A 72,089-nucleotide genomic window follows, 5' to 3' on the forward strand; every position below is an offset into this window, starting at 1 on the left:
GCCCGTCCATTATGTCAGATAGTGAGAAGTGACAGGACCACGACATCTTCAAAATCCACTAGATCAACCTCTTTTTGTTTGCAACAAATGTAGCAGAAATAGCCACAGGAGTCCCGGATAGGATATGGCTAAGTTGTTCTGAAATAGCTCTCCGGTATGTGATTGCCATCTCCTCACTTCTAATTGCTTTAAGAGTTGATTCTTTGAATTTCAAAGTGATACCACTGATTTGTCTGAGCAGTATAACTGTATATTTGCTGCTAATGATGACACTAAGGTGCATTTAATTTTTTCACAGATACATTGTTGTAATTAAGTTGATCTCAGTACCCAGAGTGCCGCTTGTTTTTAGTCCTACTAGATACCTAATTTCATTCAGCTGGTGTTCTAGGTCTAAATCAGTCTGATTACATGACAAAAATGAAAACCAGCAGGGCTCTGCATCTGAAAGGACCAGGAATGAGAGCAAACTCCCCTCACAGTAGAAAGCAAAATGCAAATCAGATCATTTAAAAAGTAGCCAAGTTTGTCAATTTAAAAAAAAACTTGTCTGTAGGTAAACTGAGGCGCATAAGAGAGAAGCTGGAAGCTGTTCGGTGTGGCACTAAACACATGTGAGCTTGTTCAGAAATGTAAGCACTTGTGAGTAAGAGATGATAATGATGGGATAATAGGAATCTATTAGTCCTTCAGTTTTTGTATGCCTAATAATTACATTAATTGAATGACACTCATTTAGAGAAAATGAGGGACCCATGGTGTTAATTCAACCTGTGTTTCCAGATGCTCATTGCTAAACAGCTAAGTGAACTACCTAATCATAGCCCACCATCTGGGAATTCCCCTCTAAGGCAGAAATAGGAGATGGAGCCATAATACGTTTTAAAGACATCGAGTGATGGTTGCCTGCAACTAAACATATTGAAGCTGCCATTTAGCCTCTCCAGCTAACAAATCGGGGGGTAAAAGTGCCCTGATGATTAACTCCTAGTTCATTTAGGGCACGTAATGCAAATCTGTGTCTTTTATATGAAGGTAAATAAGGTCATTATGGTGGTGTTAATGATTAGCGTATCCCACAGGTGTAAATCTACGTGCGTATTTCTCTGAAACTCCTTTCCTTCTGTAAAAAAAAATCACTCAGTGCCATGCCAACAAAGATGGGAAGACTGACTAATTTATCCCCAAATTTGCACCATGTACAAAAAATCATGCAAATGAACTGAGTTCTCATTTGGAAGACACAGCATTTGGGTGACATTAATCAAAGAAAAATATGCAGACAAAGGTGACAGTAATCCCAACACTCACGCATAAGTGGCACAGCTGTGATTTCGCTCACTGTATGGAAGTTGTACAGTACCTGCATGGACAGGGGCAAAAATTGGAAATTCTATACGTTGTTAAAACACTTCTCATTATTTTTAGTATAGCTCACAGTGATCATGTGCTTGGACGTCAAAAAAAAAAATGTTTTCACACTTAGGTGCTCATGCCATCCAATTACAATATCGCAATTACAAGTCTCTGTTGGTTTTTCCATTATCACTTAAAGTTGGCAGGAAGCAAAAAAAAAGTTCTAGCTTGTCGAAGGAGAGGAAATCTTGTTATTTAAAAATAATTTATAATTCTGTAGCTAAGAGAAGACTAACATATTTGACCAAAGTTGATGGATTCAAATGAATGTATGTTTAAATACAGGAGACATCTATCAAGATTGATAGTGCGGGTTCATATGTTTTTCAATGTGGCTAATGATGATTGATATAGACATGTGATAATTGTAATTATCTCCAGTGCCTCTTGCTCTATCCACACGTGCGTCTTCATTAGCTTAGTCAGCCTATAGAGGTGGTATGGACATGTACAAGTCTTTGGAGTGTGAAATTTCCCAACAATGCTGTGTGTGTGTGTGTGTGTGTGTGTGTGTGTGAGAGCAGAGCAGTGCCACAGCCCGAGCTCACCTAAGCTCTCCGCTGAGTTGTAGTGCAACGTAGCCTAATCCCCCAACAGAGCCTTCAAGCCAGCCTGCAAACAGCGCTCACTGCTGGCTCTCTCTGCGTGGTGGGAGCAAACCAACATCATAACAAAGGGTGTTTATGGAAAAATAGATGCTGGCGCAGCCGACCAGAAAGGGCTTAGCAGTGAACAGACCCCGCTCCCACCTTTATCCTTCACCGTTCACATTGAAATGCAAATATCAAGGCAGGGTTTCCACCCGCGTGCCACTCACAAATTGAAAAGCAGTTTTTATCTATGCAAATGCAAGCATGGTAATTGAAGTTAATCAATCAATGCTAGCTTTCACTAAAACCTTGAACATGATTGAATAAAGTAATTATCATTCAGGAGAAAATGATGAAGTTGTAGACAGCATGAACCTTATTAAAGGAGGATTTTGAGTCACAATGGCTTAATTTAGCCAGCAGCCCCCTCTGTGTCTTCCTCCTCTCTTCCCCTCCGTCTCGGCATCTTTCCCACTCCTCACTGCATCCCTCCTTTCATCGCTCTGTTACTCAATATTGTGTGAAGCAGAATAGCTCACTGTTAAGGATATTTTAAGACTGTGTGAAATATGCCCAAGTCGAACCACTTGTGACAAGGTAACGTCTGATGAAAGTATTTATTTCAAATTCACATCTGTATTACTCTTTTCCACTATTGTCCCATGGGAGGATATGACAACCCTGGCAGCCCTTGAGCTCCGGTGTTTCCCCTCTTTTGAACCATTACATTATAATCACAGTGCTTAGGAGCCAATATTCCAAAAAATAATTAACAGGCAAGCTTTTTAAAAACCTAGACTGCTGTTCCACAACCCTTCCGGCTGTTTCCAAGGTTTTTCCACAAACTTTAAAGAAAGAAATACTGCACAGGAGAAAAAAAAGTTACTTTATTTTCTAATCCTTGTCACCGAAAATGACATGAATATAAAATCTTACAAACATACTTAGAAGAAGGTAATACATTTCATTTTAGTGTAAAAAATCAAGAACATGTCATTTCTGACTACCATCTTTATTTGGTTTATTAAAAAAATCTGATAATTCCTTGAACAAGACTTATTTTGTTCCCGAAAATTCAAACATTTCCCATTGATGAAGAAAATAACATAACAGAAAGAGGGGAATTGAGACCTATTAATTTAATATTTATGTTTTATTTGTATTATCACTCAGCGGATTTCATTTTCCATTACATGTTATGCATTATACATATTCAATCTCATCTTATTTTTTTCTAACTTTCATAGTTTTATTATTTTAATCAGCTTAATTAATCTTACATCGCATTTTCTATGTTGTTGTTCATAGTACGTATGTTTGTCTTGTATGAGCTGTACAAGTAAGGCTATTTCCATTACAATTAATGTTATTATAAAACATTGTATGCCCCTCAGTAGTTGAGGCCTGTTTAATGGCGTCCCCTCAGAGCTTATCCCCACTGACCGAACCCGAACCTCCTCTGATTCACACTTGATGTATCTGTTCTTTGAGGGTAAAATGACACTTGTACATAATTGTTGAGGTTGGGGATATAAAAAAAAAAAAAAGATGTCAGTGTCAACCATTTTCAAATGAAGGCTCCCCCCCAGCTTCCACCTGTCAGACAAGACGGTGGTAATTGAGACTTCCAGTGTGCTGTGGCTGGCCACCTCACTGTGGCTCTCCTCATGGCAGGGCTAGTTAAAGGCCTCTTCGGTTTGTCACAGAGTTTAATATGCACCCTACATAATTATGCAGGATTCACAGTGCTATCAAACTGCAATTCAAATTAGTTCAGGATTAAAGGCACAGAACAGTACTGGTTCCTTAATTGCATTGTACTGTGCTGATCACATTCAAATACCCATTACTCATTCCCTCTGCGGAGCAATAAGTCAGAGGGATTAATACTGAGGCAGGTGACAGGGCCAAGCCATTAAAAGGCAGTTATGCAGAAAGCATGGCTGGTTTTATTCACGTTAATGAAATCAGCGAAATGAAACTGTAATAGATTTATCAAAGCTCAGATGGATTTGCAGTAAATCAGTTTGATTCAGGCAATCAAACTGGACAATGGAGATAGTTTTCAGCTACAGCAGTGGATATCAGGCAGCAGCATGTGAGAAGTGCTGATATTCTTCTTGTGAGGATTTGGTGAACACCCGGTGCCTAGGCCCTATTCCCAGAGCTGGGCCTGCTCATTTTTGTCAGCTAAATGGTGCCAGTGACTGATAAAACATACTGCCTTCCAGTTAAACACCATATTCTTCTACCCCCTTCTCTCATCCCAAACTCTGTCTCTCCCCCTCGCTCTCTTCTTCAATTTATGGACCGTGTGTTGCTGATTCTGGCTTGTTCTACAGTGCGCAAGCCCATGAATTAGAACCTAAATTCACTTACATCAAACGGATTAGTGTTGAAATCCATCCGTCTGAGCTTGTCTCATGGCACAGGGCTCCAAGTAGTCCAGCATAGGATGCTAGCTGGACAAAACTCTAGAAAGAATACAAAAATACAGCAACTCAAAAGAAAATTCTCAGATTAAACACCCTCTATTTATATAGGATGTATACAAGCATTTTATAATTGCTATATAAAACAACAATGTAGTTGCGTTTGGACGTTTACAATTATTTCTCAGCAATCCTTACTTTTTTTCATTATGACTAGGTTTTATTTATTGGTCCTTAGTTGTTAACAAATACATAAAAGAGAAAACGTAATTATTTTTTAAACCACATATAAAGTGTGATAGGCCATTTATTAAGAGTTTACACATAACACATATAATACTAAATAGGGAGTAGAGTGCTACAATAGTTCATCATATTAACTTAAAAATAGAATAGAATAGTTTATCAATAAGAAATCGAACTATTGACGAATCAGTAAGTGACATTTAGCATGCAGTAGTTTATACAGTCTGTCTGCAGTTGCATGAGAGAATTACACCAGCTGTTTTCCATGTCCTGCCATGCACTTTTTCAATGTAAAAATGGTTAAATGACCTAAGCTCAAAGACATTATTTTGAAATGTGTTCTTAATGAGTCGTCCACTGTACAGTATAAATTCCAATTACATCCAATTAACCCCAATCAGAAGCACCTCATCTCTAGCCTTTTTTTTTATTTAATGGTTCGCTGCGGCTCCAACCATTGATTAGGCTGAATGAGCAGCACTACTAAATGACCACCTTGCTGGAGATGGGAGCTGTTAGCCTTAATAGAGACAGCCTGGCCATTACACCTCTGTGTGCACAGGCCCCCTCTTTTAACAGGCTAGATCAACTTTTATATTGGGGTCTGACGGGCCTCTATCCAGGTTGATTTTGACTTTAGCCCATTTGCTTCCAGGGAAAATGTTAAGTAGAAACCTCCCATCCATGAACACTAGCCTATTATTTTCTAATTACGATGCATTTAGGTAGTAGGCATGCACGATTATACACAACGCCATTTGAACGGGTATACAGGGGAGGCGTGCTTGAAGCAGTTTTGAAGCCAAATGTTATTGTGTGAATATCCTTGTGCCTTACTCACTGTTTAGAAATATACTAATTGGTGATAACTGGAAATCGGATAGAAATTAGATTTGAGATTAGTGCAAAAGTATTCTTATAACATTTTGATGATTTACTATCATTCTTTCCAAAGACAATTTGAGGCTGTATGTGATCACAGCAGCTTACTTTAGTTCTCGTTGCTTTGGTCAGGATAAAGACAAGACTCGGCTCAACTGCAAGAGAGAGACAGTGAAGATTAGAAATAAAAGCAGAAATCCATTCAACATGAAGTATTCTCGAGTGTTAAAACTGGCAGCAGACGTTCGGATAAGCCCTCCCACATACTCAGTCTTGAGAATGTCCATGCTTGTGTTCTTTTGAGGAGTTTGCATTGCATAATACCCACGTGGCCAGACACAACAATCTGTAGATTAAGCCTAACAAAAGTATGCATTAGAACTCCCTGGCTTAAACAGTTTCATAAGTGCATTCAAAATACAATTCCCGCATAATTTGAGCTTTCTAAAAACAAAAAAACGGAGCTCGTTGCTTAATGAAAGCGCCCAGAGTCGAAATTAGAAGTGGATTAACCAGAGGAGAACTAGAGATGCACAATAAGTCTTTGAAACAGCCTTCATATACAATTGTCACAGCACAGCCCAACATATGAAGCCCTCACTTCGACAGAGTGAATAAGAAAATAATTGCTTTATTTATAGATGGTGTGAAATTAAGCACACTTAAAAGCCTGGGACAGTATGGTTTAATCAACCCTCTTGATTCATGCACACAATTCACACAGCAACTGAAAGCGGGGGGGGTAATAAATACATTCCCTTATTACTCTATAAATGCAAGTGGCCAAGCAGACAAAACCCAAGTAATAAATTAATAGTAATAAAAACACCAACTGCACGGACAGATAGAGAAATTAAAAGCCAGCATCAAATACAACACGCCATTCAGCTTAATAAAATGCAAGAATAACATTTGGAGCCAATCACGTGCACCTAGAATATTTAAATACATTTAATGTTGATTTGTATCTCGTGTGGCATTGACTGAATTAATATAATAAATATCAAGCATTTAGAATCCTCTTTTCGGTGGGATGATGTACAGATTTTGATGGCAGTGAGTAAAGAATGCAATCATTTTCCAATCAAGTCTTGAAGTGTAATTGTATTAAAGGGCCAGTTCACCAAAAATAAAAACAAATGTTTTCTTGCTTCTCCTCTAGGGTTTAAATACAGACAGATTTTGTTTTGACATATCTGCTTCTGAAACCTCCATAATTACCCGATCACTATGAAATATATTTAGTTTGTGCTCATATTGAAAACTACTTTTTAATACATAAATAGTTCCAATTAAATCATTTGAATTGTGGTGGCAGCAACTCAGCAGATATCCCAAACCCTGGCAAATAAAACCAATGGCAATTACTACATTACATTACATTTAACTGACACTGTTGTCCAAAGCGTCTTACAATAAGTGCAAAAACCATAAAGATTCAAACACCGAACAACAAGGAAAGTGCAGATATATTCACTTCAAGCAAGATCATACCATAGTAAGTGCTGGTGAATTAGTAACAAGGCCTACGTTAACTAAAAAGGTGCTTACTACCAGGAATAAATCTGACTCAATGAAACCGAAAAACAATATTTTTAAACAGTTAGAAAACCTGACCTATTGTGCATTCTTACATTGAGTTGATCTTGGCAATTTCTGTTTCGGCATGTAATTCATATCAAACCGCTACATTAAAATTACTTTTTTATTGTAATTATTAATATTCTACTGTAATGGACAAATATATTCTAAGTTTGAAACATGTCTGAAACATCCAGTGAGTCATTGTGATATAAGCGTGATTTATTCTAAAAAGAGAAATGGACGTGTTGATGAGGTTTCAATTCATCACTTTCTCAACCAGGTAAAGCTCCTCCACTTCCAATTATACAGCATCGGTATGATACTTTGTAACACTGGTGAACATTCAGTAAGATTCATCATTGAAAATCACAAACCAAAACTCCCCTAATTACTTAGAATTCGCCAGAATGTGTCATCAAAATGTCAGAAGCCTCCACACTTTAAACAAGTCCCGCTAAGGCTTTAGACATCTTACACAAGAGGAATCCACTTACGATGACAGCCTATTGCTCATGAAACACTGTGTAGGGAAAGTAGAGCACACAGTGTCTCTTCATAATTATTCCACTCAGTAAGGGAGATGCCTATAGCATTATATATTCAGCTGGAAGATATTTTTTGAGTTTGAGTCCATCTCAGGTTTGACGGTGGCTTGAGATTCACATGACCTCCCGCTTAAAAAAGCAAGGGCCTTATCTCCGGAGGTTCAATTACCATTCGCTTTTTGCTTGATCTTGTTTGTTTAACTTGACACAGTGAAGAAAGGCCTGACATTGACCAGAATCCGCTGCATTAATGTGTTTCATGTTCTGCATTCATCATTGTCACCGAGCCCGAGACGACTGCCGGTGTCACAGGAGGACAGGAAGAGTGAGCGTTTATGTGTGTGCGGTAAAGAGAGGCGTCGTAAGAAGACATTTAGTGATGCAGATGTGTTAAGAATTCTTCATTTTTTAACTTAATTATTATATCAACAACAATTTATTTAGATTATGTGTTGTCATCATGTTGCCTTTCCATTCACTGTGTTTTCAATCTCAGCTCTTATATTGTAGGAGTTAACACAAAAGATCATATATATGGGTAAGTTCCAAGTTAAAGCCAGCAGACAAAAAAATAAATCAATTTTGTGTCATCTTGAAATAATTGGACTATGTATGTTGCACTTCCTGTCTTGAATTGATAACTTAGGATCTTCCTGACATTATTTTCAATTATAAACTACTTTAAGATCAATTTAAACAATCCAACATGCCCAATAATACAATCCAAATACTGTTTTACAATGGTATCTCCTAACACATATACAAAACTATTCAAAAATTATTATTATATAAGATGATTTAATATTTTTTCTGGAAGCTGTACAACATGTGTGTCTGTGCTTGTAAATAGTGGATTAAAGAAACTCAGGCGCTGCACAACTCCAGCTCCCTGGTTCAGGGCTCCATGTGACAGGTGAAAACTTCTTAATGTGATTCTCAAGGTATCCTTTATATTAGGGTCCGCTACTACAGAGCATGGACAGCTAATTCCGGGTTTAGTTCACGGTATGTCTCATACCTACTACAGAGCATGGACAGCTAATTCCGGGTTTAGTTCACGGTATGTCTCATACCTGCTTCTTACTTGCTCCTATTGAATGTAATTCCACATTCACTTGAGGAAGATAGCCTCATCCTTATCTTGCGTTTTAACTGAAAGCATAAAGCATGCATTGGTGTGCATCACCTTTGAATTCATCTTTTAGAGACAATGCATGTTAATTAATATATTATTAATATTCATGTTCTAGTTGTAATATTATGTATGTGCTTATGTTAACTAGATGTTGGTGTAATAGAGCATGTTTTCACAGCCAACATAGTGTATATGTGTACATTTAAGTAAAACAATAAAATAAAGAAATATAAAGCCTTTTTTTCATTGATTTCAGGAATCATACTTGGAATCATATACATGTTGTTTTCTTTTTACATACACCTGCAAACACTTTTTGGCCACTTTGGGGCATTGGAAACAAGTTTCAAGTTTATATAGTTCAATTATTCTTTGACAGACTTTCATACTATTTAAACATGAAACATTTGATCTGTCACTGTGTATGTTTTCTTGATAATGACATTGAATCCATTAGTCTTTGTATTTACACTTGTTAGTATCTCAATTATGCCGTATTGTGATAAGATCTCAATATGCAAATTATGATGTGATGGTCTCTAAAGACACCTTAAAAAGTCTCTTATACTCACCTCCACAATATGCTTCAATAACATCAGTGCAGTAAAGGTAACACTGATTTACGGTGTGCCTATCGCATTGCACAAGTACAAAATTATACTTGGTCTGTATGTTCTGATTTTCATTCAAGTCTGTTAAAACCTTGAACATTGTTTTGCTCTGATTTAAGCCAATGTCTTTCTTACTGCAGAGCTTTAATGTATTTACAAGTACTGCTGACTGCCTTTTCACATAAACCCTGAAAACACAACTAATCGATTGTTGTCTGACGACCTCGAATGATCTAACTAACTCAATAGTTGAAAACTCCAAAGACTAAAAGTGAAACTGAGGTGAGAGGCTGCCTGGTGGAGCACATCTCTCAGAGCAGGTTAAATGCAGAGTAATATATCAGAAATTATGAAAATATCTTCTAAATGTTTCTCTTCAGTGTTTGCTGTTGCAGAAAGTGTTTAACTTAGAAATTGTGTAGACAGAAACTCCCACACAAACTCCAACAGCAAACCCACAGCTCAATTAGTGGAGCAGCAGGTTCACTTACAGAGACCTGACACTAGCTGAATGCTGTTTACAGGTAATCCATACTCCTCCTTTCAAACTGAGGTGAACTGGCTTTAACTAACGACAGGACCAACATATAGTCCTATTTGTTATACCCCAGCGGCTCGGGAACACCACTGATTGAATGTTACCACTGATAGCTGTTAAGGAACACACTTACTCATACAGTGCAGCACATTTTAATGGCATAGTGTACATTTAATGAAAACTTTTTGTCACTGTCAAAGTAGATTTGTACTATTCTTTCTCTGTATTTGAATGAATTTCTCTGGGTTTATATAAACTTGGAGGTGAAGAACCTTTACATTTCTTGCTGAAATGTGAATAGCTGTTGAATATGTCTCGGAGTAAGCACTGTATTATTTCCATAAGATTTGGCAATAATCAGAGAGTTCACAGGGAAAACCACATGGATGTGCTGTTCCAATCAACATCTGTTTCTGATCCTGCACATCACACTAGAAGAGTCTGAGTGTCATGGTTACCGAGCTAAAAGAGGATCATCGGCACAGAGCTTGTATGAAAGGAAAGAAATCTAAAACCTCTTCACTTCTTACTTGCACACCAGAGAAACAACACCTACAAACACAACACCCAGGGTTTATAAAACAGGTGATTTAAAAAAATAAAATGTGTAGAGCCTTTTATAGCAGTCAGAAGAGCAAAGTACAGTACAAGTAAACGACCCCAAGAGAACATTATAGATCAGGCTGCGTTTGTTAAATATGGGATGGTTAGTGTAGATGGTAAAGATGTCCATGTTTACAACGTATTGAGCATTAGTGGACTTAAGACTGTTTTATGAATACAGGTTTGACCATGCAAGGGTTAAAAATACTGTACATGGTTGTTATAAAACTTTATCACAAGTCATTGCTGTATACTCAATTGGTCAATTGTACCATTCTGCTGTGTTTTATTTCTTTATAGTACTGTAGAGTGCTTATATCAATATTTTGTGATTGTGTTTCTTTAGTAAGTAGCTGTGTAATAAGGGGGATAATGTTCACACATGATGACCAGACTGCTTTTCAATGTCACTTATCGTACTTAATAAAAACAGTTTTAAATCATCTTGAACCATCAGAAAAATCAGATTAAAAAAAATTAGTAAAGAAATGTGTGAAACTATCAGAGAAATATCATTGGCAATGCAAAGTCAAAGTTGTTTATCCCAGAGTAGTTTCCTTGTCGTAAAGGTGCTCTGAGGAATGCAATCAGGTCCACGTCTGGGCTGCACGTCAGATGACTTATCAAGGAGAGAATGACAGGAAGGGCAAGGTTTCAACTAAGCTCAGCAGAATCAAACTGTATCAAAAGTAGTGCTCGGTAGTGTGCTAATAATACACCAATACAAACAAAAGTCCTGACAGGAATAGCAGGATCAAAACAATGCCTATTTAGTGCTCACGCAGGCAGTGTGAATGGCTTTTGTGTGGTGCTTATTATTGCAATCTCAGTGTAGCAACGGTACAGAGCAAATCTCAGTAATTAACCTATGGTAATGACAAAAGCCAATTTATGGCTCTTAAAGATCAAATGTATCTGGGTTAATGTGAGGTCAATCTAATGCATGTGCGGGAATAGCAGCGCTGGAATTGAAGTAGCTGGTTGTACTGAGATTACTGCCGGTGTGAATGGTGCTGTCAAAAAGATCCATTCTAAATAGACAGTAATGCACAAGCTGGTGTCAGGCTTAATTTGACACACTAACACATTGTGAACACATTAGTAAGTTCAATCATTGGTCCTAATGAAATACGGTGAACCAAACAGATTTTTCTAAACAGCATGTTTGTTTTGAATATGAAACTTCACTTGTCTGCTCACTTTCTCTCTCATGCCTCGCCATGAGCTTCACAATTCAAGGAAAAGCCTCCTCAGGAAGCACAGCACTGTCTACCACAAAGGCTGTGAATGCTGTACAAACTCTAATGTCTCATCAGCACAGGTCCTGTCGTAGTCAGACGGTACAAGGATCCCTAATATAATCAAAACATAATCTGATGCCAGTGTCAAAAGGTCACATTGTTCTTGTTTCGTTCACACAAACTACGTCTACAGCAGACGATAGTTTCACCTGCCTTAGCGAGACATCTCCTGAACACTGTTAAGTGATCGTGAATTTATACAAGACTTCAAACCAATGTCTTTTAAAATGTTCTCTCACAGCACTGATTTGGATTTCTATACAGTAGTTTCCCATCAAGATCTGAATCTTATGTAAGATGATTGTGGTCACCCAGAGCTCTGCATGGTGAGCCACTCTCCTAAATGAGAGAAGTACAGTACTGTGTGCAGCTCTACATCACCATCGGTGTTTCAGTTCTCCTGATAAGGACTTTGAGGTGATGGCTTCAGAAGTTCAGAACTCTCTCCCTGGATTCATTTTGTACTAATGCAATGTTCATGTTGCTTTGTTTCCTTTTTAAATTGTGAAACATATTCTGACATCTGCTCCAGAAAGCTGCTTTATAAATGAACTGGCTTTTTTTGTGTTATATGATCCCTCCTGGCCACTTCATATTGCTCTGCCTGTAGGTAGAGGCCAGATGTTGGGCCACCTGGACCCAACGACAGGCAAAACAGGCAATAGTTATTCAGCCAGACTCCAAACACAGTCTACTGACAGATCATGGTTCCTGGGGAGTTATGCTGCATTTAAATAGCACCTTTTGATATTAGATCAATACGACGGATTAACAGTCAAGTCACTCATGGGCAGATGCTGTGGGGAGACAGCATGCTTTGACTGTGATACATTATGTGCCAGAACTAAACAAAGAAGTTATTTCAATTCCAATGGTTTTGTTACTTTTTTCACAAAAGGTCAAGCGCTGTCAAAAATATCAGCATATTGACCTTTTTAAACATTCCAGAAACATTGGAATCATGGATTATGCTTTCTTCCCCTCTTTCTCGCTAAAAAAGGGTTAAAACTCATTCACGCCAAAGTCGCAGGGGGCTGCAACTCTCTGTGCTGTCATTTGCAGGTCATTGTGCAGTTCATTTGAAGTCTAACATGGCATGGACTGTCCTGGCGATATTTGTGTATTATCAGGAGGACAGCGGTATCATGCAGGATGACAGCAGGCTCTGCTACTACTTAAGTAGATCTGTGCACTTCTTACACACCGTCCAACACCAAACATGTGTCATTGTCATGGACTGTATAAAATAAGTTGGCGTAGTCCCTGTGACACCACCTTTTTGTGAGTCGACATAGAATTCGAAACCTGCATGGATTCAGCTTTATTACTTTACGGACCCTAAGGATTTAAATGAGGGCTATTTTAATACAGGAAAGTTGAAGTATCTAAAGAAAATGTAATATGGTTTACAGATATCTGAATCCCAATGTAAGTTTACGAGCAAAAAGTATATTCGGCGTAAAGTTGGATGTTGTAAATCCATGATTTGGGCACTATGTCAAATTGGCTAACCAACAGTTGCCTCCTTAGACAGCTTTTGGTAAATCCGAACGCTGTACAAGGTTGTAGTATTGACTTGTCAATCACAATTTGATTCATTCCCTAAATCATACCCTGCTTTATCTTCTATTTGGAACCACCATTTAAAAAATGTCCATCATGCTCTATTGAAGAAGACTTGAAACTAGAGAATAAGATTATACAATTATATTTTACTGAGGTTTTAAATCAAGTGAGATGTAGGGTCATTTTCTTATAGACTTCTATACAATCGGTCTTGTTTTTTAAAGTGCAGTCGCCCCCTGTAGGTCATTGAAAAGAATGCAGGAACATACAAAACTGCTGCTATGGTCTATTTACTTATTATGAGATAGAAAAACATGCATGCACACCACAAAAATGTAAATGTGTTAATAAGAGTGATAAAATGTTACTATTCTCCTGCACTGTGGTTCCTGGATTCACTTGATTCCAACCCATCAAAATGTGCGGTTGTGTTTCGCACACACTGACACTGTATGGTCACCAGTTCATTGTCACATTGTAGTTCCTGCAGACTGACAGAGTGTCCTTGGTGTTAAGCTTTATGACTAGAGGACAAAAAACACTCCAGGGTCCTGAGACATAACCTCTCCTGTCTAAAGTCAGCAATGACAGACCAGTCGGATAACATGTGGACCACTCGGTATGAAGATACACACATCCTGCAGATTTATGCAACGTGTGTGTGTGTGTATATGTCTGCATGCAAACACTCACACCCCTGAACTAAGTTGTCTATTCCCTCTACTGTATATCACTGCTACTGCGGGAAAATAAATGAGCTCCAGCTGCCGCTTCTTAACAATCCACCTTTTCTATAGCGTAGTGACATATAAGGCATTAAATATTAATACGATATTGTGTATCGATTGAAAAATTACCTGCCAATGTAATGGGCTGGTTGATATTTCTGAATAAAAAAATGACAAACTCATTATCAAAGGGCATTTTTTAAACATTTATGACAGCAGAGTAGCTGTGGAGCAGAGGGCCTCACATGGGCGATAAAAATCATGCAGATGAAGACAATACACATTTATAATCGTTCAAAACGAAAGTCATGCATGATAAACACTGTCCCTTGAGCTGTGTTAACCTTAGAAGACCTGACACAATGGATTCAAAAGTACAATTGATTATTTTGATGGGTTAAAAGTTCAATCAACACTTTTCCTGAATGCTTACATGCAATACAGCTTCTATTAAAGAAAGACAGACAAATGTGTATGTACTGTAAATGATGACAGTTAACAAAGGGAAGATGTTTGATCGGATGTGTTTTGGATGTGAAGGCTAAAAGATTGGCCTGGAAATATTTAGTAGAAAAAAAAGTTATTCATTCTTTAATTCCGAGTCACAGTGAGCGACACTGATGCCTCCTTTGTCTCGGCTGACTCATGGTTTGGGAATGGAAATGTTGTATGGTGTGGAAAGATTTCACCACAAAACAGAAAACCACAAAACGTCAGGCTGCATGAACCGAACAAAGAGACTCTTTAAAAAATGCCAGTCCAGTCAGTGGAGACTCAAGTAAAGCCAAGCTGAGTACAGTGGAGTAGAGATCTGCTGCTAGACATGCAGAGACTCTGGTGTGACTGTGAGAAGCCATGGAGACCCTTCTCCCTCAAGGGGAGGACTGGGGGAGACACTGGCTGTCCACTGTGGAGGCCAGTAGGTCTTCTGAGGTGTCACCTCCACACAATGTGACAAACCCCTCTGGTATGACCCTTCTTCACACTCCCCCATCCCCTTCCTTCCATGTTCTTAGACAAATGAGTGAAGACCCCGGCCCGGGCACTACCACAGTACCACAGGCAAGGACGGACACCGCGTGGACTCCGCCAGTCACGGCTTCTCGCTCCATCACTTCACACTTAAATCCCCCATGCTCTCCTTCGTCCCCTTCCCTTCTCTTTTTTTCTCATGCTTCAGGCTCTCTCTGCTCATTTTGTGACTACAGGACTTTTACCAGGGTCTCGCCCAGACATACGCCACATGTCACCCGCTGTCCGCGGCCACACTGCCTGAAGCCAGATGTAGTCTGAGGCTTGAAGTGGAGAACCACTGTGACACATCCCCAACAGCCATTGCTCGGTTTCATTCTCTATCTCTTACAGTAATGGAAGAAGCTCTCAGATCCTTTCCTTGAATGAAAGTATCAACTAAACAATAAAAAAATACTCTCAGTAAAAGTCATGCATTCAAAGACTAAACACATTATATTGGCTAAATATATTTACAATACCTAAAATAAAAGTAGGTGCATGGTTATGTTACTATTTAAATGTTAACAACACAACAATAAATAAGCATTTTCTGTTCTGGCTGGTTGATTAGTTGCTAGTTGTATTTATTTTATATAAAGTTATACAGTAGCCAGTAATGATGGGAACCACTGCTATATTCTATAACAATGCCCTCTAGTTTGTAAGATTATCATCTATTTCCCTAAATTCTAAACTGTAGTAATTTGTTGTTTAAATGTTGTGGAGAAAAAAGTACATTCCCCTTTTTAAATGTAGTGGAAAATATGTATTAAGTAGCATCAAATGGATTTTTTTAAAATAAAGAACATACCTTTTCATTAAGTGCACTAAAAGCTAGAGTGCTTGGTTGATTCACACCACTAATATCTTAGCCAATTTTTGCACATTAAATGATTTAAGTGGATTGTTTCAGCTGATTTCTTCTCGATTTCCTTCCCATAGCGTATAGAAGGCAGAGCTAATATTGGGGAATGCAAAGAAAAAAAAAATCCTCATGGACTAATCTTGTGCTGAGTACAGCCATGATAATGATGATGGATTAGAAATACAGAAGTGTATTGGGATTACAGTGCTATTAACTGGCCAGGGGAGGAGGATAAGGAGGCAGACCGGTATCAAGCTAATCAATCAAATAATCGGGACAAGCCCTTGTCTACTAGAAACAATTAGACCACTTCTCCACAATCAATAGTCCTGCATTCTGTTTAGATACTGGTCACTCATTCAATAAAGCCTCCATGGCTTTTGATAAGCCTGCCAGTCGGCAAGGGCCATTTGAGTCTCCAAGTGGGAACAAAATACATCAAACTGGCTCCAGGAAGACCTCATAAAAATTGCAAATCGAAAACAATATAATTTCATGTGGCAAAGGTTATTTTTCCACTTGTTCATTATCAAATGTCTCATGTGAAAGCATTGCTATAAAGGAGAAAAATCTATTTTGTCTTGAGTGTTTGGGGAAAACAATGGGGACATGTATTACGTCTAGAGGAAAGCAAAAATAACGATGGAATCAAAGGGGTTCATAAAGTTGCTCTGAGAAATAGTCCTGGTAGTGTAGGTGTCTCCTGTTTCCAGCACAGCTCCCATACATAATTAAAGCAGGAATTTGTATCTGTCTGCACTCTGTGGCCTCCTGATGAATTAATATCTGGTGGAAGTCCTACACAGCCATCAGATTAGCTCATTTATTTCTGTCAGCTGCTTGCTCTATCAGCTATTTGTATATCAGAGAGGGTGGGTGAGTGGATAGGGGGGATGTTGAGATTCTTGGACATATATTTATTATCATAAATGGCTGTTATGAATTAGGTGTTATTCAAACGTCCAGGCTATAGTGCCGCAAGTGTAAGTGCACAGTGATGACTCGTTTTCTTTCCCTGGGAGAAATGTTATGTTGACATTGTTGTGCTAGTTATACCTTATAGCGTCACAGCTGTTCCTTACAAACACTGTACCTTAAGTTTGACTGCAGACACAGTCCTAAGGATTTTTAATTCGGTATAATTTTCAGATTTCATTAAGATCTGCCAAAAAGAAACCCCTGCTTGACAAAATAGAGGTCATGCTCAGGAAAGTTTGTGTGAAAATCTGAGTGATAATCACATTTTACAGCATATATCCTGGCTGAAGTAGTTGTCTGGTTGTTGACTTGAGTCAGGATGAAGTTGATGTCCTCCTCCATGGGGATGGCTTGCTGTGTGTGGGTGTGTTTGGGCATCCTTTCCCGGTAAGAAGACTGAATGACATGACAGGATGTTGTCGGGCTGGAGGTGTGTGTGTGTGTTATGTGCAAGGGAGGAAGCAGGGGTAGGGAGGGAACAAACAAGAAGACTGCATTAACCTTTGGTCTGCTAGGGAGGGGAGGGCACGAGCGGGCCGGGCTGGTTGAAGGGACACCCCATAATCAGGCTCCTGTCAGCGCTGTTTCCAGGAGATTAATTCAGCTGGTTTCAATTCCAGCCGCTGCTCCCCTTGCCTCAACCCAGGGTGCACATATTGTCCTGTTTAAAACACATGCACGTGGCACTGACTCAATTTAACACAGGCATAGCTTAGGGGGGAGGCTGGGTCACAGGAGTAGCCTTCCTTGCTTGCAAACACAAATAACATGCATCAACAAGAAAGCAGAAATCCCAGTACTGGCTCAGGCAGAAGGAAATTCAATCAGAATGGAGTTGCAAGCTCCACGAGAGGAAATAATGTTTGATCAGGCTGGACAACCAAATTACACACAGGGGATGTAAATCTTCTCTTACAGTTACTGTAACAACATGATTACATGACGCCATGACACTCTGCTCGGCTGTGGTGCTCCTTTCTGCTAAGCACCATGCTCTGAGCCACCCGTACCAACAGAGCTGCCAGACATGTTGTGGCCAGAGGCTGAGGAGACTATCCTGGCACAGGCTAATGAACTGATGAGACGACAGTGCTAAGGAGCAGGCGATACAGGAGGACAGTGACAGAGATGTAGGGGCCCACCGTTACTTACCTGTAATAGCCCAGGATGACGATGTGCACCCCAGCACTGGGCTGACAGATGTCGGGGTTCTTCTGATCATCCATTTTCTGCAGCGCGTCTGTAAAAGGTCCCGTGGCATTGATAACACATTTGGCTCTGACATCAAATTCCTGCCCTATGAAAGAAAACAGCATCAATCACCAGGGGCTATTCATCTGTGGCTGGTGACAAGCCGGATTATTAATTTATCAGCGAACGCCCCCCTCTCTCCGTAATAGAGTGGCTCGAGTGTGTCCATGGGAGACTTCCCAGGATTGTAATTAATAGGAAACAGACATACCTAATTTCCCTCTTGCCTCTTTGTGTCACAGAGCTGCTCAGTGGCAGTGACTGAGGGAGCCTTTTGAAATAGTGGAAGGGAAATGTTTGTTAATGTGATGCTTGATGTTGACGAGCTACAGTATATAATGGGACGCATATCAAGAGATACCATGAGGATGGCAAATGATTTGTTTTGACAACAAGATGAATGACGGACTACCCTTTTTAATTTGACATGCGATGCTGCTACTGCTAAGAGAGGGGAAGATGAGAAGAGGAATGACGAGGTTGCTAAGCCAGAAATTCATATTTTTGCAAGGGGAAAAAAAAAGACAAAGAAAAAAAAGAACCGATGACAAAAGTGTTTCTATTATCCTTTCAGTCCAAGCCCTCCCTATGTGAGACCTATGTGTTTCACATTATTAAAGTGAGACATCTCCTCCGAGAGCACACTTCCATCTTTTAAAACATCAGGGGGTGGTCATGTGTTGAGATCCTCAAATCTTGGTTATTCATGAAATGTTTCAGAATACCATCTTTTACCCTTAACTGCTTTATTCTTCCAAAGCCAGCCTTATGCATGACATTTAAAAGATAAGTAAGGCCATTTGGAGTACGCTAATTCCGTCTTATGTTCCTCTCTACAAGATCTGAAGCAGCCCTCTGCGCCATAAAACGCTTATAAAATATTAAAAGCCCCTGCATTAGATGTGCAATGACTATGTGCAAACTAGCACTGAGTAAGAAGTGCTGGGAGGGCCCCTGTTGTGAGGGCTAGAGAGAGGGGGAATAAAGCAAGGCAGGAAGGAAGGAAGCAGCTTTTGTTGGATTTACCTGTGATCCCATCCCTGCAGCGCGCTCCGCAGACCCTCTCCTTCCCCGTCTGAGGGTCTGCCCTCTCCAGTAGGTGCACCACTTCAGTGTAATTGGCTATGGCAGCCCCATACCTGGCAGCAGTGAGGGCGATGGCGAGGTTCATTCGAGCATCGTTGTGTTGTCCTGCAGCGGGGGGACAGGACCAGAGCAGGGGGATGTGAGTCACCTCGAGCCTGTGACTGGTGGTATGGAAGTGTGTCGGAACCGATATGTCACATCTGTCCCTGTCACTTTGCATCAGCGCGATGGCTGCTCTGGCCACACAAGGAGCACACTTAAAGCCACAGTGGCCCTATGGCCTGAGTGTGGGCCCCCCGACCGCCCCTCCCCTCTCCTGCACCGGGAAGGGGAACTGCTCCTTGGGAAAAGACCAGGAATGCAGGGATAAAGAGTAGACGCATCAAAGCCTTAAAATATACCGAGGTAGGCGAACCTGTTGTTTGACAGTGTGTATTTAAGCGTTGTGTGTAACACTTGATAACATGTTATTATGTATTTAAAGGACGCTCAGTCAATATTAATATATTTAAAAGGAGATTGTATGGGCTTACACCTACACAAAAAATGTTTGTACACATTATACAAAGTTAAATTAGAATAAAAACAAACACTAAACATCCTACATTAAAAAAACACATGTAATGATCACTGGAAACATTCCCTTACTCTGCTGATGATCACATTTTTCAATATGTTAATATGACGGTAAATACATCTCGACAGCAGCTGATCTGCTTTTCCAGCTGAAGATAGTTCGAAATAATTGTTTTAATGAAATCTAATATCAAGATTTATGGATTAATCCCTCTTCAGCTCTAAAATACGAGAGATCTATATTCAGAGTCACAAGGTCACAAGTTTTGTAATTTAAATGAAAGGGTCTAAAAGGTGACAAATGAACAAAGCCCGGTTTCATTAGGAAGTGATTCTTATGTACATCTTTGAAGATTTATTGCTGGACAATCCCTTGGTTCAAAAGTAAAGGGAGAATAGAGATGATTAATCACTTTTAATGTTGGTGTCTCGGGTGACTTTCTTTCTATTTGTTATTGCCAGGGAAGTTCAAGTCCTCATTGTTGGCCAGAGAAAATGTTGCTACTTCGCAGGAATGAGCAGGGTCCTTTGTGCCCTGATTTATTTTACGTTTGAGCGACTTGAGGCTAGCTAGCTGGTGGGCTCGGCTTAATGCTACAGCATGCTGGAAGCCATTCCCCCACCACGGGAAATAAATAAATAAATTGAAAGCAAAAAGTAAAAAAAACAAGAAAACAACAGATTTAAAGGCCACATTTTAAAATGAATTACATACAAGAGTATGCACCCTGCCATGATGTATTAGGAATACCATGGAATCCACTTCTTCATCTCTGTAGGGTGAATGTGACCATATTAGGTGCTTAGCAAACTTATGCCACCGGTGGTGTGTGTGCACACACACACACACACACACACACACACACACACACACACACACACACACACACACACACACACACACACACACGCACGGAGGGGCTCGGCACCAGTAGGCAGTGTCTGATCCTCGGTGATTGCTGAGCCTCCTAACGACCTTTGACCCCGTGATTCACAGCTCTCTGTAGCAAGCCTGTCACAGATTGGCACTGGGCAAATAACAGGAGCATTAATACTACATTAAATGTCAGGAATTCAAGGATTAGTCAGATCGCAGTGGCAGGATTTATGAATGAACAGCATACGACAGCTATAATAACCTGACACGCTGATGAAGATAACAATAATGATGATGATAATTATCATCAGCAATTAAAAGCCAAAATGGTCGAATGAGCTAAATGAGCATCAAAGCTCCCTGGAAGCACAGGAGCCCCCCCCCTTCCTCCTCCTCCTCCTCCGCTCCGCTCCCCTCCTCCTTCCCATCCCACCCCTACCCCTACCTCTGCGCGGCTCACACTCGTTCAAAACCCTCCTGGAGGTACAAAACTCAGTGGAGTGAGAGGAACTCTGCGGCTGGACAAAAAGCTGCAAAATGACAGGGACAATAATGACAATGAATGTCATGTCTCCCAGTCATAGAGCCAGAGATGCTTGGCTGGGCTGACTTGTCCAATTAAATTGTTACAGGTACAGTGGGAGATGAAGTTATTATCCCAGATGCTTTGTCAATTACTTCTCTAGCACAAAGAAGAAGGGCACAGCTGAATGGTATAGTATATAAACACAAGACAAATGCAATATTTCCTAAAAGTTTAGAATGATGTCCCAATAATATACACATATATTACTTTTTTATTACGTATTTTTTCTTTGTGTGAATATGTTTTAGTTTCGCAGTCTGTGTGATTTATGTGTATGCAGTCTGACATTCTGGTAGTCATTTTATACCAAACCTAATGTTTGCAAAGACTATGTTTTCTAAGGATAACGGATGTCTACATGTTGAAACTATCTGACCATGATGGCTTGAAAAATCCTGAGGAGATGAACCCAAGCAGTCAAAGCCCGCTCCCCAGTAAAGAAGGTCAGGACAGAAAATGTCACTGCCATAATGTACCCAGTTGTGTATGGGAGAAGGGGTGGAAAAGAAAGCTTGAGGAGAAATTAAATACATATAATCGGTCCCATGTTTTAAAATGTTTTCATCCTTTGTCCCTTCTGCACCTATTATAATTTAAAAAATGTTAATATTATTATTATTATTATTATTATTATTATTATATAACTGCTTATAGATTTTTGCTTTTCTAGATTGAGCTGCTTTCTAGAAGTACAAAAGAAAACTGCCATTATCAAACAAATATAAATAGCTCAAGTAAAATACCCCCCTCTCCTACTTACTTCTGCTAAATGAACAAGGTTGACAGATCACTGCTCAGATAGTGGCCGTATTCCCTCAGAAGTATGTTGCCTTTTTGCAGTACATGGGAATCCACATATCCTCAAATGCTAAATGAAGTCTGACAGATAGCCTAGAGAAACAAAGTTGGGAGTTTGCAGCTACAAGGGAGACCTTGAGTGAACAGGACATGCTATGTACACCCTGGCTAACAATCAACATATGCTTTGTTTTTCTGATGCCAACACGAGGCACATATAGCCTGGAGAAAGATGGATCCTGGGACTGGTTGGAACGCGATGCCTACTGGCTATTTTCCTTTTTAAAAAAAAGGCTGTTTCTAATTTGTTTACGCTTTCATAGACAGCAATTACATGGCTGTGAGAGAGACAAGATATTTCATTTGATCTAGAATTTAAGCTTACTGACAATTAATAATTAAAAACCTGTGTTTAATTACATCTTTTCTTCCTTGTGCCAAACAGACTGTGATCTAGACATTGTTGTTGCTGCTGGGATTTTAATAATACCTAATTCAAGGGTTTATGTTAGTGATTACTGTTAATGAACATAAAGAGTGCATTTGTCTCCATACATGTGTTACATTTAGTGAGACATTCTGAGACATCTTCCATCACTGCAGACCAAATATCTGTTAAATAAAAAAAGTTAAATGATTAAACTTGTATTCCTCCCACTTTTTTTTCATGTAAAGCAATAAAAAAAACAAGTTTTGCAATCACACAAAGCAGATAACAGGAGATATTTAGATTTCTACAATTTGCAGTCAGATTGCCGCTACAGGCGCCTCCAGCTGTGATAAGTGCAATAATCTTTTAACATTGCAGTGATTCATACACTTTCATGGTGCACAGTGAAGTGCTCACTACACACTGTTCAGCGCTATGAGCATCATAATAAACATTGGCTACCACCTGCTTGTCTTTCGTGAGCGTGGAAGACTAACTAGAACCAACGCTTTGCAGGAAAAATACGACATTGTAGGGTTGGTGTATGTGCTGTGGATCCCATGTTACCACAAAGTCACACTCTTTTATTCCACATGTCTGCAGCTTCCTTCTCTATGACAGTGTTGCAGCACTAAAAAAAGGACTTCATTTTATGATAGCGTTGAACTCTGGTTTGACTGATGATAGTTGGGTCAGATAGGCTTTGAGCGAGTGAAAGAGGAGTTCTGGGATGATGACAGGCAGCATGATGAGTTAAGACGCTGCCCTGGCCCAGCAATGAGTGGGAAATCAGAACATCTCCTCTCCCCCTCTCAGTAATGAGCCACACCTGTACACTGCTTTAAATACCAGAGAGAAGCTTTAAATGTCAGGTGCAATTAAAGCTTATGATTCAAGGCTGCACAAATCAAATCAAGGCCCCTGAGTTCACCCAAGTCTGAGAGAGCAAAGGCGAGATGGTGCAGAGACGCCATGGACTACTCTTCCTTTACCGTACACTTCAATGGCTCTCTCAGCCCAAAGGTGATTGTAAAGTTTACTACCATTCGGCTGAACTTCTCCATCTTCCCAACTCCATGCCTTTATCAAGGGAAAGGTTTACTGCTCTCTCTGGTATACGAGGTGAAAAATGATCGGGGGATTGTTGAGAAGAGGTTTTACTTGTACACCTGAAGCTATATAGATATAGTGGTGCTGACAGAAAGGAGTGATAGTCAACCAAGTAGACTAGATCTGTACTGGATATGGAGAGAGTCCACATTTATCAGGCTTAAAATATATATTTATAACGGTTCAACTAACCTTTGACTGAATGAAAGACTGTTTTTTTTATCAATCATTTAATTGAGTATTCATTTTACATGACTATTGAAAAAAGTCCAAGAGTCCAAAGTCTAAAAAAAGCCTTTTGTCTAATAAAATTCTAAACAATTCACGATCCTAGACGATGAAGAAATATAAAAAAATAAACAAATGATTCACTTCTGGTAAGAAGGAACTGATTAATCAATTTAGTTGTTTTTGCTTTAAATTCTAAAGAATGATAGTACTTTAATTCAGCCCTTAGGTAGTTTTCTATAGACCTTCTAGTTCAATGTTTGCTGCTGGTATATGGACATTTTATTTCTTAATCTACCATCTTTTGTAACTCAGCAGTTGATGTTGAGACCTGAATTAGATTCTGAGGGTAAATATTATTTTGACTGAGACTGCGTCTTATGTTCCCGGCCCCAAAAAACAGTTGCCTTAATTTGCCCTTTGTTTTTATCAAAGACATGTAGCATCGCCTACATTTTACTGTCGAGCTGCTGACTAGGCAGTTGCATTTCTTGCAATCACACTAATTGGTCTCCTTTGCTGCTCACCTCCAAGACCCTACTATGTTCATACAGATAGCAAAATAAGACTCCTAAAGAAAACACAAGCTGAGAATAATGAGATTTCTCATATACTGTGAAATGTAACAGAAATGGGTGACATTTCAGTTTGAACCTGGGTGGCTCTCCTTAAACAATTCAAAGAAAACGAGGACACATAGGCTTTATTCCACCCATTACTGAGAGATAATTGTATGAATTAAGTCACAATTTGATAGCAATAGAGGTCTTCTAAGTTGTAAGAATTCTCTAAAACAACTTTAAAAAAAAATTCCAGGCAGGCAGTCATTCAAGGAAAACATGTCACTGCTTCCCGTGAATGAAAAATGAACATGGGAGGGTAAATAAAGCAATATGACCAGAGGGACCAGGAATTCTGCGGATAAGTGTCAGCTGCAGAGAAAAAATGAAGCATTTACCTGTTTGTAATCCAATTTCATGATGGCTTTCTGTAGATATCGGACTCCTCTGTGAATGAGCTTGGTGCTCCGGCTGCTGGAGCCTGATGAGAAATCGTCTCCCCGCACAAGGGCAGTTTTGAGATCTGACAACGGGAGCCAAGAAAACACATCAACATTTGGATACTTATTGTCCCAAATCTTTAGAATGGATCAAGATGCTATTCACATATGCACAACTTTCCACTGTAATATTCATGACGGGAACAATATTGTGGGGCCATACATATTCCATTGGTTAAAGACAACAATCATTTCCACCAGTATGACAGCATGAATCTCAAAAAGGAACCGTGTGTTCTGAGAACACATTTATAGAAACCATAAATGGAAAATAAATCAAAGAAGCATATTTTTTGTTCTAAATAATCTTTATACATTTGCAGGAAATCATATGACTTTCACAACATTTCTAACAGTGAAATAGCGCTTTACTTTGTCTATTAGAAGCTTATTTGCCGTCCCAAATGGTCTGTAAACCCCAGTTTTGAAAAGAAGAAAGGAAGAATAACTGAGGATTAGAAGAAGGGGTTTGAAAACCCCCTCTACACCGCCATTAGACAACACGAATAAATAAAGGGGCAATACACATTTAAGCCTGATACCCGCGGCATAGATAATTGATTTGGTATGTAATGGTAACCACAAGAGGATGCTCCCCTCACTGGAAGTTAACAAAGAAGTTGTCTTTTTTTCTTCTTTGTTGATTGGACTAAAGCCTTGTAAAGGAGAGAAATCCTCCTCGTCTTAACATGCTGCTGCTCTAGACTTCATAGCAGACATGCGAAGCGCCTTACAAATCAAGCCCCAAAGAGACGGCTTGCAAGCCACTCCATCAAAAAGACAAGGAGGTTATGCAACTTCAGGATGGAGCATGCCCATTTGTGGTCGCAAGCAGGGGCTGAACTAGTCTGCCATGAAAATTCAACTCAGAAAGCTGCTTCCAAAAAACAATGGCACTGGTGCTGCAGGAAAGCCTGGGATTTATCGGTCTGTTCATGAAACCACAATAAATGTATGGTTAACCAGGTGACACTGTTTAGTCATAACCTACAATGTGTTAGTTTGTGTCTCAAAACTTCTTGGGACTTTAGTTTTTAGCCGATGTTACTCAAATCTAATTCAAATGAACAGAAGCAGGAAATAGAAATAAACTATAGTTGTAATAAAGGAATATGCCATTCAGTGTAACATTGTGGTCAATTGATGTGTTTTTGGTTTGGGTATCAATAAAGGTCTATGTGAGGTATTCAATTAATTCGTAAGGGACTGGTCCCTATACAGTAAATATACTTAAAAGAAGAAAATGTTAAAGTTTTAAGTATGGGGGTGACAAATAAAGAAATAACTAAATAATTTTGTAAACAAACCACATTTGTATATTGACCGGGTTGTGATTGCTGTTGGTGGCTGTTGTTGTTCTTCAACAAATTGTAAATCACCACAATTATCATTTAAAAGGTTGGAAAAACATGTTTGTATCTATATACTGTACATTTACCATGCATGGTAGGGTTAGGGTTATGCTATGCATGTCTATACAAGCTGGCAAAATTGACAGTATGAATCGAAAAAAGCCTGAACGGTTAAGGTTCCAGAAACAACCGGCAGACTCACACTAAATAGCTAATAGCTGCTTAGATGAACAGTACAGAAATGAATACTCTTTTTTAAACAAGAGGACAAAGCCACTTTCTCCCAGTGAGTGCATCTAACCTGAATCAGTGGCTCCTCCTCCACCGATGAAGCCGTCCACTTCCTGTGAGACCTTCAGGAAGCTTCTGAACTCTGAGCTCATCTGTGTTGACATTCTTTACCTGTTCAGCTGCCTCCACATGCGATACACAGGCCTACAGCATCCATGCAAAAGAAAACCAGTCATTAATTTCATTGTCATGTGACTCCAGGGGACAGTGCACATTAATAAATGTGTTTCATTATTATGCATATGTCTTTATATTCCTCATGATGGATTTAGGAAAAAATAAGCCATGCATTTTCTGTGACAAATCTGTCAGACACCATCAAGCAATAAAAACAATACATCACATGCTTATTTATATTCCACTCCCAATTATATTTAAACATATTGTCTTTCTGTATTAATCACAAAATCTGCATGTGGCTCGCAGACGGATGACACAGAGACATGTTAACAAGCAAACTTGACTAATTGCACAACGCCTACTAAGTAAAGAAGATGATCGCTCAGGATTATCCAAAATAAGCAAAACAGTAAAAGACAAATGACAGCCGATCTAAAATTCACTGCAGTTGTTCGTCATGCAAACATTACAATACAGAGGCACTATATTTACCATCTGTTCGACCGAATAGTGAACAGGACGGAAAGAAACTAAAATCTGTCAATTAGTATCTCTTTATTTTGTATCTCATTTGTTATCTGTGATACATAGAACGAAAGTGTGTGTCAAGCATCGTCTAATATGAGCCACTTTTTATCTCTTATCCAACAAACGTGCTGTGAAGCCTCCTTATTATATTAATCAGACTTTGTTAATAAAACAGCACACTCTCTGCAACACTTGAGTGAACCTCACCTGTTTTCTCTTGTATTCTTCCAGCTGAGTAAGGCTATCAAATGCACACAAGGCTCCTGTAGCACTGACAGCAGTTCCCATTACTGCCATACCTCCTCCTGCAATGCACAGATACAGCTCAGCTGGTGATCAACAAAAAAAGGGGCAAAGAAAAACAAAGATTGCAGTGCAAGTAATCCATTACTGGAACAAACTGCATGCAGCAGTTCAGTGGCATACAAAATGTATGGATCCTATTTTTTTCTTTTAGTTTGCAGGCCTTTATTAAGGAAACATGCAGTGGTAGACTGAAACTACTCAAGTACTGTAACTTATACAGTAAGGCATTTATGTTACTTGATACCATTATAAATGTTGGAAAATGGGAAATGTTTGAAAGGCCAACATAATTCAAAGTTCTGAGTGTTTCTCAAAAGAAACGTACAATCTGAACACTGATCCTTATACTGGGCGTAAACCAGGTCTGCCTCCTTAGACCACGGTTTGAATGGAGCACTAAACTCAACTAAAGCCACAAGGAGAAAAATCCTCCCATACAGCTGCTTAGAGGAGAAAGCCTCACAGCTTAGGCAAAGCTTTATCCAATTCCCTCATCGCCCATTCTAGGACACTTTAGTGGGGCCGAAATGGAGCCGCAGCAAATTCTAGTACAAAAAGATTCTGCCACAGCAAGGCCATTATCAGCGTGTAACCACAGAGAGCAGGCTCCTGTCTGTGCAAGCTGCTAAATCTACTCACACCTCTAAATACTCGGAAAGAGATAAACTGTTTGTAGCATCATTAGAGAGCAGAAGCACATTTCTCATGTAACCAGTATAATTCAATGATCTTGGCGTGCTTTTTAGGCCAAAGTGTTCAATTTACCAGTGTTCTTTTTAATGCCAAATAGCCAGTGGTAAGGACATGGTAGGAGTCTGCATTCATAACTATTTCAAAGAGATTCGGTTTACACTATTTAGAGTCCTCTCAACCTTTCATAATTCAGATATATTATTAATCAAAGAGATTGACAAAGTAACTAATGGTTTGTCTGATTTTCACTGGGGCACAATCCAACCAGCAATTGATTGTGGCACCAGGGACACCTGCAGCTTCAGAATACATTTTCACTTTCAGGGGAAGAAGAAGAGGAAGAAGAAAAAAACAGCACCACGAGGAAATATTGCCCCACCACATGAATATGCAGGGACTTGATACCAGCAGTGTCATTACTAATGTTGCTGCCAATTACAGAGCATGTCATGACACTGTGATTCATGAATATTCATCGTTGACTGATATAGACAGCAGCAGTATGCAGAGGCCTCTATTCCCATTTTACTGTCTCATTGTGAATGGTGAACAGGTACCTCCATCATGCCATGGAGGCGCCTTCCAGCTGCAAGACAAGCTGTTCCATAAGGCATTGCTAGTTAACAGTGTGTTATATAAAGGTGTATAAAAGTGATGAAGTGCTCCCTGGCTCTAAAGAGCAGGCATTAAAGCATATTAAGTAGACATTTAAGCTTGTAAAGTGGGATTCTAGAAATGGAAAGAAGACACCGAGCAAAGAGATGCCTTCAGGGTCGGGCTGTTCAATTCCCAGAAAGTTTGATACCTGCTGGTGCTCAGAAATGAAATGAGGTTTGTGTGAGCGACCAGCAGATCTCAAAAACTACCTGGGCTTCAATTTAAGAGTGTGTAAGTGAGTGGAGAAACTCCCTCCTGTTATACCAGTTTCAGGGCTAACTGATTTTAAGCAGTAAGTGGGTCAATCAGTGGTTATGAAATTAAAAGAAGTGGAAAGCTCATTAGTAAAACCCAACTTCTAATTTTCTCAATTATATTTTTGTGCTTAATAGGGTTAGGGTTATGTGGGTTAATGTGCTTAATGTACATTATACAATTGTAAGGTTATGGTGTTTCACAAGATTTCCACTACCTACATTGTTTAACATCTGCTCCTCTACACCTAAAGGAGAAATACTCCTCTAATAGTCTACAACAGGTGAGATATGTAATGCAAAACATGCAACCAGTTAAACAAAGGCATATGAAGGAATTACCTTAGATTAAACTTGCAGTAAAATTAACGTCCCACTTCCCCCAAAATACGGAAAAACAACAAAGAATGTACATGAAATACACAATGAAGTGTAGCAGAATTAGTAGTGGTACCTTCAAATGTTATGAGAAAGTATGCTTTGTTCCATTCCACCTCGTCACGTACATACCTTAATAATTCGGATAGAAAACATTCTGCATGCTCACACCCACACCTTAATAAAATGCAGTATGCCTACTGTTAGTCTTAGGAGTAGTTTCCATTCTACCACTTCTACTACTTTACTTTGACTTTATTATTGGAATCTATTGAATGAAGCAGAGCTACATCTGCTGCCACTCACAGGCAGTCACATGATCTGTGTGAGATAAATACTCTGATATATCGTATCATGGTCAGATCCCTTTTAATTCACATTAAATGTAAGAGGAATTAAATGGTTTCTGGATGGTGGACTGATTGCAAAGTGACATGCAGGTGCTTGCGTAAGCTGGACTTAAAAACGTTTTTAGTTTTGCAAGTAGGGCGCAGAGCCAAATAAGAAAGTAGTTTTTTCATGATAAACAGCCTGTTCAGCGTATCAAATGATGATCACTGCTCACTTGGCTGCTGTCACCCCAGGGCGACCTTTCGGGCAGCCGCGGATCTGACTGTAAATGGGATCCATGAACTCAACGTGACGACAGCGTCATATCCACTAATAAAGTCAATTTCCTGCAATTTCGGTTTGTACCTGCAGTAAAACGAATAATAAAGTTGTGACGGTTTGGAGCCAGTGAAAAAATGTGTTTCTCTCTTTCTCTCTGACACCTACACACGCACACATAGCGCCCACACTAAAATGAGTAATGTCAGTAGACATTCCTTCAAACAAAGTTAAAAATATAGTCTCAGGAAATATCTTCTGTGCCATTAAAACTAACTCTTCACGTACGAATAACTGTCAATTAATTGTGCACATAAATGGGAAGTTAATCGTTCTTCAGTAAAATGGCCAATTAAACTGCTAATTGTGTTTTAATTCCAATTTCCAAATGGCAAATGGATAACAGACCAGTGTGACCATGTTGTATCCTGACATGCTTTCAGACACAATCTGAATATGTTTAGGACATACTGTATGATTGTGTGGTCTGTAGATTCCAACACACAGTGAAAGGTGTTGTGTTATCAAAGTAGAAAAAGGTGGTGACTCTTTCCTGTCCACCAGCTACCAGCTACTTAGTAGCAACTATAATCAAGAAGGCAAGCAAAAACCGAACTTTAACTCCATTATTTATAATATTCACAGTGCAGTGTGGAGACTTTTTTATTTACAAATTCTGCCATCTGGCCCACCTGAAAATGACTGGGCGTGACCACACAGCCTTAATGGGGTTAGGTTAATTAAAAGGTTAATTGTAAGAAACAGGAGCTGGTTGATGTATGGCTGGTGAACAATAGTGTCCTCTAGAGGTGAGTGTAACCATGATATACAATGATCTCCCCCTCTCCTCCCCCTCCTTGCAGACTCTGTCCTTGTGTGCACTGAGTGAGCACCGGGCACACCAAAAACTGCTCTCAGACTGATATTGTTCTGTGGCTCATATAATGAAGATCAATCCACTATAGAAATAACACACGATGCTGCGTGCTGTTTGACGCTGGCTACTGTTACACACATTTTTACACATGTTGTTACACCCACCTTAGCTTTCTGCCCAGGCCAATATGCATGTAGAAAATGTAGGCCAGCTTGATTGGCAACAAGGTGTTGGTGTAAGATTGTACTGAGATCAGTTATTCCATCGCTGCAGAACAATAAAGCCAAAAGATTATTTTGGCCACTGCGTCAACTTGAGCGTTTTTCTGCGTCACTCTCCATTCTGCCAGCTCCTATCACGTTTCCCTCTCTGGGGACCAAATTGGTTCCCCCATGACAACTGGCTACAGGCCCAATAATTATCCCCCCCTCCTCAGCAGCCCACATGCACTATACCAGCACTATGAATAGGCAGCCCACCCCACAAACCCCACCCCATCTGAGGTCTAAATTTGGAACACAATTGAAATACAGAAATCCTGTCAGAAGATAACAAAGAATAATATTGACCCTCGCTTCATTAGGCCTATTTCATACAAGTGTAGTGAGTCTGGCATATCAGCCACATTGTGACATAACTGTGCCTAGATGTGCCAATGTACACTCATCTCAATTTTACACTATCAGGCAGTGAATAAACTCAAGTACTGTAAGTAGGGATTTTTCTGACAGTAATCTGATTTAATAATTGGATATAAAAATGCACTTTTACATTTTGGCCTGTTGCAATTTAGAAGTGTATCTTTATTGTAACAAGTGTGATATTAAATGAATAGTCTCCCCTTACAAACAATATAAGTCTTGTGTGTTGATGTAAGGAAGAATGATACACACTGAAACGTTTTCATATGTTCAGAAACTAGCTCATCATAAACTGACTAATTTACTTTGCAGACATTTGATAAAGACATAAAACCATAGTACATAGATTAATGTCAGCTTAAAACAAGCGTGACTTAACTCCTCTGCAAACACAATGTATGTCTGAATACAGAAGGGTACCCTCTACATCTCTGCTAATGTCCATGTGGGAAGCAACATAGAACACATACCACAAGACAAACATCCTCGCCAGAAAAATTGGGGCTTGAGAGAGTTCCCCAACGGATTGGTCCATGTCGATGTCGATGCAGATGACGTCGCGCTGTGAAACACGTGGGTAAACCACCGTATCCAGAGCTCACATAAACAAAGCCACATTGGCCAGACTGGGTAGTCGAAGCTTGTGTCGCTGTCAGTGCTCGGAGTCACACGGTTTGTCCGCCTGGCATTGTTGGGTAGCGCTGCTCATGATTTGGAGCTTTTACAGAAATTGATGAATACCCCCTGCATGCTTATCGCATGGATTGAAAGCAACAATCCTGATGTGAAAAAGGTAAGAATTTATTCATCTCTTTATTTGCAACATAATGTGTGTCTGCGCTTTACTTTCACTGCCTTCTCTGAATCTTTTAAGCCTTTTTAGTCATTTTTTCACTGTTAAATTAAAATATAGAAACTGAGTCTGACTGTGCACATCTCTGGGTGTTGCTGATATTTCCCGAGATGGTTTTTCTTTACAAGTTTTCACTCGTGTCAAGTGCGCGAAGTTGGTTTGTATATCATGCAACACCGCACACTTTACATGAAGAAAAGAAAATTTACGATTTATACGGTTTAGTTTCTAAATGAAGCTATTTTGTCAGTATACATTTAAAGTGTTTTATGACATTTTATGTGCGTAGTTTGAAACTGCGCATAATGTTAAACATGACTTTATGTGGCATCTCGTGTTCATGTTTAGGTGTTTGTTGTATTTTACATTCCAGTAAATGTCAAGGTGATGTGTTTTATTAGGGGAAGATCCAGAACAGATACGCTTTCTTGAATCCTGACACCCATACAACTCCTGACAGTACCCATTTCAAGTGTCACCGAAAAACTGTCAAAAGACTTGAGGTAGGATATTGACAATTATTTACAAATACAGCTGTATTATTGTTTAATGTCCATTATATTATGAAATGACTTCCTAAAGTAAAGCACTATACAATTGTATTTTTGTGGTTAAGATGAAAAAAGAATAAATATAATAGACTTTAAACTTTTTTCTTCACGGTTTAAACACTGATTTGAGAAATTCTTATGTGTTTCTACGGTTTTGGTTTGCAGCCATGCCCTGCGTCCAGGCTCAGTATGGATCATCACCTCAAGGAGCTAGTCCTGCTTCCCAGAGCTACAGCTACCACCCCGCAGGAGAATACAGCTGCGACTTCTTAACACCCGAGTTTGTTAAGTTTAGCATGGACTTGACCAATACTGAAATCACAGCTACTACGTCTCTCCCAAGTTTCAGTACATTCATGGACAACTATACTACGAGTTACGACGTCAAACCACCCTGTCTGTATCAGATGCCCCACTCTGATCAGTCCTCTATCAAGGTGGAGGACGTCCAGATGCACAGCTACCATCAGCAGGGCCACCTGCCCCCTCAGTCGGAGGAAATGATGGCTCACTCTGGGCCTATGTACTTCAAACCATCCTCTCCCCATGCCCCGAGTACACCAAACTTCCAGGTTCAGCATAATCACATGTGGGAGGACCCTGGCTCCCTCCAAAGTTTCCACCAGAACTATGTCGCGGCCACGTCTCACATGATGGACCAGCGCAAGAATCCGGTGTCGAGGCTCTCGCTCTTCTCCTTCAAGCAGTCCCCGCCTGGCACTCCTGTTTCCAGCTGTCAGATGCGGTTCGACGGGCCGCTGCACGTCTCCATGAACCACGACAACTCGGGCGTGCACCGCGGCCTTGACGGTCAGAGCTTCGGGGTGCCCAGCGCCCTCCGGAAACAGGCTGGTCTTGCTTTCCCTCACTCCCTGCAGCTCGGCCACGGGCACCAGCTGATGGACAGCCAAGTGCCATCGCCCCCGTCCCGAGGATCTCCGTCAAACGAGGGTCTGTGTGCGGTATGTGGGGACAACGCAGCCTGCCAACATTATGGAGTGAGAACCTGCGAGGGCTGCAAAGGATTTTTTAAGGTGGGTGACATGACAGCGACCATGAATCATTGTTACTGTTATTACATAAAAGATGTGCTGTGTGCTGCTAATTATACAAGGCGCCAGTGAGTAATAACAGGCTCACTTTTTTTTAAACAGAATGAAACAACCTACAAATAAAATTGGAATAACATTTTCAGTGCGATCCACAGTAAATATTATCAAGCACCAACTTTAAAGTGCGTGCGTAAAATAACTTTATATGAAAAACATATCTACCCACACAGTTGATCTCAAAGGAATAGGTGAAATATGAAAGACCACGAATGTGTATTTGCTGTCGGTCTATTCCCTCTTGTTGGTTCATGCACCGCAGTCCCAAACAGGAGATAAAACAGATATTATATCGCTTCCATCTTTTCATTTTTATATTATATCACTTGCTCAGCAATCCACAGTCCATGTTCTACATGTTATATAGATGTGGAAAAAGGCCTGTAGACTGACATTATGTTTCCTTTTTCTCCAGCGCACCGTTCAGAAAAATGCTAAATACGTGTGTTTAGCAAATAAAAACTGTCCTGTTGACAAACGCCGGAGAAATCGTTGCCAGTTCTGCCGTTTCCAGAAGTGCATGGTCGTCGGAATGGTGAAAGAAGGTATGTTTAGGCCATTCATTACATTATTTTGGATGAGTTATTTATATTTCCCCACTGATGCACTTGGGAAATATGCGCGTAATATAGTGTTATATTGTTATTTAAAATACATTAAAGTATAATTACGCACAACCATAGAAGTGCAAATTAATCACTTTAACGTAATTTGTTTTCCTTCCAATTAAGTTGTCCGAACGGCTAATCTGAAAGGTCGGAGAGGACGCCTACCTTCCAAACCCAAAAGTCCACAGGAGCCCTCCCCACCTTCGCCGCCGGTGAGCCTCATAAGCGCACTTGTTAGGGCCCATGTGGACTCCAACCCCTCGATGTCTGCTTTGGACTACTCCAGAGTAAGTGAAGTTCCTCACTCCCAGAAATAAAACACATACACCTTTTAAAAAAAAGCTTGACAACTATTCTCCGGGTGAAAAAAGAGCAGGACAGATTTAAATTTAGTCCTGCTTTTAGGTAATAATTAACTGCTTTTAAAGTTTGCTGTAATACATCGCTGAACCCCTAACTCTGTCAGGATTTTAACGTGGCATATATTCTCCTAAGTAAATTGCATTGAAATAGAGAACTTAATAAAAAGAAGACATGAATTTAATAGTGAAAAAGCACCCTCTCCCTCTTAGAAATTGGCATTTGCAATTTCACGGATTATATATTTTTAAAGGATCTCATTAAGACGCTGTTTAAATTAAATTCCAGTTCCAAGCTAACCCTGACTACCAAATGACTGGAGACAACACTCAGCACATCCAGCAGTTCTACGATCTCCTGACGGGCTCCATGGAGATCATCCGGAGCTGGGCGGAGAAGATCCCCGGTTTTTCTGATCTACCGAAGCAAGATCAAGATCTCCTCTTTGAATCCGCCTTCCTTGAACTTTTTGTCCTGCGGCTCGCGTACAGGTAAGCCGTGTAATTATTAAACAAAACAATCCTGGTTTTAGATAATCATCAGCTCCTCCTTCAAGCTTCATTGCTTATGATTTTATTAGCTGCCCAATAATGAGATGGCTCTTAAATTCCCATTTATTGCAGAACGTAATTAATGGAATTTTCTCATTAATTGCAGGTCCAACCCAGTGGAAGGCAAACTTATTTTTTGTAATGGAGTGGTGTTACACAGGCTGCAGTGCGTCCGCGGATTTGGAGAGTGGGTGGATGCTATCGTGGACTTTTCTTCCAACTTGCAGAGCATGAACATAGACATCTCAGCTTTTTCCTGCATCGCAGCTCTGGCCATGGTAACAGGTGCGTAAAGCCGGCTGCTCCTTTGGAAACTCCGCCTCTGTTATACAATGCATGCAAAACGGAAACAGTTAAAGCATCGAAAATAATGTAACCGTGTCCCTTTTTTTTTCTTCTTCTTTATTTTAGAGCGACACGGGTTAAAGGAACCCAAGAGAGTCGAAGATCTCCAAAACAAGATAGTCAACTGCCTAAAAGACCAAGTGACGTTCAATGGGGGTGGATTGAATCGTCCCAACTACTTGTCAAAACTCTTGGGAAAGCTCCCTGAACTGCGCACACTATGTACCCAAGGTCTGCAGCGTATCTTTTACCTAAAACTAGAAGATCTAGTCCCTCCGCCAGCAATAATTGACAAACTTTTCCTCGACACCCTACCTTTCTGAGTCTGACTCGATTATGAGACCTCAAAGAACTTCCAAAAGACTGTTTGTGAGTCAGATTTGTAACGTTATTATTTCTGAATATTTGCAAGCTCCGCAGGCTAATAGAACAAAATGCCCTATTATGATTAAGGATCCATGAAAAAAAAAGAATAATAACAAGAGAATTAGACAGAGTGTCATTGCTGTGTAGGCCTTTTATTTGTGTTATTGTCAAACGAATGAATCATGACGCGGAATTTCTCTGTGGACAAATTGTCAAAAAGTTATTCCGGTTTTACACCTGTTTATTTATTTAACATCGGCTCAAATGATTTACTCATATGTAATATATTGCATTTATATATATATATGAACATTCATATCCATACACACAAACACACTGTATATTATGATAGAATATGTGATGCCTCCAATGCATCGGTTTATAACGTGTACAAAGTTTGTTATAATGAAAACATTCAATTTAAGTTTCTTTTCTGACTCGTGCCTATGTGTTTCTGACAGGATCCCAAAAAGTATCCAGAAAAGACAACGCATGTTCTAGTTTTCTTTTTTTATAGGCACTTGCTGAGGTGATGTCTATAATATATACCGGACACTATGTAGTCTGCTAGATTTGATACAGATTCGTAGTAATGGCACTCCTTTTATGTATGACGCATATATGGAAACATATTTCATCTGTATAGAAAATGAGGGACCCATGGTGTTTGTAAAACTGTCAGACATTCCTTGTTTGTATGTGCTGTAAGTATTGTTGCTGTTGAATATAAACGTTTCTATATATTTATTATTTCTGTTGCCAAGAGCTACACTAAGCATGGTGCAATTTAAACGATTTCAAACCATCCAAGTTCAAGCTGAGCACGTTGTCTATGTTTTATGTCTTATAACCGTCTAGGTGGTTATGATTTAACACGCTTTGCAAATGAGAAGCTCTCATCTTATATCCAGAGGTTCATGAGTGTGTGATATAGGCCCACATTTATGGCATCATGATGTACTTACAACTTCTGTAACGCATTTGGTGACGAATTAAAAACACGTTAGAGATAAAGACATATTTAATGTTTACAAATAAAACTTTTAAATCAATTCTTTGCTAAATATTTTTCTCTGCAAATAACATATTCTTTAAATTAAGAAATCACTGATCAGGAGGAGTTTGTTCAGCAGGAGAGAGAGAGACTCTCGTTTTGGAGTTCAACCGTATTTTTGTAATATTCGTTGTAAGCAGTGTTGCGATAAGCAGTTTAACAGGTTATTTATGTTAACATCTTACTTTAACTGAATGTGAAAATTGTGTATTTAAGTAAACAAAGTTAAATCTTGTCGCAAATAGTTTGCATGCATGTTTCATCTTGAGTTTATATTCCCTTTTTAGTTTTGACCAAATTGTCGCATATTTATTATTTTAGCCTCCTAATCGTTATATTTAAATATAATCTTAGCGAATATTTTAGTCATCAAACTTACATTTTAATGCACTTCTAATTTGGGTAGCTTAAAATGTATCTTGCATGCATAACTACAATTTAAATACGCTTTCAAAAACAAATCACATGCTGTTAAACCCTCGTTTTATTCTCTAATGTCTTATTGCATTTGACAAATTAATAGCGAACACATTTTAATGTGGCTCTGATTTCATTTAGGTCACACAAAAAGTTAGCCGATCACCCTTATACGGGCGATCACCGTTATACGGGTTCAAATCACACTTTTGTGATGTTGCTGCGCATTAAATGTGCGTCTAGTTTTGTGTAACTGCCGAATCAAAAGTCGTTAAGAAATGTATGTAAAGCGGCATGGACTGCACGAACAGAAGCAGTGGTGCTGTCACAAAGCCTTTCCTTTAGACTATCAGCATAGAGAAGTGACGCCAAGCTATGAGGCATGTCTGGGACGTATCCTCAGCGATTCCACATTTATCACATGATCAAGATGAAGGGAACAGCTTATTTTGAGAGATATTAGCAGCAGGCAATACATTGTCAAAATAATTAGATCGTCACTTTAAAGTGCTAATTCCAAGGCAAATTGGGATTACATTCAGATCCAGTTTGCTGACATTTAGCAGATCTGTTGAAAGGGTGCATTACAATGTCACAAGTTCTCTCTATTGAGTCAAAGTACAGTGTGGTTTTTAAACATGTCTATTTCAACACAGTAGAACATGACACAAGCCAATACTTCTGTCAGTGTTTGTACATGCTGGAGGACTTTTAGTCTAAATTCATTTAGAGCCTATGACTTAATTCCCTCCCTGCACTCGACATCAGCGAATGTTACATGATCGTGTCAGTACAAGTATGGCTTGAAGAAAGAGAATAAATCCTTCTCCAGTTGTTCTTTCTTGTCCTCAGCAGCGAGACAGAAAACAACAAACCAAATCCAGCAGGTGAAGGGGGCATCTTCCAGAGTACAGAGCCTGTTGCTAAGCACTCACAAAAAGTGAGAGGGAAATAACAAGACTCAGTCCCAGCTAGTGAGAACGCTGCTTCACATTAACAGTAGCACTAATAGATGCTACCACACACAGGCACGGTGCACACTGTGACGATCCTGGATTATGTTGCACGCACAGCTGCACTTTCCTCTAATTCTGTGATGCAATTTGACAGGTTCACGTGTGGTGCTCTGTGCATTTAATGTGATGTAGCGATAGGTTCGTTACGTCGGGAGCCATTCCACAACAACAAATATACTTTCTTTACACTCTAATATGTCATTTTGTGAAAAGGTTCACTTGTTAGCCGGGTGTTTACATTTGGTCTGGAGGATTTATGTGTGAATAACTATGTTCGGAGGCTAAAATAAGCTAGAATTTGGCCTCATCTGATCCATGTGGTCGGGGAGTACTTGACCTTTCACCCTTGCACTACATGCAAACTTGTTAGACAGACTTACAATAAGGAAAACTCACTGTTGCAGTAATTGCTACTGGAACTAGATTTGCCGCAGTCAGTGAAACACATGTTGGTAGAACCATGATAAAGGATTCACAAATATAAATTCTACAAAGCTTTGTGCAAAATGACACGCAGTCATGATGGTCTCTACTGTATGAATTTCTGAGGCCACATGTAACTTTCTCTGGCTTGGACAAAGTTAAGCACATAGTAGAGTAAGTGTTAGCTTTCTTTAGATTTTTTGAGAGTGGCATTATACGTTAATTTGAGATGGGAAGAATTAGTTAAACTTGTGAGCAAGCCTTGAAATAGATCCACCTCTATGGCTGTATGACTAAAATGCCATAACATGCTCTTTATGACTTGACTTTCTGTCAAATGAAAGTGATTTAAACCACTCATCAGACTTTTTCAATATGTCAGCACACTGGTTTTCATGTTGCTATTCGCCACCAAGGTTATATTCCACCTGTCTCGTCAGAAGTCGTTGGTTATGTACCACTTTTCAATAATTCTGCTACTCTTCATCCAGCCTACACTCAGAATCACTTCCTTTCATGTTACCTTTCCCTCTGTCCATGGAAGCTGTTGTGCAAGCGCGCAGTAAAACATGTTGATTACACAACTTATGAATCTCATGAGTCCTTCCGACTATAGCTCTAAACAAAATGAATGAATAATGAGTTGAATAATGGTCCTTTGGATACGACTGCCTATAGTTATAGTACTGTGACTATTTGATTTACCATATTGAAATGCTGATGATTGTCCAATAAATAATGCAAAAAGCTGATTTCCAAGTGGCGAGGCAGGAAAAGAAATCCACCTTGCATATAGATGGAAGTGAGCCGTGTCTGTCCCTCTCTGCCTGTGGCCCAGAGCAGCTTTATCATTCATAGGACTAAACAGACAATCAATTCAGCAGCCATGTATGAAGGATGAAGGGATGCGACAAGCTGTGAATGATGAGGAGCCAAAAATCAAAGGCCTCACTCCTTCTTAGCTCTAATGGCCATTACCAGCCCAGACAGCACCAGTAAAATGAGGTTAATCATTTGCACAGATCCTTTCAAAGAAGATTGACTGGACTTGATGCCTAGTCAGATCACTCATAAATATTTACTTCATATTAAACAGCTGTGTATGCTCTGTTATTGCACATTGATTTCTGACTGATGCTATCAAATTATTGTTTCAAGTGTGGTCAACTTAAAACCGTTAATGCAATGCTTGTACCAAGACTCAATAATGTTAACCAACAGAAATTAATAATGCAATGAAATTGACAGGACAATATGTTAGAGAAGGGGTTTAATGTTTCTGCAGAAAACTATAGATTTAGAGAAAAAAGTGATTTTTGCAAATTATCATTAAATATCCAGACACCACAAGAGTTGGAATGTATTCAGTGCTGATAGATAGCACACCCTGAGTTAAAGGGCCCTACAGTTGAGCTTTATGGGTATAGCATGTATCAGTATTGAACACACGGCTCAGTCCTTTGACCTTATTGACAATATGAAATCGGAAATTTCCTTTATAGAAAGAGTTAATGTGTCCTCAGGCAGACATGTTTCCGATTCAATTAGTTTTAATGAAGCCGGTGCTCAGTGGTCACTGAAGTAGAAAAAACAGGCATAAATGCCTGATGGTAATAAAGGACATATTAAGGAGGAAGGGATCGGACACACAGCGCATGATTCTAAGTGGCGAAAAATGCCTCTATCAGGCGGGTAGGAGCCAGTGGCTTGGGACGCAGTGAATTGTGTGAGCCTCAAATGATGCATTAGGATCTCTGGGGCGAGGCTGGAGGAGGCTGAGGAGCAAACTGAAAAAACAAACGGGAGAAGAATCTGCTTTTGATGACGCATGTGGGGGGAAAACCAAGCAGACGGTATAATCATGCCAGTCTCAATATCACATTTACATCATTTTATCATAGTAGTCTAAATCAATTTATTTGATTCAGTTGATGTTAAAAGGTCCCATGACATGCTTTTCCGGTTATTACCCGTCCCCTTGTGTGTTATGTAGCTTTTTATGCATGTAAACGGTCTGCAAAGTCACAAACCCTCAAAGTACACCCTGTAGGGAGTACAACTCTAACACAGAAAAGACCTGTCTATGCTGCCCCAGAACGCTTCGTTGGAGAGCTCCAAACAAGCCGTTTAGGACAGAGAGTGAATACACATACTATACAGAGATGCTGTATGAGAAACCAATGTGACTTTGGAACATTGGACAATGTAAATCTATTCTAGTAGACCTCAACAATGGAATTATGATCAGTAGAAATGGCCATGTCATGGGACCTTTAATTTGTACATTTCTAAAATCTAATAAATGCTGCTCATGAAGTGCTTTTTGTATTCAACCCCATTTACACCTTCCACTGTGACAATGTGACTGAATGCAGGGCTGCAAACTACCCCCCCACCCCCCTTTCCGTCTGTTGTCTGTGTGTAAAATGTCAACACGGTAAGATGCACTGGCTCAGTTCCCGCAAGAATATACCCTCATCCTGTGTTATGGTTTGTGCCGCAGCTCCTTGTGAAGTGAAACATATTAAACACACCCATGCACATGTAATCTGTTCATGTCTTTAAGTCAAATCATGTGTGTGTGTGTGGTCTTCTATCATCGGGCAAATGGTAGTCATTTTCAGCCCTCTTTGTATGCATTTAGTCTTGCTAGATCTTTGAAATCCAGATAAAAAAGAAGATAGTCGTAGTGTAGGGGTCTAAGGAGCGGAACATGTGAACACAACACCCCTGGTTTGATTCCTGGGGAATCAGGTCATTCAGAAAACAGCTGTAGCAGAAGGTATTCGCCTAATTCAGACAAATATGGAGATGGACAACAATGAAATATCTATAGGCAATGTTTGGAAGCTCAACCAGAATATGTTTTGTTATGAGCACTAAACCTAAGACCCTATAAAACAAATGGACTCAAAAGATTGCAGCCACAAAATTCTCCCCTCAGTGTATTTTAGTGTCCAAGCGGATACCGAATATAAAAATCAGGGTAAAATAAATAAAATAGCTTTACAAAAAGAAAATGTTTTTTCTTCAACAACAACAACTTAACTATTTATTTTACATCAATATTCCCCTCGCTGGCTAACAGGAGGTAAACAAGCCTGAAATACACTCACACTTATGCTCAGGCCCTGCTCTTGTTCGCTGCTAGTGTACACGAGTATTTCTGTGTGCATGAATAAATACACTATAGGCATGTGCCAGCAGAGTGACAACACAAATAGATGCATGTATTGATGGTTTTACAAAGCTCTCATAACACATTTAAGTACACACCTATAGTCAGGAGGTGCCAATAGATAGTGGAGTGGTGGATTCTTGAGAGGTCAAGAGGGGAATACATTTGTGTGTGTGTGTTGGACAAAAGGGAAGGGGAGAGGGGGTTGTGTGTGTGTGTGTGTGTGTGTGTGTGTGTGTGTGTGTGTGTGTGTGTGTGTGTGTGTGTGTGTGTGTGTGTGTGTGTGTGTGTGTGTGTGTGTGTGTGTGTGTGTGTGTGTGTGTGTGTGTGTGTGTGTGACAACAGATAGAAGAGATCCAGCCCGGGCTCCCACACAGCTTTGTCATATCACTAGGAGATTAGGAACACACACATGTCAAGCTAGGCAGAGCCTGCTGCAATAATGCACCTGCCAGCTCTCAAGATCCACTCAACCCCTGTCCAACCCCTTGTCCCTACATGCTAACACAAAGACACACACATAAATGCACCAAATGTTTAAATATCGATCCATTTCCATATGAAAATGAAGGATATAATATGAGATCAGTGAAAACAAATAATGTATAAACAGCATGAAACATATTAATTTGTCCCTAAAAGGAGGAACAAAATCATGGACAGTGTTAGTATTAAAGTTTAAGGTAAATGTAGTTCAACAGACTGAAAACACAAAACCTCAAATACCTGAAAAGGTTGGACCAGGGGAAGTGGATATTTTACATGAAAACCTGACAGGATAAGGTCGTTGTCTTTCTTCATGACAGAGTTCCTGGAGAAAGGAGAAAAGAGAATCTCAAAGAGATTCATCTCCACAAAGATTCAAGGTCATCCAACCTAGTCATCCTAGAAGCACTTGAAAATATGTAGTGAAGACTGGAGATATTCTTCCCCCCAAAAAGGAGTGTGTAAGGGAAGACTGACTGAAGAGAATCACTGACCTTCAAACAAGCTCTCTATCCATATAGAGTAGGGGAAGACATGCACAATCCATCAAAAATGCACATGAACTTTCCCTCTTCAAATAGTTCCCGCTTGAATAGCAGTCAATGGATCAACTATGAATATTGCATGTTCTGAATTGCAGGCAGTTCAGATTGAATTCAGTCTGAAAAACAAACAAAAACAAATTTGATATAAGAATTTCAATTTTGAAAAATGAGTCGTAAAAGTTAAATTTGACTGAAAAATTATCAATTGCAAACAACACGTGAATAATGGATTTAAATTGTTGAAATGTTGAGAAGAAGTGTGTAACATTTTAAATCATTTAAAATAAAAAGAGCACAGGAGATGTGGCAAAGATTAACAAAGTGTTAAAAAATCCAAGAGTCCACACTCTGGTCATGAAATTGCCTTTTGCCACAGTCCCTTTTTCAAGCATGGAGAGATCAGTGTTAATTTTCAGCCGTGCTTTGATTGGATGAACTCCCTCCCTCTTGCCCGACATGGCTACCACAGGTCAGTGGCTGGTGCAGTGTAGCATGAAACAAACAAATAGAAAAAGGCACCTTGTGGCACTTGACTCTCGCTAGAATGCAACTGACGGCAAGCCTGCTAGCGTCCTGTAATAACGACTAGTGCCTCCTAACCAAAGAATGGAGTGAGAGCGAGAGAGGAGAGGAGGGGTGGAGGGGAGGGAGGAAAGAGAGCTGGAAAAGGGAGAAAACATGGATCTATGGCTGGAGACACGGAGGGAGAGAGGAGGAGAGAATTACTGGGAAAAAAGGTATCGCTTTTGAGCAGAACCAGCTGCAGTGAGACTTAATACTGAACAGCAAAATGTGCATAGAACATCTATCAAATCTGATGGTCTGATAAGTCAGTACAGTTAAAGTTTTAGGGCTTTGTCAACACAGACTACTCTTCAGGTATTTCAAAGTAAAAATAATAACACAAAGGAATGATTTGCACTTTCCTTCTACTAACATTCTGATTTCATTGATACTGTCATTGTGTTGGCTTTTATTGATGGGAAATATAATGATGTGGGTAGTAACCACACAAATATAATTTATACAAATAATAGAATTCAAATCTTTGAATCTCATGGTGTTTTTGACTCACTGCAAGGCCCCTGAACTGCTTGAATGCTATATTTATGTAATATTAATCAGTAGAAATTCATGATGACATACAATTATACACACACTCAAAGCAAAAAGGAAAAACCAACACAGTTTACACATCAAAGTATGTTTAAAGGCGTTGAGAAGAACTGACTGGTCTAAAGTGGAAAAACTTTTTTTTGGATATTGAAAGAGCTGTTGGGGTTGATGACTTCCACTTTGAAAATCCCATATAATCCAATAAAACAAAATTTCGGGGTTTGGATTTAGAAAGGAGCTTTGTAACCCAATCCTTATCTCTTCTTGAGGTCAGAGGCTCTGAGTTATACTAGCAACTTCTATGACACACCGAATCGTGGAAGAATTGTCATCAGTCAAAGTAAATGGTGGGTAATGTAGGCACCAGGTGTTGAAAAGAGACGAGACAATAAAAAGGAGGATATGTCCTGTTCTGCTTCATTAAAATAAATAAAATTAAAATAAACCATCCTAGTTTAAAAATGGGTTTAATGCTAAATAAGCAGATTATGCTTTTAGGGGCCTTCTTCTTTTACCATAGTAGGACAAGCCATGTTTACTGCAAAATCACAACATAATCTAAACACAATTGTGTTTCAAACCTTCTCTAACAGTCTAGGCAACATCATGAAAAAGATGAACAAGGTAGAGGGGGAAGGAGGAGAAGGGACGTGACAGGGGAAATGGGAACGGAGAACAGGAGAGCCCGGCCGATCATCTTGTGATAAGACGAGGAAAATAAGTCTGATTATCACAGAGGCCGGGAGCATTAGACAGACAGTTGGAAGTCATCTCAAAACTCAGGAGGGAAGAGACAAGACAAGAGGTCACAATTATGCCCCGCTAGCTGCACTCCCTCCTCCTCATGAAGTCCTCTAATATATTCAGTTAGTTCCTGTATGGCGCGGAGAGGAAATTCTAATTAAAGGGTGGGGGGAATTTTGACACATGTGAGGCAGAGATCAATATTTAGCACCATAATCAGCCATTCCTGATGGTTTGACGGAGTCACTGCGAGACGACTGCAGCTCTCCATTAGAGTGCTTGGGAAGGAAGAGACGGGCAGACGGGCTGCAGAGAACCGCCAGCAGACTCTCAGCCATCATGAATCAAAGCAAGTGATGCCTCACGTGCTCCATTTTGCTTTGCTTTTTATCTTCATTCATCCTCTTAAAGGAGAAAAGTGAACTCTGTCACACTGGTTTGTGATAGGGGTGCAAGGGAGGCAGGAAAGAAAGGAAGAGAAATGCCATAGAGGGGATACGGTAGATCAGGAGGAAGTGCACCTGTCAGGACTTTGGACTGTGAGATGATTGTATCGTACACAGATGGTCTCACCTATTGAGCTATTTCTCTTTCTCGTTTGACAAATATTTCTTTTTAATTTCCATCGGAGGTGGCAGGAATATTTGTAAATGTTTCTTTAGTAACAGTAGCGAAACCAGACTGTGAGCATTACAAGTAAAAGTTGCACATCAGAATAGAAAAGGCTGTTTATCTTTTGCTTTAGCATTTTAACAAGGATTGACTTGCTTTTGGAGCCAGCCCCAAGTGGCCTTTTCAGGAACTGTCTAAACATTTTACACAGTGTGGTAGTTTATTACAAAATAGTGTATTCTATCGTATAAGCTTGTTATATATATTAAATACAAACAATATGCAACGTGACTTTGAAGCTGTCAACAAGGGTAAAGTAGAATATTTCACACTTAATTGTGGTGGTTAGAAGTATAAGGCTGCATGAAATGGAAACATTTGTAAAACACAGGTATCTAAGGTTTGTATTCAAGTGCAATACTTAAATACGTAAATGTAGTTACATTCCAAAACTGATATGAAATAAAGGTTCTTAAAAAATAGTACATATGAAATTGGGCTACTCGTTTCATAATCGTAACCACATTTACTGTATTCATTTTCCAAACAGATATACACACACACACACACACACACACACACACACACACACACACACACACACACACACACACACACACACACACACACACACACACACACACACGTTCAAGAGAAGAGTAACAAAGACACTATGCCATAAATATCTCTTACTGTGGATGGTTTGTATCATTTTGCCTACCGGTATAAGGTCTTTAACTCTTTAACTAAATTCTTGACTGACAAATTCAATTGCTGTCAGTCTTCCAGGACCCTCAATGTAATATGTGCATTTTGATTTAATTTCCCCTGCAAATACATACATATACACATTGTTTATCTGGTTATGGGCACAACAAAATCTATACTTATATCCGTGCTTTGTCATTCCTAAGTGCATCATGAAATAGAAAGATATCCCTCTAATTGAATCCAACAAAACCACATAGATTGTTAATTTTGTGCTATTAAGCTTTTGCAACATTTACAATGTCTTCTTTTTGCCTGTTGATGACTCTTGTTTGTCCCATTGTATGGTACAAGAACATTTCATACGTCCAAAAATTAAATTAAGAAAGGCCAATCTCTAAACAAATAAAAATAAATCAAATATGACGCTAAATTGTATCATTTCTAAGGAGAGGAATTCAAAGTACACTCAAACTGTTTTCATAAGCCAATATCATTAGAAATATATAAAAATACTGCATTGCTATGTGAAGGATAAGTATTTAGAATTGCACATTATCATCATGCTAATTAATTCACATGTTGCAACAGCACTTGCTTTCTTTTAAACCCACAAGGTCATATCACATGCACCAGAATAACAACAAAGGGACAGCTTGTCATGTTAAATAATTTAAAGAGCAGTGAAGGCAGCAGTGCTGCATTACAGTAGGTGACACTCTGGTCTGAGTTTTATGTTAAATCCTGTGGTTTTTGTTAAAGCGTTGCTGAGTGGCTGAAAGGAGAATGCCAGTGTGCTGTTGCCTTGCTGTCAGTCACACAGAGGCAGTATTTAGACAGGGAGCTGAGAGGTCTGCTCCGCTGCCAGCTCCTGCCTTTTAAACAGCCCTTTCCTCAGAGAGACAGCTTAGCACTGAGTGCCAGTCAACCTCGCCTGCGCGCGCGCACACACACACACACACACACACACACACACACACACACACACACACACACACACACACACACACACACACTTTGATAGCCTCTTTGTTAAAGAACAATTTGGCAGAAGGGGAGAAATGATCATGTATGGTCCGACTCAAAGGTACATTGTAATGGGTCTATCCCCCTGTTTCAACAAAGTGGAGTGAAAGGGGTCCGGACAGCAGATTCATCAGCATTACTTGAATGGAGGAACAAGCTCATACAGCATTACGTGGCTGACAGGGAAGATGAATCTAGGCAACACGGCGCATCGGGGATCCTCATAGACCTTCAGTCATGGCCCGTGGTAAAGACTGAAGGATGGGAGAGAGGTTGTGGAGATAACACATCACGCCCTGTCTACGTCCCATATTATGAAGCTGTCCTATAGAGAGTCTGGGACAATACTATGTTAGCTGCCAGAGTGCCTTCGACAACATTGACAAACCTCTATGGTGTCAGGCAGTCACTCACACTTCTACTGGGTGTCTGTCATCATGCTCAAGCGGTCAGGCACTGACACCTTTTCACGTGAATGAAGATTCTCCAGTGACTGACAAAAAATAGTGGATGGCCTTTAAGGAGGGGGAATAGACACAGCAAGAATAGCACCTCTCTTCAAAAGGAGAGAGTTATAATTTGCAATAATGGCACACCAGTAGCTCTCGGAGAGAAAATTACAGGAAAAAGCCGATCTGAAATATCCTTTTAACTGGCAGAAACACATCCATTGTAGACAGAAGTCTTGTTTACTTGGTAAAATGGCATCAATTAGGAGCGGATGGCAAAATTAGCATATTCTCTTAATGGACTGGCCTTTCTTGTGCGGCGCTCTCACACTGATTGTATGGAAGGGACATGTTAAGGGAGACTGAGAAAAGGTCAGGTGTCTGCACCATTCAGGTGATCATATTTTTCACCAAACAGTTGTGCATTGTCCATGGCTATTGTCATGTTACACCTCAGCTGAGAGCAACATTCCAGTATGAAGGGAAATGTACTTTTAAACCGCAGCGGAAAACAAGTCACTCATTCTGACACTTCCAAGATTCTGGACTCGTCACTCTTGAAAATATCTGCTGTGCTTAAGATATTCCATATGCCCCATGTTTTCTTCGAAAATTATTTGATGAAAAAGTATTACAAAACAAATGTGGCCAAAAGATTACTAACAATCTTAACTACTGTGTGTTTTCTAATACAAATCAGTTGGGAGTTAAGCCTTAATATAGCAGAAATAGCAAACATTTTGATACATTTACACTCAATTTAAGATAGTGTTAAATATCCGTTTTCTAGTGATCATTTGAATGATTAGCCAGTTTATTTCCATTATTAACAGCCCCCCATCACTTTGATATTTCACCATCAATGCTGCGGTATGCATCTCAGAAAGCTCTCAGCTCCTCCCAGCCAGACCGAAACCGCAGACTGCAAATTCTCCACCCTCGTCCTCCGACCCCTCCTCCCCTGTGCCTCTGCTCCCACCACAACCCCAAATTGACTGGTCTTGCACAGTTGCAGCTGAACAAGAAAGGAATTGCTAGTGTCAAGACACAGTTTACAAATATGACATCTCCTCTGCCATGGCTGGAAATATGAAATATTGATTTATGTGCAGTAAAAGGTCTTATAAAAATGATCACATACACATGAGGGATTAATGCGCAGAAGATCAATAGAAATTTCATTCTTGACACTGGACTGTCACCTATGGTGAAATGCTAAAATAAAGAAATCAATATTATCTATGAAATGTCAAATTTATTATAATTATGTGGATGAAAGCTGGCCAAGTGGCTCCCAGGGGGCTGAGAAGGATAGGGTACCGCTCTCAAGCATCCCTCATGTCCTTCCCTCTCATGCTGCCAATTTTGAGAGCAATATTGGTGTAAAGGGTTTTCACCCGTTATGTATGGCCTTGTTGTAACAAATTCCTCCAGGAATATTTAACTGTGGAGAGACTGACAATGGACAGAGCTGCAGTTCATAGCCTGCAGGTTGCGTAGTTAACAGCTGTTAGCTTTGGCACATATTGTATGACTCTGCCCTCTCGATTGAAACCTATTTGGCAGCTGCTGCTGACGTGGACAAGTCACAGGCCACTAAAGTACGACATCTCAGCATGCGTCCTGGTTCAAAGATGACAGATTCAGTCAGGTTACGTATTGATCTTCAGCCTTGAATGCTGTGAGTGATCACGCAGATTTGTTTTGCTTTGGACAGAAACTATTTAATAAAATGAGGGGTCACATAAAAGCCATCAAATAATCATGTTAACTGAGAGAAATTATGTCAGTTTATAAATCATTTTGAGTAGTTTTTCAATCCACAAGGGGATAGATTGCAAACAAGCTCTCTCATTTTAAAATGATACCAAGAGAATTCAGCTCTTTATTTGTCATTGGGCTTTCTCAATTCCCCCTCAATGTTTTATTTGCATTTAAACTAAGAGCTATTTGTGTTCATTCAATTGTTTTCCATGTCTAATTAATATCCTTTGAATGTGTGGGGATCAATTTATTTAATCAATGTTGGGTAGTGCCTCTGGCCTTCTAAAGGTCACTTAGATATGGAATGGGAAATCATCAGAGTCAGATCACAAAGGGGCGAGCAGGTAATTTGAATGTGGCAGGCAAACTTTGCATGATCACACATTTCTGAAAAACTACAAAAAATGATTTTCCTTTCCGTCTTCCTATTTCAGGCAATATTCCTTTTTCCCACCAGAGGCCCACTGTACACACTAGAGTGTGGCAGCTGTGTAATCCCTTTAACAACCGACGGGGCTATTAAATGAACCGGCGGTGCAGCTGCAAACAGCCAATAAAGCCAGCACAATATCATCCCTATTAAACAGTAATCTCGGTAGGCTTAAGAAGTCTCGGAAAAATAGGAGGGAAAACCATAACAAAATGTAATCAAGCAAAACATGGGGATTTTCCTCAACAAAATAAGCCAAACAATTTTCACAGTGGCTTACATGAAAGGTGTTGAGAAAAAGCACTCAAGCCTAAGAGAACTTCTCGGGCCCTTCAGGTGACCACGGTTCGCAGCCTTATCACAAATACAGAAGCACACAACAAATAAAATGAGCCTGTCAATCGAAACAATTTATCACCACAGATATTAACAGAGAAAGGGAAACAGGGGAAAATAACAAATTGTGCAGTTACATTTTAAAAGTGACCAAATCGAATTCATAAGATCACAATTTGAGAGATAGAACCCAGTTTATTTTTCCTCCCTTTCACCGGCTTATGTGCTCTGTCAGATGAAAGCGGAGCAGAGAGCCACCGTTGATGGAGCCTTTGAGCCTGGGAGAGGAGGCAAACGCAGCCTCTTGAAGGGGTGCCGGGGACAGCGATAACCGGGGAGGCCGCGGGAGCTCCCTCCGCTGCCGGGGGAAGGTGTTCCAACTTATCAGAGTCTGCACGCGGGGAATGATTACCCCTCTGCCGGGCCGATTACTGCCGGCTCTCCGGGTCAAAAGCAGGCCAGGATGAAAGAGAGAACTGAAGCCTCCTATCCTGCCTCCAATCATCCATTAGCACTCAGAGTGAGGGGCTTGTCTACCCCTCTGCCCCCTTCACACCCCCTCTACCGACATGGGCTTGTCAGTCTGGTGCATAAGAAGAAGAGGAACGTAATCACAGGCGTGACTCTCACTCACACCGGTGTCATGGAGGACAGCGTGGGGCCTGCAGAGGTAATTTATGGATCCGAGTATAAGCACTTCCTTGACATATTATTTATTCATTTGAGTTTGTTTAAGAACACTCCTTGTCATCTGCACGGCGAGGGAAAGTGTGTGTACACTATTGATGCATGGTATATATGCTGATCCACTCACATGAATAAGAATGTGAAACAGGCCAGAAGGCACAAACAACAGACACATCAAACAACAATAACTGATTGCAACACACACACACCATTCATGCATTTACTGCAGTATTCTAATAATGTTGGAAAAGGCATGATAAATGCACACATGCTGGTCTTTCACCATGCTTACTCCAAATGCAATATCTGCATTGTGTGTTTTGTAGCTCCTCTAAAAACATATGGGACATTGTATTTCCTGTGAAATATCACTGAGAACCTGAACAAACCACATCGGCCTGAGAATGTTTTCCCTAGTGAGTGAGATGCTACACTTAGAGTATCTACATTTAATGCTTCACTATGTATGCATTCCCCAGCCGCAGCCATGTTATGGATGGACAATGGGCTGGTGAAGCACAGCTGACCAGACTCACCTCTCCCTATAACAGCACAACCCTTCAGATTAAGGTCAGTGCTTCAGTCAGCTACCTCTCGCTCTCCTCTCTTCAATACCAGAAAGGGAGAGGAAAAATTCCAAACCAATTCCTGGTGGCATCTCTGATGAACGAAGTGTAAAAAAGTGTCTTCCTTTGCTTCCATGCACAGGTCAGTGTAGGGGTCTTTACAATACTACGGACTAATGCCTTGCTCAGAAACCTCAAACAGGTAATTCCAGTGACCAATCTATTTGGTGATATGGAGAGCCGAGTCTCAGGGGAGCGGGTCCTGTTGTGTACATTTTGGACAGAAGTGTGTGAAAGCTGTGCCGTCTCACCCACAGGTAAGCCGAATAAAGACTGCAGGTCAGTCCTATAGGGAATAGAGCGCACTGCCATTTACAGGCTGCAGTCCCACAGAGCCACCATAATCACCTGCGCTACTACTCAGTATCAAGTTTAAGGCCAATGAAGACAAGAAGTCCTTAATGTGAACCGGAAAACCATTTGGGCAAATTCTATCTGCTAAGAAAGCTGGTGAAATACAATTTAAAGCGGAAGGAGCTTTAATTGCAGTTCAATGAAATAGTTTCCAGCACTTTGATCCAGACTGATATCTCGTAAAAACTATTGTATTGACTGACATATAATTGTGTACAGGAAATAGAGTTCCCTATGGGTGCACATGTACAAATGTGTCTTTGACTGTGTATGTATATACTTATTTGCACACATATTTTTATGTTTGTATATACATTTGTTTTTATATTTGGGATTGTGGGAAACGGTATTTCGATCTCTCTGTCTGTACACACAAACTGGAAGATTGACAATAAAGTTGACTTTGATGACACTGTTCAAGCCCAGACTTTTTCCTCTAGCGTCGCATTGAGTTTTACATTTGTATTTTTCAATAATAACTTGATGACATCGTCACACTCTCATTTGATAAATTATAAAGTGATCACACACTGACATGCTAAACTAACCTGTTAAACATGGTTAACATTTCCCCTCTAAACACCAGCATGTTAGCATTTCCCTCAAGAGCATATAGCCATTGGCATTCAGCTCAAAGCACTGTAGTGCTTTAAACAGCGCCAAAACTGCTTTACCAATGTTTCTTAGCATTTCCCTACAATCCCTTAGCTAAAGCGTGCAAAACCAGGAATGCTTACAAACATCGGGGGTGCTTTACTGCATCCTTTATTCACTATGCATGTTCATTTGTCTCGAGGGATAATTTAAGCAGGCTATCAAATGTTTCTTTAGAAGTCCCATCCCTTAGACTCCTTTTTGGACGATAAAAAGATAGAAGGAAGTACGAGGCTTCAGATATGATAAAGGAAGTACAATACCAATATAATAGTGTTCATTTCCTGACACAGAATCAATCAGAGGAACCCTTAATAAGACTGATAAATATTAATCATGACTTTAACAGGATGCCAGAGATACCATCTCTGTCCCATGATGCATATCTTTATTGAAAGAAATTATGCTTAACCTATTAGCAGAAATCTATTGAATAGCAGGGTGATAATGTTACCTACATGTCAAGGACTTCTGTACAACCAGATGTGATCGCTGTTAAGCATTCAGGACATACTGAAATCTTATCGGAGTGAGTGTTTCCAATGATGCAAAATAAATGGCATGCCAAATAATGACAAAATCACAGAGGACCTCACAATAGTGAAGATTGGAACTGACCATGGCCTTCTGAAGATGAGTGAACATCTGTTCTATTTAAATACCCTTTCAGATAAATCAAACAAGTAAATAAGATGCACAAGTATTTGTCTGAAAGGAAGCACATTCATCATTTGGCATCATTCAGATGAGAGTGCAAGTTAAACACGGTAACACATCTCTGAGGCCGGCACAAACAAAGGGGGAGATCTCAATACATGGAAAGACCTGTGGAACTGCTGTTTTCAATGATCCAGAGCATCTTGTCTTGTCCTTTTCACATGCTTCCAATGAATTATGTATCTGCAGTGATTTATGGTGCGCCATGCTCAACCCTCTTTCTCTCCCTCAACGTGGAATCCTACATGGATTTTTCACAGGGAGCCAACTGGGAAAACCAAAATTGCTCAATTTAAGGAAGTAATTAAAACTGTCCGCAATCAATATTTATCTTTAGACGGACCCTGGTGGGGGTTTAGTGGCTTACCATCCCCCCACCCTGCCCCATGTCTAGCCCCTATGTCCCCCTGCTCTTCTCATTGACAGCTGTTCAGCTCCTTCAAATAAACCAGAAACAGGAGCAAGCTGTTCCCACTCAAGACTAAAATGACATGTGTCGTGAATAATCAAATGACCATAAGCTGCGCCAACACAAGACATGTCGAGGAAGTTTAGTTGTCCCGCATGCAGATCAAGGTGCAGTGGAGTCTATCAGCTAGGTAAAGAGGGATAACTTGTAGACAATTTACCGTACTATGATTCTTAAAGAGTATCCATCGTTTTCTCAAAAAACATCTCATTTAGGTATTATAAAACGTTCAAAACTCATGAATATTCAAAAGCTGAGCACTCTCCTATTTTGACACTCTGCAGTCAGATAATGAGTTTGACATTATCTTTTCACCTGTGCACAAGTGGAAGAAGTAGAGCAACACAGATTTCTGAAATTATATTTAAAAAAAGAAAGAAAATAAATTAAACGTTTACACAAATGTGAAAACTGATGGTGGAAATCATTTTAAATGTGTGACATAATAACTTAAGGTCAACTTTCCTGCTTGATCGTCATATTTAGCATGTATAACCAGTATACAGAAGTATATGAATTGTTGTTGATATGAAACACCCTTTAATGTAATTGTAAGCTGATAATAAAAAAAATGTTTAGGTGTCGTTTCCTTTTCCCTGATAAGCAGTTATGATAAACCTTTTTTTATGTACGACATTAGATTGAAATTAGTTTTAAAAACAAAATTTTAGTCCAGGTTTCACGTAGTCTATTTCTACTAGTATTAATTATGATGAATACATATAATTAGCTGATATAAAAAGGAACATTTATAAATACAAAAGTTACAGATGCTTCAGTTATAATTGTATGTCTCGTGTAAATAGTGTTTGTATACTGCAGAGAAAATGCTAAATACGGGAGTTAAAATAACTTTTTGGGCTTTTTCAAGAAGAAATCTTAATCAGTCTGCATTTACTGTAAGAACTGCACTCACTTCTACACTGGTGAGCTCTTTAAAAAAAAGGATAATATCCACACAGTAAAAATCCCTTACCTTAACCTAACCATGACGAGGGGTCACAAAAGGACAACTTCTATCAAAAGAAACTAACCTTAAGTCCCCAGACTGATACATCACACTTTAATTCAATAGAGAGTATTTACTTGCAATCAATTTAGTAAGGTGAAACAGTCATGTAAAACAGAATAGTGGTGGCATGACAGTGTGGTTAGACTGTCTTCAGAGACCTCTTGCTGCAGGCCGAAATCATGTCTCTGTCATTCTATATCATCAATTTTAATTATCCTCACAAGTGCTCATTCTGCTTCGGGCAGCAGTGGGAAAGGCAGGATCTGGAAAAAAAATATTTTTAATCTATTTGGGACGTGAAGTGTGAGGTGAGACCTCTGTCTGTCACAACCCCCCCCCCCACTCCAACACCACACCATTTTGCCCCAAAACCACAGCCGCGCACGGACACACACAGTTCGCATGGCATCTTAGTGGTGACGGTGACACACACACACACACACACACACACACACACACACACACACACACACACACACACACACACACACACACACACACACACACACACACACACACACACACACACACACACACAGTAAAAGGATCAAATGCATGCATATATCCCATACACATTTGTGTATACCAAGTGTACAAGTAAGTCATTTGAATCGTTTACCTACATCTGCACTGGAAAACAAACATTTATTTTTTTGCCATTTTCTCTGTTTTCCTTTTAAATGTTTCCTGTTGTTGCGGCACCATGCTAGGAGTCAAACAGCAGGTCAATATAGCAAAGGTCATGCACCTTCTTGCCAATCTCCAGCTGTAACTGAACACCACACACATTAAGTGATCATTATGAGACCCCCAGTTTCTTCTGTCCTCAATAACTTGGCAGGGGTCTCACTGGTCACTGCCCCCCCTGCTGTGTCAGACCACCTTCCATCTACCAACAGATCATACAGACTGCACAGTCACTGTTTGTGGGGTTTTCTAATTGGGTTGGATTATTTGCTTGAGAGGTCTCTAACCCTCGTTTTAACGGCCAACTGTTACACAAGTAGGGTTATAAAAAATGTGAAGGTTTAATGCATGCCGTAAAAGGTTCTTCATTAGATCCTTCTAGTAACAAGCTAGCATGTTTACCCATATTGTTTAGGATAATAGTTCAACATTTGGATGAAGCAGACACATCCTATCACCTGAAACTACCCTAAATATTGGATCTATTTCATTTATTTCCATCCAATCAAAATGCTCTCTTTCTGCTATATAAGTAAATTGCAACTTTAGTTTTGTTAAGATTAAGAAACAAATGTGGATAGGAGAAAAAGATCTAGGCTTAATGGTCAGGCTTTAAGAACACTTTGTTAAGGTAAGGAAAATATTGAGTTTAAAGTGAAAGGGCGAATGTTAAATGCAAGATGGGGGGGTGCTCAACTCTTCAATTTTCCAGTGGTGGTAACTGACAGTAGAAATATGGAAAATATCATGTAAACTTAATCCCTGGCTATTTTTAATTCATGAATTTCTTAAAAATATATATGTTTTCTTAACATGTGAATGTACAAACTCCTTTTTTTAAAATGTATTATAAAAAGTAAGTATTAAAGTTTAATATTATCAGTCAGAGATTTCTATGACCCATTGAAAAAAATATTGTGTTTAGCGTAAAATGAAGCCAAACTAAACCTGAGACACTGGCAGCGACAGGACATTTTGCTACAGTTCAGCAAGACTCAAAACCTTTCTGTTACGTACAGTTTCAGATTTATGACATAGAATTAAAACATAAGATAGCTGTGATATTTCCTGGTTGTAGGTGCCATTACCTACCATACAACATCTGAAGCTCGATCAGACCTTCAGTGATTGGAAATCTGTGGCACATAAGTATACAATATGGTTAAATCCAATTGAGGGAAATTGCATGCATTTTTAGGGATCATTAAGTTATTAGCATCGCTAGAGGGGGCAGAAAAACACTTCAAAATCTCTCAGCTAATTGCAATCAATCTTTTCTCCTTTCAAAGAAACTTGTGATGCCTTCCGGTATTCCGCTCCTCATGGATTTCAGGTGGGGCTTTGTCAATCTCATCCTAACAACACCAACAGTGTGGTTAGCCACTGGATCATTGATCTGTTCAAACATGTCTTATACCAAATATAGACGCTATATACTATATGAAGACAAAATGTAGTTAACTGCAGGAGCCATTACAGTACTGCTCTGCATATAGTCTTAAACATTAAGTGCAAGCAGGAGTAACCCATAAAAAGACATCATTAATAGAAAAGGGCTAGCCTGTGATTGGCAAAAGCTGAAAAGTGAAAAAGATAGAATGAGGAGCCGATAATGAGTTCTGGGCTTGGTGAATTATTCCTCTTGCTCCAGGGTTAAGAAGAAAGGTACCTCCCTCTCCATAAAAAGAAAGGATAAAAGAAATAAGTTAGAGAAAATCTCTGGAAAGCTTTTATGTTTCCGTCCGTCAGATGACTGTCAGCGATTTGCTGTCATAAAGATAGTGAAAGCTCAAGAGCTGGTGCTTACCAAGAATTAATCAGTTTAAGTTTTGGTCCTGAACATAAAATGTCAGACAGTGCCTCTCAACTCTTGTAGGTGATTTCTTTGAGCCGAACAACACAATAATCCCACTCTCTCTTCTATTGAAGGTCAAAGTTGGTCAGTGAGCCAAGAAATACCATATCAGAGCTTCCTTCCTCCTCAATTGCCGCGAGTATAAATGACAAAATTAGTGTATTGATTGCCGACAATGACTTCAAGCAATCACTTTTACAGCTATGACAAGATTATTTTATCCTACTTTTCCTGTATTATTATATGTTGTGTTTGAGTTATTCTACCAGCATGGGAAGTGACAGGTTGAATTTATTCAATAAAGCAGGGCAGTTAGGGAAGCCAGTGAGGCAAAAAACTGAAGACATGGCCTGAAGGAGAGAGACAGCGTTCCTGCCTGCCAGGCTGCCATCCTAAATAAAGAAAGATATCTGCCCAAATGGAGCGCTGATCAATACATTCATACAAACACAAGCACATCATTTGTTAACTCTTGGGCGATAACCCCACAGTGTTGCACAAGGGAAACTGCAGGAGTGAGGAAAGCAAAGACATCATAAATTACAGATAATAGAGTTTATGATGATATGTAATACCGCACATAAATGGGACATGCCCTGTTGTGTTTGATTCTTATGTTTGGTAGCAAAATGCAATGCATCAAAAATAGACAACAAAATATGTCATATTACAAATTATTCAACTGTGTCATTGCAAAGGTACTTCTACAACATCAGATTGGAGAAAAAAGGCAACTGTGTGGTTTTCATAGCTAATGATTCCAAGAGCATGTGTTTAGTCCTAATATTGTTTGTATCGTATAAAACAGGCATACTTCTTTTTGGATGTTTATTTTCATTGCTATTGTTTTTCATCATGTTTTGATCAAAGTATTTGCCATCACTATTATGAAGTCTAAACATGTTCTGTATATCTCCTTAACGTTGTAACATTTTAACATTATATAGCTGGAGGCTTCAAACGAGCCTAAGGTGTTTTCTACCTCTTCCTGTACTGTATATCATTTGTTGTATTTGTTATATTTATGTATTATAAGTTGTGCAAAGAAACTTAAACTTAAAATGGACATGCATTTGTGGGGGAAACGTCTGAAGCAATTGGAGACAGGACTCAGAGAGACACGAGGAGAGCTGGAGCTTTGATGGCAAACACTGACTGTTTGTTTGGAGCTTCGGCCGGAGAATTCACAAGACATGTCACAGGCCACGATCTGACCACACGGTTGAGATGCCTAACCCATTCTGAAGATCTCTACCCCAGATCCATGTATTTAGCTAGTTCTGAGAGAATAATCAACATGCTGCATAACAAGATAGAATCATAACATCTCTATCAGCTGACGCCAACAGGCGGGAACAGGGAGACAAAACACTGAGAGCACAGCAGCCAAGGTTATAGGTGCGTGTGCTCAGTCAGGACAGTTTGAACTGATAGACTGGGTCAAAGTTATGGGCCTTGGAAAACATTTCGCCAACAGCATTAGCGTAGGAAGGACATTTCTGCTGCCTGGAGACAGCTGTGAATTAGCAGTTATGGTAAGAAAACGCTGAAAGTAAATGGAATAGTGTTTTTTATTTTAACTCAACAGGATACCTTTAAATAAGTCAAACATGGGTGTGTCTAGGAAAAGGTCACACAGATTTAAAATGGCTTTAAAAATGTGCTGTTGTTTTTAAGTTTTGGCCATCTATTCTATCGGTAATAAAGCATAACACTTTTTAAGCTAAGTGGCAAAATGTGGCTAAGGAGTGACATCACCGCAGTGGAATCCATATTGAAAAGAAGTGAGTAGTCAGACACTTTATTTAAAGTATGTGATGTCAAAGTTGAACCAGTGATTCTGTCTGTAACAATGTAATGTGTATAATGGTTGGGTAATTATGTTACTGTTCATCTTTGTTTTGTTCTCCAATAAGATTAAGGTTAAGGTTTGTATAAAACTTGTACCAGCATCTCCTGTTTTATGCCCCATTGTTTTTCAAGCAAAATGTTCAGAGTACTTGTAAAATATAATTGTACAGGTTAAATAAAAAGCATATAATAATAACAAAGACATTATTCTTAAAGGGCAGGCATTTTTTAAATGATAGTGTGGATGATGCTGACTCATGCTTACTCTCATGCAAAAACACACAAGCACTTAAAGAAAAACTCATGTACAGTGTGCATAGTATGCACAAAAATGGGTAGCACTTAGAATTGATCATAACATAAATACACAACTTAACATGTAATAAAAAAACACATTTTGGCTTTCTATAAAAACAATAATTTGACAAACTGAAGATTCATGCTCTTTTGTTCTGTTGCAGCTGGCTGAGTGAAAAAGCAATAATACACATGTGCTTTGATTGATGGACCTTCCCATTCATAATCTAATTTGTATTGGTTTTCACTTATTCCCAAAGCGCTTCAAAATGATAAAAGGTAAAGTACGGCAATGAGACATATTGTATGAACAAGGACAAACTACAGACATTAAACACAGGCTTTTTATGTTATATCTATATTACGCACCTTTTTAGGGTTAAGTACACATATAAGATAACATTGGGGTTTAATAACATTTTTAAGTCATAGTAATTTAAGGAGTACGGAATTTTAGTTTCCACATCAATTAGAGAAAAGCATGTCCTTGCATCAGGCTGTCCACAGCTGATCTCTTCAATTAAGTAGTAGTTAAATACCTAGAAACCAATCTGTGACAATAGCCTTAAAGAGTGAGACTATGCCTCAGTCTAACACATGACAGACAAGCGTCTCTGGCCTGTATTGCATCAAAATGACAGGACCCAACACAAGTAATCTGACACATCTTGATCACAGCACAGTCCTGATCTTTCTGTCACACTGGGGATTAAAACAGAAACACAGGGCTAACAAGGGTCAGATATGAAATTTCAAGGAAGTGACACATGACAGGACAAACAATTAAGTGTCAGTACGCTGACCTTGGGGCAACAGTTTTACACCATGACCCTCTATGCATTAGTCATTCTACCCGCAGCATGAAGGGAGGAAAAGGGGAGCCTCACTGCTCTTGTTGTTCATCCAATGCCACAGGCCCAGTGTTGTTCATTGTTTAGTCGTTATGATTAAAAGATGTACAGCACTATGGAAATGGGAAAGCTTGTGATTTGTCTTTGTCCGATCAGCCTCCTACAGTATTCTGTGCGAGTTGCGGAGGCGCAGCTCAAGGTAGTTGTGGTTTCAATACAGCACACACAAGCATGATCACGCAATGTAGGAACAAGCGTCATATTTCAGAAATAAAGAAAAACGACAAATGAAGATTCCCTTCCTACTGCTTTTGCTGATATGGTTTACTGTCCAAGAGGCTCATTTTAGTATTTGGTTATTAAAAAAAAATCTTTACAGGTACCTCAATCAATCTTTGGATTTTCCTACTGGGGAAGCTATAGAACTTCACCTCAGAAATCAAGGATGTAATTACTCACGCAGAAAGCACAACGTGAAGGAGAAAAAGCCATGTTCTGCTGAGTATTGCTTTTGGAGGAGGCAACCAAACAAGCAATGGTGGCGCTGTAATCAGTCAAACCCGACTGCTAATTCTTCAGGTGGTGAACGAGGCAGCTTCTTTACCTCAGAAGCATCAGTGTCCTTTGCACACAAACTACATTAGGATAACTTCATTTTCACCCCTCTCTATGACCCAGAAGTTATAATTACTTCATTGTAATATGTACATTTACATTTTTTCAATAAGGCCAATTGGCAAAAGGATACATACAAATAATGTAGAACTAAATTGATAAGTCTAACCATTAATAAGTTGGGCAACAGAAAGTTATTTTACTAATGATTTGGTTTTAATCATTAATATATTTTCATGCAAAACTGGCATAAAATGCTTTCTTCACATCTCGAGATTACTTCATATAAAACTGAACATAATTGTGCTTTATACTGACAAAACACTTAAGGCATCACCTTGGACTTGGCCTCCAGTATTTTGTTACATTGAATTACTCCTACAATCTAGGAAATTAAACAATTGTTTAAAAATATAGAAGACCTCCAAATAAGTGCAGAATTAGATAGGAAAATTCAACTTGTTCCTAAGCATCAATACACATACAGTTTTTGTTGCTTTATCAGCTTTTTCTTCCACCTGTTGAACACATTTTAACGCCATTCAAATGTGTTCACTTCAAAAACTCTAAAAACCACAAATAAACTACACCCTTTCTAAAAGAGAGAGCTGACATTGATAATGCTCCCACTGCTTTGCACGTAACAAGTATCAGGCAATTCACTATTAATTTCTTAATGTGTTTTTTAATCATGATAGGCATTGGCCAGCATGGTCTCATTTCTCTGTGACAGCTGGTGATGCTTTCCTGTGATTCACGGTAATCCACTTTTTATTATGAAGAAAAATACTGGTATTTCTTTATACAAGAGGGAATGAATATAATATTGTAGGTGGTAGGGACATATGGTCTAAACAGAAGAGGAATGACAAGCCAAATTTCAGAGACAAAATGCAGCACTTCTTACTTACTGCTCTATCTATGAATGATTAAAGTGTTTCGGGTTTATTAACATAAGGATACAGAAGCTTTATTACAAATTGTAGGAATGTTTAATTAAGAAGATTGTTTCCTTAAGAAGACATGATGGTGTTGGGCTGAAATTCAAGTTTATTTGAATAAACAAAGTGTTGTATTTATTTTATTATTATGCACAAAAAACACATCTGACCAATGCATGTATTAAGAAAGAAAATGGCCACAGTTTGCATTAAGAATTTTACCAAGGACAACAACCACAGTTGTGCTTCACATTGTGTACTATCCTCTTTTATAAGGAACAGCAGCCAACAATATTTACTGGAAATGATACAGAATCCTAGACATATATTAACTTTTCATGTAATAAGGTAACAATGATTAAGTGGAAGCACTTTGCCTCATACTGTTGTTTACCTGCTTTGATAATGCATACTTATGTAAATGAACATGACATGACCCAAATCTGCTCCGAGTAAATTAATGTATTTTACCTTTAAGATAAGATGCTGCACATCCACGACATTTGTGTAATACAAAAAGGCATAGCTGAGACTCAGTAGCTAAAAAGTGGCATAAATTAAAATAAGATGAAGCTGCTGAGCAATTCTCCACTAAATGATTTCCATAAAAAACGTTACTATTATTCTAATAGTAATAATACTATTTTCAAGGGGTAAAACAAATGTCATTACTCAGCTGTGGTTTCTCAGTTGCAGCTGGTTGCACCACTGTAAACACGTTTTTTAGTGATTTAATTTTGGGCCAGTCAGTTTTTAATAAAGTTGACATAGGTGTTATCCTGGCTCGGTTTACAAACCCACAATGCACCAGAGTGGTCGTTTATATCTTCTAGATGTCTTTATTTTCCCTTATCTGTAATAAAAACAGCATCCAATGTAAATTGTAAAAGGTGATGAGTATCATGCGACATGGGAACTAACTATAAGTATATATTTCTTTGACATATTAACTTTATGTGGCACAGACATAAAGCATTATGATAAACTGCTAATTCTGGTACACAAATATATTTCTTCTGCATAATCTAGGACAACAAAACCTACAAAGAGCAAATAAAGAGAGACAATAGAGAGAAATCCTTACAAATGTAAACCTGAATCATAACCATACAAAGAAAAGATACCAGGCTTTGCAAAAGAAAACAAACAAACACACAGAAGTTAAAGAAGCGGATAAGTGGGGTTATGACCGCTACAATATGAAGCGGGAGGTTGACTGGATGGAAACAGGGGGATGGGGACACCTTTTTTAAACTACTTCTCCTGCAAACAGCATTATCTTGATTAAAGTTTAATTAAGGATCACATTTGGCTGTGCCTTTCATGCGATCTACATGAGCAGATTTCCTAGGGCTTAACTCTATCGCTGGGAAAATCCTCCTTTATTACTTTCAACCTGTTGTAAAAGCTGTTGGCACAGAGGGACGGCTGCTTCATTCACTGGCCTTGTTTGCTGCTGGAAGAATCCAGAGTCTCAGGAGATCTCCCCACAGTGGTTCAATTTAATATCTGTCCTATCACTACAAGGCTCGGGCTCATTATTAATGATACTATTCATTAATTTCTTGTTGGGCTGATGTTATTTATTAAAATATTAAAGAAAGCTCCTGAGACACTCTCACGTAATGAGGGATGTGTCCTCCTTCCACAATTCCCTCCTCCCCTCCTCCAACCCCCCTCAGTTGGATGGATGGTGGGTGGAATTACCCCACTCGGACGCTGCTAGCCTGCGCACCCTCATTAGTCGTTCTCCAGGGCTGAGTGACACCATAAATCCATTCTACACGTCCACCACCGGCAGCCATATACAAACGCACACCGCTTGCCTCGCCCCGTTAATGAGCCATTCCCATGCACAGGGAATTGACTAGTGTCCGTCTTCCATAACTGGACAGTATTTTTTGGAAGAGCTAAATTGCAGTATTGGTATAGATTTAGGGCGCCGGAAAACAGTTTCACTTCTCATTAATAAACTATCATGTTATAAACTTGTAACTCAACGATTGGCCATGTTTGCAGTATAGTAAACAGAAGTTATTGTTAAACCAGGGTATGCAGGAATCCTGAAGTCAAATGCAACACCTTTTAAGACCTTTTTTAAGATCCTTTCCATATATTTTAAGACCTCATCACAACTTTGAGTTTTAACCAGTTACATTAGCGCAACATTTACTATAAGTATTGATTGTCCTTCCTCCTTATCTTCCAACCATTTGGACGCAAACTTGCATTTCCCCATAACGATGTTGTTTAACAACCGGCGTAAACGGACCTTCGTGCGGTATCAAGCAGTGAGCGTGCGATGTCCTGTTCAGATTACGTCAAATCCAACGGGATGCCATAAATAAACTNATACCTTGGAAAATGCCATTTAATACTTTTTAATAGCCTTAATTGTCGCTAAATTGATTTATCGACTTTTAATACTTTTTAAGACCCCGCGGACACCCTGAAAACCAGCATTTCTATAATGGCAAACTGTAGAATACAACCTCTTTAGACAATTTATATACTTATTGAAAACAAGCTACAAAATGAGATACCTTGGAAAATGCCGTTTAATACTTTTTAATAGCCTTAATTGTCGCTAAATTGATTTATCGACTTTTAATACTTTTTAAGACCCCGCGGACACCCTGAAAACCAGCATTTCTATAATACCGGTAGACGTGGTAAAGAGAAACGCTTTTTAATTCACTGACTTTGTGGCAGGAAACTGAACCTGCATTAAACAATAGAAATGAAGAGTGTAAATTTCAAGTTTTTCTTACATGTATATATATGAAATACACATATTGGAAGAAACAATAACTTCTGAAATATTAAAATACCATACACATCTGTATTCTAAGATAACTGAATAAAACACACACTAATAAAGAGATGAAAATGTCTAAGTGAGTTGGTTAAGAGACTTACTTTTCACTGGCTCCTTATATTTGTGTGTGCTCTCCGTTTCAAACCACTAGTATTAATGGTGGCTCACAGAAAAACCAAGAATCCATTAATCATAATAATTAATCTGATCCAATTATATTGCAAAGAATATAACAAATTGCAGGGGAAAATAATGATCTATCACTGCCATGTCATAGGGATGTGGGACTAAAGCAGTAATTAGACAGAGGGATTTTAAATAGTACACACCGCGAGAGCAGCTGATGGCTCTACTGTTTGAATCTGATGATGTAATTAGAGGCGAAGTTGAACACAGTGTTTTTGCTGGTTCAACTAATGAAGGTCTAGCTAGAGGTTTAGCCAGTTTTAAGAAGCAAGATGTACCAGCAATTAATGTTTTTTTGTGACCGCTGGTGCAAAAATGCAATTGTGTTGTTGGGTGGGATGTGGACTTTGTGTAAGGGGTGTGACTTTTACATTATTATGTAGAATTCCTGCACATGTGGCAATTTCAACTCACTTTTAGGTTGGACACTGCCAAATAATACTTACAGTTGTCATGCAGAATGTGCGTTAATGTTTCTTATATTTATCTAAACAACTAAGGGATTGTTGAGGACTCATGAATGGTGGCATACTGTATGTGTGGTGTGATAGAAATGTAAGAAGCTCCAGACTATGATGACTTTGATCTCAGTGCTGCGATGAGTACAAAGATATCAGGCGCTTATCATGGCGGCTCAAGACCGTCTGCACAACAAGGCCTGAGTGATGCTCGAAAACATGTTAAGACGCAATCATTTTCAGAGAGCAGGTAAATCCTAAGACATGAGGCACATCCTATATAGAGTTAATCCACTGTTACAAGATAAAACAACATGTATAAACCATCTGTATGCACTGCATGTACACTGCACAACATCGTCACTTAATCGCAAGTAAGCTAATATGGGACAATACAATTGGATATGGAAATAAACAGGCGAGAAAGTAAAGAGACTGAGTGTTCTCTACAAAAAGCCCTTCAGAAAGCCTCATCCGCTCCTTGTTGTGGAATTGTTAGCTTCTCACAAGTACAGAATTAATCACCTGCCTGCCTTTTTGGTCTCTGCGCCAGGACCCGAGGACAGAGGTAATAAGACAAGCCCTTCAGGGACGCACTGCCGAGTATAAATATCAGCTGCTGTGCATATGTAAATCACTCCGAGATTTATTTATTTTTTAATTTCTTCCCAGAGGCTCAAGTGTGCTAATATCAAATAGCAAGCTTTTAGGGAGTGCGTAATGGCTGTTGGTGGGTGGTAGGGGAGCGGCGGACTCTGGAGCGTGCGCCAGTTCATGAGTAATTAAGGGGTGTTTTGCCGAGCATAAATAATGCTGTTTGTATTGGCCCTATGCAGGAGTGGAGCGCACAGAGAAGAGAGGAGGAGGCTTAGAGTGGGGGTGGAGGTGAGGTGGATGGTGGGGGTTGGTGTTGGACAGACATGAACAGCAGGGGTTAACCCCTCAACACATACACACACTCTCTCCTCACCACTCGGCACCTCTTAACGCAACACGCAGGCACCGAGAGGTTCATTTGTTAGTTCTATACCACTCGGCATTACTTAACGAACATTATTGTTCATGAGAAGCAGTGTGACGTGGGGAGAATTACTGTGTTTCTTTCCACTAACCTCCCTAATCGTTCTTTGATGAAATATATGTCATAACTGGAGTCCATACACAGTAATAAGCACTACAACATCAACGGTATCTCCAGTTTAGTTTGAATCTACCATTAATATACCCCATATTAATGGCACAAATATATAAATGATTATGATCATTATTTATCCTAAAAACACCCATGCTGTAACCCATTTTGTTTAATCTTTACACTGGTTACCCGTGCATTTTAAAGTGGACTTTTTGATTTCTATGGTTGATTATGAATTTGCCTTTGGGCCCCAAGCTTTAAAAAACCCAATCTAAGGAGGTCAGAATAGTCAGATATGTTTTATTCTTAAAAAGCTATTTTTGTTACCTACAATTGTTTTTGGACCTCTCTTGCTTCATTTTTTTGTATTGATGTCTTAGTGCTGTTGCTATTGTTTGAGTGCTTTATGAATAATATTCCATTATTATTTTTATTATCTAACTTCAGCACATCATCCTTGCATGTTACTTTCTTAAGTGGTGAGGATTGACGTCATATACAATTATACCATGTCAACTTTACAGTATTACCATGAAGCTCTGTAACAAATTCACCATTAAAAAAGGTAATCTGAACAGTGTGTACTGTGAGTCATGTCAGAGCAGGTGATTTTAACTGGGGTAGGAAATAGAGTTATTTCCTCACCCATTAGTAGAGGAGTCAGCGCACTAATGGTCAGAGAGTAACCCCTCCTCCCCGACACCACCACAGACACCAAAGCAGTCGGAGCCCTTTATAGATTCTCCCCTCTTGTCTTCTCTCGTCAACGTATTCACCTGCACTTAAAAATCCTCAGATATGTGCAGCTCCACTTGCCAAAGATATCACTCCAAGTATTGAGAGTTATCCACAGAAAGAGCATTTGGATTAACCAATTAAAATCCTCATCATAAATTAGAGCAAGTTTTACATGGAATTAAAACATTAGAAACACATTTATCATGCATATGATATATGTTTTCTTGTTAGCATGTATATGGTCAAAACACATCAAGTGCACTGTGCTACAAAGCTCTAGGGGAAATAAGCGATTCTAAACGGTGTTCTACTTTATGAAACCGTGATCCAATATTGCCTCTAACAAAGAGGGAATACATACCTTACCACCTCCTCCTCCTCCTCCTCCTCCTCCTCCTCACAGTTTTAGGTGCCACAAAGGACTATGATAGTGAAGGGAAACACACTCACAATATAGGCTTACAAGTTCCTCTGGGTACAATTATACCATATCTCTCTTGTAACAAGTGGCTTAGGTGAGGGGGACAAGAGGACAACCTCTTCAGTGAAACAATTTAGCCGTCATGACTGTGTGGCAGGACCCAGTCCTGTTTGGGAAGCAGGCTGATCCCCAGAGTCAGAGGATAATCGTGTCCAGCCCTGAGAACCAATAAATCAATCTGGTTTAACAACCACGTTTCAAAGACCTATATGTTAAGCTCCATCAACAATAAAATAATCATTGTTTGTTCCTTTAAAAAAAGCCTCTGTTATTTTTCACCATGTGACATCCACAAACACCAATTCAACAGGAGAAGCATCTAATCTGATTTTTTCTCTGTCTTTGAGTCCATTACAAATGATAAATGTGTTATTGCTGATGGTTCCACAGGACTGTTGTCGCTTCTTGATAAATACAAAAAAAAAAGCTTGAAGGCAGGTCAGAGAATATAAGTTTACTCCACTATCACTTCCATGGCCATGCACACAAAAGGCTTGTTTATTCATTAGACTCTTAATAAGCCGAGGTATCAGAGCAGACACATGCTGGGGTTGTTTGTGACTCACCAGGAGGTACTGTACAGCTAACAGGGACTGGCAGCACCTGTGCCCCCCCCCGCTCCTGCTGCCAGCACTGTGCTGCGGGGCCCAGGAGAGGCACATTAGCCGGGGCTGCGACTGGAGCTCCACCAGCCCGCTCATGCTGGGGAAATGTCAGCCGCAAAACCAGCCAGGTCCACTGAGCCCTGAGCCTGGCTCTGGCGCCCAGCATGACTCTGACATGATCATGGACGGCGGTTGTGACACATGTAAGCAATGACTCCACACAGCTATCTGATCAGCATTACACCACTGTCAGAAGGCTCTGACTACAGGAGCGTGATGAGAGCTGTGATAGGGCTGCCTCCCTCTCTGATATGGGTCAGACGTGGAGGTGGCCGGCCCACCTCCCTGAAAGAACGCTGCACTACGCACTTCCTTTTCACTGTCAACAGCATTGGATTGAAAGACTAAAGGAGTGAATAAATCTATGTTTTTGTAAAAAGTTCTATCAATCCATTATTTCTCACATGATGTATTTATTTTTAATGAACACACAAGGAGGATTTGAAATATACTAGGAGCAAAACAAGCATTATTTGTCATAAGCCTGTGTGTGCATCAGCCATCAATCATTGCCATCAGAATTGCCACAGTCTGCTGTCAGGGCCTATTACTGCTGAATTCATTTCCCTCAATTAATTCAAAATCTAACCCCTTGGCAGCCACCAATGTATGTTTTTTATATCCATCCACCCACCTATTTGTCAAAATGGACTCAGTGACAGTACAGTAATGCATTCATTATAAAAATGAGAAACAATAGTGCACACATATCATTAATTAGCCCAGCATTTAGAAACAACAAATATACAGCAACCACTTTCCTGAAAATACTGTGGTCTTAGACTACATACTTGGAAAGTGCTACAATAATCCATTGTTAAATATTTTTCCTTAAACCATTTAGATTTCAGAAAAGGGTAGCCTTCTGATAACAATGTTTGCTGACCTCCCCTCATCTTTGATGTAACCATTTTTTTTCTGATGACAATGAGCATATAAAGCCAAAGCCCACACACGAGATCCCATCAGTTAAGAAAAGACAAAGAAATGTCATCAGCAGTGTAATACTGTCTGATCATTTGTGTTATCTACCCCACACACACACACACACACACACACACACACACACACACACACACACACACACACACACACACACACACACAAACACACACACACAAATATACACTGAGGCAGAGACATTTATCTGCGTCATGTCCTCAGAAATCAATAACCAATCAAAGCAATCATTGCCTTTATAGTCCGTCGAACACACCGCAGCTATCACACACATGCCCAGGATGTCACATGCACACACACCCATGCTGCGACCCCAGATTACACACTCCATCTCACTTTCAGTTTAACCAGGCCCATTGAGGATTATAGATACATAATGCCATGTGTACAGATTAGGTATGACAATAAACTACTGATAGCCAAAGTAAGCCCTGCCTTCTCTGTGGCTATGTGCGGTACTGTATGTGTGTGTGTGTGTGTGTGTGTGTGTGTGTGTGTGTGTGTGTGTGTGTGTGTGTGTGTGTGTGTGTGTGTGCGCGCGTTAATACTGTAATGGCATGCATGAATAAACATAATGTGTAACAGAGCTGAATTGGAATGACGTCTCGGCACAGAGACACAGTGTGTGTTTGTTTTGTGTACGTGTGAGTGTGTGTGTAAGTGTGATCTGTTACAGAGCAGATCAGAAGGAGACCTCAGTTCCTGCATCACATCATTCTGCCAGAAGGCTTTTATACTTGCTCCCAGTCACCCGGCGCTACAGACGAATATGCGCGCACACGCAAAAAGAGTGTGAAGAGGGTTGGTGTGTCTCTTACTGTTGGCGTCAGTGTCGTCACTCTTGGGAGGGGTGTGTCCGGTGTATCCAACAGCAATCCTGACCATTCGCTCTGGATTTCTTATCTTCTTCAATCCTACAAAGAGGGGGAAAAAAGAGAAAAACACATTTAGGAGGCGCTGCAGACTTTGGTTTCCTCATCCTTCTCCTCTGAAGCTTGGAAACAAAACTCCAAGTGATATGCATGTGGGCTGATCCATTTTCATATCCACTAACTTGCCTCCATTGTGTCTCCTGATCGATTGGCCACAGTAGATGCACTGCCTCCATGTGTGTGACTAACTTGTACCAAGCTTTACTTTCTCTTCTCTCTCATCATTTCTCTGTTTCCCTGACCACTGTTGCTATGATACAAAGTAGACCAACCAGCACACAGGGAGATGGTTTTCCAGGCTATATGGTGGATGTTGTTCTCATGCCCACTGGTGTACTCTGCTGATCAGCGCCACACACATCTGCCAGGGGTGGGAAGCTGTACTGCTGTCTGCCCTGCCATGCATTTGGCTTCCATTCAGCACGGCTGAGCCTCGTAAATTATTACACCTTCTCTGCATATAACACAGAGGGGGGCAACGGACAGAAAACCCTCATACGGTGAATGTGTGAGACGGTTTGCGTGTTAGCATTTACAGAATGGGCAGGGGGATGGTTTTATATGTATGTGGTACAGTGCCTACTGATACCCATGGGCCATCTGTCTCATCTACAGTTCGAGTCTTTACACGCAATGGGACTCTCAACCCATGGCCTTCCCTTTGCCTCTGGCTGCACTCTGCATGCCTGCCTGCACGCTTCTCTGTATGTGTCTGCTTTTAAGAGCTGTACACCTGCATATGTGCTTCCCAAATGTTAAACACTACTTGTGTAGTTCAAGTTATCCAAAAATTGCCCTTTAAAGAAATCCTGCTCAGCATCGCTCTCTAATGGAGAGAGGTTAAAAGTGACTTTGTATCACTTTTCTGAGGAAGAGATCAGAGGAATAATTTAAGAATAGTCCTATAATAAAACTGTCTTCAGTGCTATATGTCATTTTAGCTGTTAGGGTATTGAAGAACTGCGTGTCATCCACAACACATTGAGCTGATGTGTTTTTTGAGGATGTGTGATATCTTCTTTGAACAGGCAAGACACAAAAAACAATGCTTACAACGGATTAAACGGTTTATAAACAAATGTCAAACACACAGGTAAGAAACAGAGATGTCATTAGAGTCGAGGTGGAGATGACATTGCTGATGGTGGTTTTGGTCACCTTAAATAATTAATGAAAGATTGAAAAACAGTCAGGAGGTTCTGAATGAAATGGTGGCTGTGTGTGAAAATAATGACCCATGAGAGTTTTGCAGGGGGACTAAAAATGTAAACTACATTCTTACGTGATATGACCTAAAACTGACACACACAC

General features: G+C 39.7%; 2 protein-coding genes and 1 long non-coding RNA gene across 3 annotated transcripts in view; 2 read left to right on the forward strand and 1 right to left on the reverse strand.

Annotated features, from left to right (window-relative positions):
- Nucleotides 1-6,975: 6,975 nt before the first annotated feature.
- Nucleotides 6,976-28,642, forward strand: LOC104954406 (uncharacterized). The gene is made up of 4 exons (XR_799330.1): nt 6,976-7,096; nt 11,574-11,579; nt 18,612-18,616; nt 28,632-28,642. It is a non-coding gene; the product is annotated as an uncharacterized lncRNA (long non-coding RNA).
- A 3,732-nt stretch (nt 28,643-32,374) lies between these two features.
- On the forward strand, nt 32,375-37,486 carry nr4a2a (nuclear receptor subfamily 4, group A, member 2a). Its single transcript, XM_010781509.1, has 8 exons — nt 32,375-32,535; nt 32,997-33,098; nt 33,312-34,180; nt 34,671-34,800; nt 34,987-35,150; nt 35,512-35,714; nt 35,881-36,059; nt 36,186-37,486. Exons 3-8 carry the CDS (start codon nt 33,314-33,316, stop codon nt 36,440-36,442), a joined length of 1,800 nt encoding a protein of 599 aa, XP_010779811.1. The 5' UTR covers nt 32,375-32,535; nt 32,997-33,098; nt 33,312-33,313; the 3' UTR covers nt 36,443-37,486.
- Nucleotides 37,487-70,593: 33,107 nt separating this feature from the next.
- itpr2 (inositol 1,4,5-trisphosphate receptor, type 2) overlaps nt 70,594-72,089 on the reverse strand; it is a 94,076-nt gene continuing 92,580 nt past the window's right edge. Inside the window, exon 50 of the mRNA XM_010781523.1 lies at nt 70,594-70,760. Coding sequence (XP_010779825.1) covers nt 70,594-70,760 — 167 coding nt within the window. The remainder of the gene's footprint in view (nt 70,761-72,089) is intronic.

Source organism: Notothenia coriiceps, unplaced genomic scaffold, assembly GCF_000735185.1.
Source record: "Notothenia coriiceps isolate Sejong01 unplaced genomic scaffold, NC01 NC01_scaffold00023276, whole genome shotgun sequence".
Classification (NCBI taxonomy): domain Eukaryota; kingdom Metazoa; phylum Chordata; class Actinopteri; order Perciformes; family Nototheniidae; genus Notothenia; species Notothenia coriiceps.

Excerpts from the sequence above, each read along its gene's own strand:
- nr4a2a (XM_010781509.1), top strand. The coding sequence starts at position 33,314 with ATGCCCTGCGTCCAGGCTCAGTATGGATCATCACCTCAAGGAGCTAGT. Across the intron at positions 34,181-34,670 it reads GCTGCAAAGGATTTTTTAAG|CGCACCGTTCAGAAAAATGC; the intron begins GTGGGTGACATG and ends CTTTTTCTCCAG. Across the intron at positions 36,060-36,185 it reads AGCTCTGGCCATGGTAACAG|AGCGACACGGGTTAAAGGAA; the intron begins GTGCGTAAAGCC and ends TCTTTATTTTAG.